General features: G+C 40.7%; 2 protein-coding genes across 2 annotated transcripts in view; one reads left to right on the plus strand and one right to left on the minus strand.

Annotated features, from left to right (window-relative positions):
• SLC7A10 (solute carrier family 7 member 10) overlaps positions 1-3666 on the plus strand; it is a 77022-nt gene extending 73356 nt beyond the window's left edge. The window contains exon 11 of the mRNA XM_034788195.1: positions 1-3666. This exon is cut by the window's left edge and continues 730 nt beyond it. The gene's annotated coding sequence lies outside the window, so the exon portion shown is untranslated.
• Positions 3667-11581: 7915 nt separating this feature from the next.
• On the minus strand, positions 11582-47486 carry LRP3 (LDL receptor related protein 3). The gene is made up of 7 exons (XM_034788400.1): positions 47210-47486; positions 41320-41367; positions 28498-28636; positions 18776-18984; positions 17400-18486; positions 16770-16902; positions 11582-15873 (listed from the first exon to the last, which is right to left on the minus strand). Exons 1-7 carry the CDS (start codon positions 47442-47444, stop codon positions 15058-15060), a joined length of 2667 nt encoding a protein of 888 aa, XP_034644291.1. The 5' UTR covers positions 47445-47486; the 3' UTR covers positions 11582-15057.
• Between the last annotated feature and the right edge of the window lie 24603 nt (positions 47487-72089).

Below are 72089 nucleotides of genomic sequence, written 5' to 3' on the forward strand. Positions count from 1 at the left end.
AATAGTAAGGGTATGTCTACACATCAAAGAAAAACCCACTGCTGTGGTTCGTGGGGCTCGGCTCGGGGGGCTGTTTCATTGCTGTGTAGACCAGGCTCAGGCTGGATCCTGGTCTCTGACACCATACATGTGGGAAGGTCCCAAAACTCAGACTCCAGTCCAAGCCCAGAAGTCTACACAACAATGAAACAGCACCGCAGCCTGAGCCCTGCGGGACTGAGTCAGCTGGCATGGGCCAGCCGCGGGTTTTTCTTTGCTGTGTAGACGTACCCTAAGAGCTTATCCAGGGTATTTATATACAATACATTAGAGCTGAATGTATAACTTCTACACTGTATTTGATCATTTTTATCATCGTTCAATTATGTAAAGAAACCATGGAAATTGTGATATGATCTAAAGTAACTTCAGTCTTCAAGCAGTTTTGCAAACAAGGAGTTGGGGTTTGTAGTATGAAATCTGAACAGCTCTGTTATTACAATAACCAGAAAAAAAGGTGGGTGAGGTAATATCTTTTATCTGACCAACTTCTTTCGGTGAAAGAGACAAGCTTTCAAATTTTAAAAAATGTATTTAAACTGATTTTAAACTTGGTTAGTCACTTCTTATAGCATATACTTTTTCTTCAAACAGGAATTGCAATCAATATTTGTGTAAAACAAACACCAGCCTCGAGTACCACAATCTTTACGTCTATACATTTGATGTGCTACTTTAACAAACAAATGCCAATAGAGCAAGTATTGGCTAATCATTGGTGCTTCTAGGACAGGCTATCTATCTAAGGACTCCTCTACATGGGAAAGTTTCAGTATAACCTAAGGTGTGAATTTAAAAGTGATGGTTATACAAGGACCTCCTCCCCACCCTATGGACACTTATAGTTAGGGCCCTACCAAATTCATGGTCCATTTTGGTTAATTTCATAGTCATATGATTTCAAAAACCTTAAATTCATGATTTCAGTTATTTACATCTGAAATTTCATGGTGTTGTAATTGTAAGGGTCCTGACCCAAAAAGGAGTTGTGGGGGGTTCGCAAGGTTATTGGAGTGGGCATTGTGGTACTGCTACCCTTACTTCTGCGCTGCTGTGGTGGTGGTGCTGCCTTCAGAGCTGGGCAGCTGGAGAGCAGCGGCTGCTGGCCGGGAGCCCAGCTCTGAAGGCAGAGCCGCAGCCAGCAGCAGCACGGAAGTAAGGATGGCATGGGATGGTATTGCCACCCTTACTTCTGCACCGCTTTCTGCAAAGCTGAGCCCTTGGTCAGCAGCCACCACTCTCTGGCCACCCAGCTCTGAAGGCAGCAGCACAGAAGTGAAGGTGACCTGGTATGGTATTACCATGCTTACTTTTGTGCAGCTGCTGGCGAGACGCTGCCTTCACTGCTGGGCGCCTGGCCAACAGCTGCCGGTCTGTAGTCGCCCAGCTCTGTAGTCGCCCAGCTCTGAAGGCAGCGCAGAAGTAGGACTGGCAATACCATGACCCCCCTAAAATAACCTTGCAACCCCCCCTGCAACTCCCTTTTGGATCAGGACCCTCAATTTGAGAAACGCTGGCCTCCCCCATGAAATCTATATAGGATAAAAGTACACAAAAGACCAGATTTCACAGTCCATGATGTGTTTTCATGGCCAGTGAAATTGGTAGGGCCCCACTTCTAGTATTAAAAGCTGGGGGCTGGGGTTTAGTTTGTTTCTTGGGAAAGGATTTAAGCTAAACCAAAGTCACTCATATAGTAGCCACACAGGGAAGTTCAGAGTGATATAACTGGTAAAACTCTCATGTAAGCAAGCATAGAGAGCACAGAAAGGCATTGGAAAAGGTACTCGGACCTTACAATGATGCGCATGTGCCACTGCAGCTGCACTGTTTTAGGATAAGCAGTGTGGTGCCTCTTTGTCGCCAGGAGATAGTTCTCCCGACAAAAAAATAAAACCACTCCCAATGAGGGACGGTAGCTTCGTCGCTGTGAAAGCATCTCCTGCCAACAAAGCCTTGTCTACGCTAGCGCTTTTCATCATTAAAAGTTGTGTTGTTCTGGGGGATTTTTTTTCACCCCCCTGACCAAAGAAATTTGAATGACTTAAGTGCAGTGTAGACATAGCCTGAATATCACAACTAAATACAAGGTGGAACAGAGTGTTTAGCATAAGTAGTTCACGCATATCTAAGAGACCATTCAAGGTGTTAAGAGTTCAGTGTAGTTCAAAAGCTTCTCTCTTTCACCAACAGAAGTTGGTCCAATAAAAGATATTACCTCACCCACCTTGTCTCTCTAATATCCTGGGACCAACATGGCAAACAACATTACAATAACCAGATATTTATGCTAAACTTAGTAAAGTTCTACTGTCAAATGGGAAGAAAAAGAACTGTACTGTGTTTCTAGTATAAATGCAATGGGAAAAAAAGGAACAAATTCTGGTATATTTCTATTTTTTCTAATGTGCTCACACAAAAATTCACCTCGCCTTTGAAGACAAACTCCACATTTCACCCATGTTCAATGAAGAAACTGTCCTTAATTTTTTTACCACCAGATGCTCATTAGACGGTGCCTTGGTATGTTTGTAGTTGTAACAAATTGATATGTTTAGAGTTCTAGTAGTGGCTTATTTGCTAAATTTATGGTGGTTGCAAATGTAAAAATGTAACCATTTTCATACCAAAGAATCTTTTGAAAAATGCAAAATCACAGAATAGCTCTAAGCAATATTCCAATAGCTACTACTTTGTTGTAACTTTTAGAAATATAGATGATCATATTTACTACTTTTAAAATAGCCATATCAATTTTAATTTGCAAGTATCATGATTTACTGTATTTTAAAGACCTTGGTACAACAATTAAGGATTCAATTGGTCTCTTAGTTTGTCAAGTACCATAGGACTACTCTCTACAAATACACTGAACCTGAGACTCAGACTATGAGGCAAGTTCAAGGAAAGCATCTTCCAACTGAATTTAGAATTTAGAATGTATTTTTATTTTAAATATATACATCCAGATGGTATATATCCAGATCTTTCAGACAGTAGATATTTTAAAAGGAAGCACAATATACCCTCCTCTCTTTGTATGAAGCGGTTAATCAAGAGATTATTAAACTATATATGTAGTTAGAGAGAAAGTGTGTGTTGTGTATATACATATATAAATGCTAGAGAGACTCCACATTTAAATAATCTTTTGAATATGTAGCTTTGCAAATGAAAGTTACAAACATGAAGCCACATTTTTGACAGAGGATGGACGCCCTTCACTGTGCTGAAGAAAACAAATTTATATTGATTTAGCATGATTTACCTTTATACATGATTTACCTTTGCCTGTCAAGGCTTTCATGACCAAGATTCTGATGTTCTTTAGATTAAAATTCATGCTCAGTGACAGTTTCAGAAAAGATTCCTTCCCCTTCCAATATCACAAGATAGCAAATTATATAGAGTTTAGCATCAACAATAGTTTATTTCCCCCAACAATGAAGATATGAAAGTTGGCTGGAGTTTAGGCTTTGTAGAACTCTTCAGCAACAAGCCTGTGCTGTTATGAGAAAGGCACAAATAATAATAATATACTGCAACTGCTGTCATGATTTCACTTAGATTGTTTGTTTGTTTGTTTAAGGAAATGAAAATCAGAATTAAAGGACCAATTGCCTCACAGTTGTTAATTGTTTTTGGCTGAAATCTTTCCTGATTCCGATACATTTTCATACTTTAAAAATAAGAACCTTCTGGGCTTAAAATCAGGAGGCTGAATTTAGAGATTCAGGGTTTTAGTTTGGGCCCATCTTTAATCCATAAATCACCTCATTTGAAAGCTGTTTCAGCATGTTCTCTTTAGTGATCACAAACAGCTTCATTTATAATCTCAACAAAATTATATTTAAAATTTTTTACATTAAAGTTAGTTTCTAATTTATAAAATATCTGACTGTCAAAATCAACATGCCCATCCAGCAAGATAATTTCATGCTCCACCAAAGAAAAAGATCTAATGATTTAAGATGGATTTCATATCTTTTTAAATAAGTGAAGGAAATGACATCAAAACTTCTGTTACTCAGACTTCTGTCTCTCTTTCTGTCTTCGGTATTTTTAGAATGTTCATAATTGTCCTAGCGTTCCTAAAGATGGTAGAAAATGGCCTATTAGTCCAAATTTAACATTCTTGTTATCATTTTAAAGCAAACTATCAGCCTAGTCAGCCAGTTTTTACCATGATATATTTTAAATAAAAGGGGAAAGGTGGGGAAATGGAGCCAATTTGATACAAAAAGTCATGTCAGGAATCTCTTGATATTTGATAGAACAGAGTGAATAGCGTCAGGGCCAGCTCTGGCTTTTCAGGGGAGGGCGGCCGGAGCCCCGGGGGGAGGGTGGCGAGCCCCGGCCGTGGCCCCGCTCTCCCCGGCGGCCGGAGCCGGAGCACCACACCGCCCCCCCTCCAGGTGCCGCCCCAAGCACAAGCTTGGTGGGCTGGTGCCTGGAGCCGGCCCTGAATAGCGTTCAAAAGAGATTGAAATATGAAACCGGTGGTGTTCAGGACCACTGCAATCCCAAGATATTTGCTATCCTAATTGAAACATTGCTAGATTCCTCCTCCTCTACCATATTATTATTAATATTCTCTTTATTGACAATATGCTAATTTTCCCCTTACTTGACATATAAATCCATATAAGCTGGATATTAATTTTTCACTTCTCAAAAAGAAATGCCATGACCACAGAGAGAATTATGTATCATTTATACCTCAATAGCAACATTTTTTTAGGGATGGATAAACTACCTCAAAGTTATGGGGTTGTTTAGAGCTGAGTAATAGACCCATTTCTATTGATTTAATAAAAAAGCCCAGGTGGTATTACAGTCACCTGCATACAAAACAAAACCCAGATGCCTTAAACTTCAGTAAATACAACTGAGCATATTACTGGTAGAAAAAGTTGGATCAAGAATTGGGCTTCAAATTAAGTTTTTTAATGGATTTACACTCTCTTGTGCTTTAATACTGATAGTTATAGGGCCATGATGACTGTTGAAAAATGCTCTGTCACTGCATTTAGCACTTCCAGCATCCAGAAAGTACAACTGGAGGAGAGGGAAATTAAGTACAAAGTTACAAGAGTATTTAAAATTTTATAAACCAAAAGGGAAACCTTGAAGTTAGCTTTACAGCAGCTTGGAAGCCAGTGAAAAGATGCATGTGACAAAGGAATTTACTTTTTTGTTCTAATTAAAACACGAATTAAGAGAGTTTGCACCCTCGATTACTTCAACAGAGTAAAGTGAAGAGTCACAGAAGGATACTATGTTTTCACCACTCTGTTCACAGGCTGAGAAAAGCATCAACAATTTACTGCAAAGCTGCAATTACAAGTCCATTCACATTGGAGATATTTCAAGGACTTATAAAATACCTTAAACTGACATGAACAACAGTTCAGCAACAAAGCTAAATTGTACATGTAAGTGCAAAACTCAACACAACCTTACACTATGGAGCCTTCATAATGACAACTGGGTTCTGGGACTTGACTAATCCTTATGCTCTAGAATTTCCCTCACTCACTGCCATTTCCTTTGCTGTAAGTGGATTTCATGGTATAAAAATAAATCTGACTTCCTGTACCAAGAAACTAAAGCTAAGCAGAGCTGATGAGTTTTGATGAATCAAAATCCTGCAGGTTTGTGAACTGCTGTCAATACACAGCAAAGAAGACATACCTCTAATTTGTTCTCTTGTATTGGGTTTAGGATCCATCTATAAAAATCTTTGAAGTTTTGTCTCTCAGTTGGTGGCCTGGCTCTAAACAGACATTCATCACTTCGTAGGTCCCTCATCTGGTGCATTGGGCTTGCCATGTGTACATCCTGCATTTTACTAAAACTGAGACTCAGAGCAATCCTTTGTGGTATTCCAGACAGCAGTTTTAACTGGTAAACCCAGAGACAGTCTCCACTGAATCACACCAGGTCGAGTTGCACTAAACAGGTCAAAGCTGGAAGTCAGTGCACCACCCAAGCGTGCACTGATTTAAATCAAAGCAATTTAAATCACCAATTTTAATCATGATTTAAATCAACACACAGGAAACCTAGATTTAAATAATTGATTTTAATCATGTTTTGCATTTGTACTTTTTAGTTATTTTCCTGAGGAAAGGTAGATTCTCATTAGTTGGTAACCTTTAAAACATGTTGCTTTGTAATTAGATATATAGCCTTTACGCTAAATTTGATACTTCTTATTGCTCACTAGAAGGATACACTATATCTATACACATATATTTAAGCAATTATATAGTTTAACTTACATTTATCCAGACCCTTAATTTTTAAACATTTTATTGATCTTTTTTATTTGTGATTTGTGTCAAGCACTATTGGGATGGAAATTCCAATTCAATATACAAAAACAGCATTTATTTTCATTAAATAAAACTCCCTTAAAAGTGCTGAATGCATGAGAAAAAAACATGTATCAAAATGTGTTTTAAATTTAAAACTGACTTATTAAACAAAGCAATTGTCTGTAGTTAATGAACTGATTGTTTCCAGTCATCATACCCTTCCAAATTTTAGAACCAGTAGATCTCATTCGGTCATACTTGATCTTTATTAGTCAGAGCCTGGAAGAAGAAAGCAAACTTTCCTGCTTTCTCTTGCTCCAAATTGCTTTCTAAAGTAATTAGATTACTAAACTGAAACAAAGAAAATATTTTATCTGAACCTGCAGTAGTGGCTACTGCTATCAAAAGCTGGTTTCGCACTTCAGCAAACTCTTTTTCCAGATGTATAGCCAGTAACTTCCACCAGTGCAGTGGTCTGATTTTCTTTGAAATTTGGCAGCCACCATGTACTGCTTAATACTATTTTTTGTATTTAGTATGCATTATTTTTATAGATTTTAATAAATTTAGGTCTCAACATAATTATCAATTTCAAATTTAATTTTAAAGTAGGTTTATTTAAATAAAAGAATCCAATTTACATTTTGAAAAAAAAAAAATTTTTTTAAATCCATTTGTATCCACCCCAGCTCCATCCCAGTAGGTGTGATCCCAACTGGAGTAGCCATCCCAGCACATATCCAGGGCCTGGGTAGGTTAGCCCTGTGCCACTGCAGCCACACTGTTATTTTTAGTGAGCTAGTTCAAATAAAGTTAGTTTGGGTGTTCCTACGCAAGCTGCAATCTCACCTCCTGAATAGACATCGCAATGCGGAATTTGCAGGTGAAAATCAGCATTTGCCCCCATAAATCCATCCAGGGCAGATAGATACATTCTAGCATTTTTGTTTGCAATGGATTGTGCCTGCGCCCTCATTTTGCTGTGAAGCTAAAAATCTGACAAAATTACAACCCCAGTTGAGGACACTTTGTAAACGTGGCTTTTATTTGTTTCCAATAGAAAGAAGGGTCCCAAAGTCTGGTGATATCACTAAACCATGCCTGTTACCTCAACTTCTGATCACAATCCTGTGGGTGACCAAACTTCACGTGCCCCACTTCATCTTCCACACTGAAGATTTGACACATTTTACAATGCTAAGACTCAAGGTCAAATCCAGCCCTGTTGTGAGCATAGCTCTGTTGAAGGCAATGGAATTGTGCCCAGTGACTTCAGGGCTGCATTTGGCTCTGGGACTACCTTCTGTTTCTCCAGCTCTTTAGTCTTGTTATCTAATCTCTTCCTGGTAATACATGCAAACGTCATTCACTCTGCATGCTCAGCATTGCAAAGTGCTATTATCCATGTTAGGTTGCTAAGCATCACTTGGCAACGTGTGCCACATACGCTATGCCTCTCCAGCACTTTTCCCCTGCGTTTTTCTTTCACACCTGATGTGCCAGTAAAAATTCTCATCTACACCAAGGACAGATAGACATTTCAGCTGGCAAATAGTTTAGGGATAGATTCAGGACTATGCAGCTTAAAGGGCAATGAGACTCCCCCTCACCCCCCCCATGTAACTGCCCCGGCTAGGTGGACCTTGGGTTCAGCTGCACAGTGTTAGCGGGTGCTTTGTGTTTCTCCCCCCCTACCAGGTTATGGGCAGGAAATGGGCTGCAGGGGGGATGGGCAATGAATAGACTGAGCCTTGCCTCCCTCCTCTACCACCCAGCTACTGTGAGCAGGTATGTGTGGGGGGGGGGGGGGGGGGGAAGGGGTTAAATAGAGGCCAGCAGAAAATTACTACTTCCCTGGAGTAGGGAATGGGGGGAAAGAAGGAAGAGAATTGAGATTACCTGAGCCACACAATTCATTCCCTGGGGTGCACTACCACCCCTTTTTAAAAGCTGTGTCCTGGAACACAACTTGCCCCCTAATGATCAACACTGGCCCATAGTACATTCTGTGCAGAGGTTCTAACCAGAGAAAATTATTTAGCACAAATGATTCACACTCTATAGCCATCCAGCTGCTCTCCAGACTACTTCTCGCTCTAAGATGCTACTAGCTTGCAGGAAAGGTGTCAGCTCTTAGATGTTGCTGAACACAGAAACTGGTATTTTCTTTATAAATATTTACCACTCTGGTATTTCCAAAAAATTCTATTTTAAAAAGGAAGCAGAATTTCCATTGCCTGGAGGATACTGTTGGGAGAGTTTACCAGCTACACAGCACTACCATCCGCTCAAACCTTTTTGGATGGCGGGGGGGAGAGGAGGAGCGGGAGCTTCTTTTGAGTCTGCCTTGAAACTCACAATGCAGCATGATCCATAAATTATCCTCAGCAAAAACAAGGACTGCATTCAAATATTTTTTCAGAGGACACAGTCAAGGTATTTTTCATATATTTTTTCACTCAGTGTTGTTTATAACTCTTTGTGACCTTGAAAATGAAATGTGTTTGCTTTCCAGCTCCTTTGTGCCATCCACTAGCTACACATACCTGTGTGTTATTGTAGGGCTATTTGTGACTGTTGAGCTGTTAGGACTTTTAAAAAAAAAACATGAAATATTGAAGTATTTAAAGGAAAAAACACAGTACTTAAGTAATTTTTTCTCAACAGATATACAAGAAACGAGCATGTCAAATTTTGGGCTTGCCAGTTTTGACTTTGTCCCTTTATAGAAATTTAGGGTTTTGACTGGTGTGTTCAAAGATGTCCAACTGCTGCTATACTAGAAATATACATTATACTGATCTGATGGACTCATAATTACCAGTGGCCTAATTAGGCCAAGTTTGCCCTTATTTGCCTTCTCTCCTCATTCTTTAATACCACACACCACCCTGTATCCAGCTGCTGGAAAAATTCCTGACAGAAGTGTCTCCACTATAGTGTCACTTGCCATGACAATTATCAATATGTTGTGTACATAACACAGGACAAACCTCCAAATACTTTGCAGCTACTGCAATAGATGCGGGTATTTCACTGTGCATGCATAGCTCCCATTGAAGTCAAAGGCTGGAACACATGCCTCAGTGAGCCAAGGAGGCAGAGATGGAGCAGAGGAAAGGGCAGGCCTATCAGTCCTCCACTCCATGCTCCCAATACACGCATGGGCACCAATTGGAGCAGCAATAAACCACCAGCTCTGGCTGACTCCTCACTAGCAACAGAGTGAGCAGCTCCCACAGACTCTTCATTATAAAAGGTCAACACTCACCAGAAGGGAACAACTACAGCAGTTGACCAATCTCACAGCTCCACCAGTTCCTGGTGCGAACAGAGCAAATCTTCATGGATTGTTCCTTCTGCACTTTGGTCACTGACATGGACAGGGGAAGGTGAAGGTGTCTCCTTTTGAGGGCCAATGGAAGGAACAGGGAATAAAGGCTAAATTACCACACTTCCATTTATTCTAATCTCATAAGAAAGGAAACAGCTCTAATAGGAAAGGAAACTTAAAGAAGGGCTAATAAGGTCTGAAAGGCATAACAATACATAGCAGTTAAAAATAAGCCTGTCCCACTCACTCATGTCATCCTGCAAATTTCTTTGTGGCCATTTAAACCTTGCATCCAAGAACACCAAAGCCAGGACTGGGAGAGGGAGAAGGACAGTTTAATAGAACTTGGTAGGTTAACAATAGACTAACAAAACAAATATTATGATTACTTTTGCTACCTGAGGAACTGAGGTCATGAGGACAAAGTCAATATTTTATTTGAGGCATCTATCCATTTCCACAGATTAAAAATACCAACTGCTGCTTGAGAGATTAAAATCCTATTTCACGTGGAGACCAAAACTCTTGGATCAGCAGTCGTTCCTTAATTTGCCATTTTACACATCCATTCTACTGCAGAGGCTGTCAATGAGTTTTGCTATGAGCACGTGGTGTTTAGGGGTTTTTTATTACTCCATTTCCATTGTATGGGCTATATTCATTTCATCCTCACATTAGTATTAGAGTTACAATCTCACTGCCTGTGCCACTATAGTTATAGCTGTGTCAGCACTTTATCGTAAACCAAGTCGTGTACTTTAACGATTTGTACAGTCGTAAGATTTACTAGGGGACAAGTCATGCTCACGGCTCACCCCACTCTTTTTGACTGTAAGGAAGTCTTGACGACAACAGAATTCATCCAATTCCCCTCACAACAGTGACAGCATTTGAATCTGGGTAGTTGGTCCCTACCAGCATCGAGAATGCTTAAGAGAGTCCCACTGTTATCTACTGAAAATCAGGCAGGGAAGAGCCAAGGACTCCACTATGAAAAACTGAACAAAGGCTGGAGAGAGGGAACTTTCACCAAAACAATTATGAGTATCCCCTGTAGCTGTGAAGAATGAAGAGGCTCGGAGACCCAGGAACCCAACGAAGCTGTTTTCAGATGGAACAAGACGTAGAACAAGTTATGCCATCGTTAATGTTGGTTATTTTTGGTAAATATATGCCTTTTAAAACCATTTGTACACAGTACTACCGATGCATTTTCACCCAGTTGAAAGGAGTGACTGATACCACTGCTGTAAAGACAAATTTTCAGATATGCCTCTAAAGAAGTGAACATACTTTTTTTTTTAGGGCTTCTACATACGTACACACATGCAAATGCATGTAGTATTTTTACACTAAAACAAGCATATAGATGAGCAAAGAAGGTAACTGCAAATGTAAGCATATTTGATTTGCAAATGTTGGGTAGCACATGGAATTGTGGGTGTGCGTTTTTAAGCATCTTTGACAATTTGGCACTACATGTTCAAACTAAGGCATATGCATGATAAAGTATGGTAAAGTTTTAGAAGGTTTCATGGAATAAATACAAACATAAGCAAAATGTTGCAGCAGGCTGAGGTGTCAACAAAAATCACCCAAGAAGGTAGTTACACAACGAAATTACATGTAGAGGACTGTAGTACAAACTGACAGATGTCAGAAAGTTCAGACATTCTGACTCTCACTGTTTTAACAGCAACAAGAGAACAGCAACAGCAACAGCATTTGGAGTTCAGTTTTCTCTTTAATGCTTGCACCATTCTTGCTAAAGAACTGTGGTTAAAGAGAGTTAAATACATCAGACATGATTTTTTTTAAAATGTTAAAATATTTCCCCCTTTCATTCAAAAACATCAAAGATCCCAAGAAATGCACTATGAGATTAACATAAAAATAAGAATTTGAACAATTTTATTGGCTTATGTAGCCATTGAAGCATGATGATATTTTCCCTCATCTCAAAAGGAACAAAGAAAAGGTTATTATTCATTTTTCCTTTACATTTTTGTCTCAGTTACAGTTTTTCCAACTATTTTTAAGCCTTTATGAACATGCAATTTATATTAAAACAAATAAAATAAAGGTTTCTTCATGGAAAATTAAATATAATTAAATCTTTAAAAGCTGGGAAAATACTAGGTCTATAGTAAGGCAAACTTCATATCTTCTATCAAGTCCCTCCAGCCCATGATACTGTAATGCACAACTTGTTTGTACTTACAGAACACAACAGATTTCTCCTGCAAAATGTTTAACAAGAGTTAGGGATTCTTCACTTTAAGCAATATACTAGACAAAACAAAAATCACAGTTTATTGCAGACTGCAAAAAAGTTATGTGCTTTTCAAAAAGCAAAAAGCTGTATATTTTAGTTATGCAGGGCTATACGTTTCCACAAAGAGGAAGCTGAACATTTCCTGGATGATGGCATTTGTAAACTTCATTACAGCTTCAATTTTTCAGTTTTGAGTTGTGATGCTTAAATATACAAGGGAGAAATAAAAACTGATTTGTTTAAATTACCATTTAGTTATCAAAATGCATCTTCAACAGTACGCAAAATATGTCTGAAAGCGATACTAAGAAATTATTTTAAGTTACATCTTTTTTAAGCTGAAGGATGGCATTACTAGTTGTGCACTGCTGTACCAAAAGATTGTTATGTTCTGAAGTACATATTTCAACTTAAATTGTCAGAAGAACATTACAATAGTGATAATATAATTTAAGGCTTAGTAGGATCAAAATGATTTTATTATAGAAAGAAATATGTTTCTGTAACAGAATTAAATATACATTTATTTATAAGGTTCTTTTTGTTTGTACAGTATTTCCCCTGAAATGTAATCTTCCACTCAATTATAACTAAGTTTACTATTTTATAAATACAATTCTATGTACTTAAAATTACTTTTAGACAAAAAGAGACACTAAAAACTGTAGCCTTGGACACAAACATCCCTGGCAGGTTAATGACTACAGTACATGACCTTTTAAGGGTGGAATGTACCTAAAATGCTTACAAATGCTAGGAAAGTAAAATATTCTCAAAACTACTTTTTTGTTTGGCTAAATGACCTCTGACCACAGAAATATGTGGAAGGAAATATCTGATCAAACAGTATTTTTATTTTTTATTTCATGTTACTATGATTCTTTACTGGAATGCACTTTGACCAAAACCCTTGCCTACTCTTAATCTTTTTACAATTTTGAATCTTCTGCTTCTTCCTGGTTCTGGAAAATACACTATAAAAGTAATTTGTGTCAGAGGAAAAATAAAGCACATCATTGCTGTTCTTTCACATTATGATTTGGCAAAGCCAATCAAAGCACAGTGGGCCTAGCCCTGACCTCATTTCTTGGCTGGGACTCCCACTGGGAGTTCTGTAGAAAGATCAAGGGCAGAATATAGCCCATTCAAAGGATAAACATCTTGACATTCAGGTGTCAATTCACCCTTCACTGCACAGGCTCAACTCACATCACATTCAAGCGACCTGCAGGAGTTAAAGACTATTTGGATTGTGCAGTTTTAATAGAAGATCAATTAATAACTCTGTCAGCACAATCTGAAGTTAAGGCTCCTATTCACTTCCTAACTGGAAGCTGTCCTACAGTAGTAGACAGGTCTCAGAGTACTGAGATACACACCATCCTGCACCTGCTTCCCTATAAAAGTGTGGCAACTAACTTACTTTCTCCATTCTAAAAAAAACTGCTGACAGTATTTTTTAAAATTATGTGCTTCTTCAGAAGAGGAGAAAACTAAAGTAGAAATTGTACATTAAAATATGGGGTGAAATCCTGGCCCTATTGGAGTCAATAGCAGAGCTCCCATTCACTTCAACAGAGCCAGGATTTCACCAGATAACTTTTGTTGTTCTGTAGTGAGTCACTCCTATCTAGGCAACATCACCACATCTCAGAGTTAAATAGCTTAGCTGTTTTTAATTAAAATTTAAAAAGCAAAAGGCACAGGGGTCTAACCCAAACTACTCAGAAGTCTGCACATTTTCAGTTTTGAAAATGGTGCCGATCTTTTCAGCTAGCATGTATCTAAAAGAACAACAAAAGAATGCGTATACCATTAAAAAATTTACCAACTGCAACTCCCACTGTAGCTAATGAGAACTGGAAGCACTCATTAACTCTCTAGACCAGTGGTAGGAAACCTGCGGCCTAGGGGTAATCCACTGGCAGGCCACGAGACAGTTTGTTTACATTGACCGGCCGCAGTTCCTAGTGGCCTCAGTTCGCCGTTCCTGGACAATGGAAGCTGCGGGAAGCAGTGGCCAGCATATCCCTGCAGCCTGAGCCGTTTCCCACAGCTCCCATTGGCCGGGAACGGCAAACTGCGGCCACTGGGAGCTGCAGGCGACCGTTCCTGCAGACAGTCAATGTAAACAAACTGTCTCATGGCCCGCCAGCGGATTACCCTGATGGGCTGCGTGCAGCCCGCAGGCCGCAGGTTGCCCACCACTGCTCTAGACCATGCCCTAAAATGGCATGATACTAAGACCTTAAAAAAAGACAAGAAAAAAAAAAAAAAGATTCAAACTTAACAAAACCATTGTGAATATGATAAAATATCTGATAATACAAATGTGTTGCTGCAAATGGGGCTTAATGCACTCCAGTTATTGTTAACATGGCTAATTTGTTATTACAAAGTTCTAGCAGATAAAAAACCTGATTCTTCTCTGTATGCAGAATACAGAAACTTTGGTTGCAATAGATGCTTTTGGATGTCTATGGCCAACAATACACTTCTGAAGGGAATGGAGAAAAAGTGGTAATTTTCAGAAAAGAGAAAGAGGAGCCATAGGGATTTGACTTTCTGCTAAATGTATTCTGGGGCTCTGTAAACATTTTTTAATTAAAACCAATAATCTAAAAAGACAACAATTTGATATTTCTAGCTGAACACTGATAGTTGTAATTCCCTGTGACTGACGCCTACACAAACTGCCAACTGATTTCTCTCTAGCACATTAATATCAATAGTAAGTGACTTTAAACTAAACAAACTCAAATTCCCTGATTGCAAAGTGAAAGTGAATAAATACACAGAAGAAACAAAGGAGGATGGGAAAACTCCCAAATTGTGACAATAGATTCTCACTCACTCTTGGCCCCTGAACACATACATTGGCCCAGTTTTACCCCACTGGAGTTTCAAGCATATCAACAAAGACAAAATTTGTCCCATAGTCTTGTCATAGGTATTCTACTCCCTCTGGGATAAATGCACATTGGTTCTAACAGACTACGCTGAGAGCACAGATGTGTCAGTTATAATCAGTGTGCTCTGCAATGTACATTTTAAAGTTACAAAACCTACAGGGCCAAAACAAAATGTCATTAGCAAACTAGTAATGATTCATCATCACTGGTATTGATTTCTGAGAGGGGAGTAGAGGACTCTAGCATTGGCACTTCCACAGAATGGCAACAAGCCGCGTGAATACCCAAAGGTTCTTCCCGATAGGAATGAGGGCAACATCGCTGCTGTCCATCCACCTGAATACAAACATTCATAGGGCTGTCTGAGTAATTGGACTCCCACTTTTTTAAGGATAATCTACATGGCTCTTCACTCAGCGGATGACACCTGTTTAAATTACTGTTCTCTGCGACAGTCCTTCTGGATACCGATCCTCCACGGAGTGTTTCTGTAACACTTTCAGACAAAGGATCTCTGAAAGCTTTTCCTGAATCCACCCTCTTGGTTTGTTTAAGCTCAGAGCTGGAGGTCTCCTCAGCACCTGAAGATTTGTCACTGTGTCCAGTCTCAGGCTCTGCCTGTGCAGCCGTGCAATTATTAGATAAAACACTAGAAGGTGATGGCTCTGTGGCTTCAGTCTCTGGCTGCAAAATGCTACTTCCAGCTTCTTGTAGCCCTCTAACCTGGCCATAGGTCTCTGCCTCTGAATTAGGTCCTTCAGGGGAAGGGGAGGGATTCTGGATATTCCCTTCGGTGTGATCGATAATTCCATCACCCAGCGTTGTTTGGGAAGTGTGCGAAGGTGTTAAGAGAGGGATCTGCCCTCTCACTCGTGGCCTGTGGAACAGTCTGTTCCAGAGTCTGCCCAAGCGCCTCCGAGATGAATTCCGTCTCGATGAGTGGCGTCTCATCTGTCTCCTCATTGCTGTTCGGATGTTCTGCAGGACAGATGCCTATAAAACAGAATCAAGGAACTGTAATTTCTTGATGTTTCCACTGGAGTACACTATCAAATATCTAAGACTGTCCTGCCCACTAAATTCTCCATCTGACTCCTAAGAATGCTACTCAGATGGAAAGGTTACAGTTTAAGTTTAAACTCCTGCTTAAAAATCAAGCCAAAGACTGCTCCGTCTGCATCGAACTTCTTTCCTCCAGAAGTTTTTCTCACCACTTGCATTTAACAAGCCGCCCCCCAGCAATAATCAACTCAGCGTGGTTAGATGCGGGATTTGCCATATTGGACCACACTATTGGTCCACTGAATCCTGTCTCACAGGCAATGCCAGGAGGACTTGATAATAGTTGATGCCTCAAACCTCCCCTCTTCTTACATAATTACAAGTGCTGTGTCAGGTCATGAAGTTATCACACAGGGAGTGAAATGCATTTGACAGAGAGAGAGGAAGGCAGATATGGGCGAGTACAAAAATACAACAGGACTTTTTGTTAATAAGATTTGCATTTGTTAATAAAAATAACTCCAGAATTTTTCAGAAGACAAATGCCTACACTCCTTATTGTATTTTCTATACAAAGGAAATTCCTTTGTATTTTCAGCTTGAAATGCTGGTTTCCTTTCTGTTTTAGTTTGATATTTGTCTATTTATTGCTATTTTGATGTAAAACTTTTTTTATCCATTTAGCTTTCAACATACACGAGTCCCCATCTAACTAGAAAACTTAGCCAGATCACTAAAATATACAACAGCAATTCCTCAGTACAGAAGAAATCATGTTGTTACAAGAGCATTTCCATAAATTAAAGTGACTTCATTGTTACTCTTGCTTCAGATTCATTCAGTCTATCTAGTTTTTGATAGTTTGAATGTAGAATGAAACCATTTACTTGCGATGCATTGTAAACAGGGAAATCTTCAACTGGCGGGATAAGTCCTTGTGCAATGAGCTGCCCATAGGAAGGTGGAGCCTCACGTCGTACAAACTCTGCCTCAAGACGAGTCATCTGGGTTTCAAATGCTCTGAAACCAACAGAACCAGAGTAAAATGGGGAAGGAACCCACAAAAATTACATAAACAGACCTTTCTAAAAACACAGTCTTCTCTCCCAGTTCCCTCAGGGCTAGTGTCATCAGCCAGCAGGGCAGTACTACATTAAAATAGATGTTTTCATAACAACAGAAGTAAAGGTACCTCCACTGTAACTCACTGAAACTCTTCTCTTCACTAGGAGGCTGAGATATGCAAAAGAACTAACAGTATGGCATATTACTCTGTAAATATAGAGGAAGAGACAGTCAAATAGCCACTTGTCAAAATGTAGGCCATTAGCTTTTACTGCTAAATAAACAGCACAGTGGCCATTTTTTAAATCCCATCAGTTTCATTGGACCCTGGCTTAGTTTTACTGTGCGTTTCAAAATTCACTTGAATGGATATTTTATTCTTGCCCCTAAAGTGATTGAAAGAAAGGCTCACCTAGTAAAGTTAGGACATTATGAACATACAAGATTTTCACCTGTATTCCCTGGTCCTTAGTGAGTAGAGTTTAAATGCACAACCTAGTGCTATCACCAACAGCAAGCCACACACAAGACTCCCAATCAGAGCAGCTGTGATGACTTTTCTGGGCACTATAACCAGGCAATTATGTTCATCACTTCCATCCTGGCAGTCTTCTTGGCCGTCACAGCGCCAAGTCTCAAAGATACACAGATTTGTGCCACAGTGAAAGTTTCCTGGCTGGCATGTAAAGCAGTTCTTTTCATCTGAGCCATCTGGGCAGTTCTTTTGGTTATTACATCGGTCAAGTATTGAATAACACAGTCCACTGTTTCCTTCGCATGGGTATTCATTTTTCTGGCAAGCTGGACAGTTCTCTTCATCTTTGCCATTTGGACAGTGCCACCAACCATCACAATGCTGCTTATCTGTGAAACACTCCTCATCACTTCCACAAGGGTGTTCCCACGGAAGGCAGTAACCTTTCACCTGATAAGTTGCATTGAATCCATGGCCAGTACTCTTTGATCTGGCATGATATGAAATGGTGAGCTGACCCTTTGAGGACTCCACGCTCACCGAGTGCCTGTTGTTGTGATATGAAAGAGTTTGCATTAATTTATCACCTCTCTCTCCAATTCCATCATACACCTTTACATAGTCATTGTACCCTAACTGTAAATCAAGCTGCAAGAGGACATGCCGATTATCTTGTGTGTCCACATACCAAGTGCAGCGAAGGTCTGCCCGGCTGTGATCTGCACGGAATAAGTCTGGGGAAGCGAAAGACCCATAAAAATTACCCAGTCTTTTGCCACATGAAAGATCAGGGCAGTTATCTTCATCTGAACCATCACTACAGTCTTTAACTGAATTACATCTTAACTCGTTTATCAAGCACTTGGTGGAATGGGCTATGCTACATTGGAATGTTCCTGAGGGACAGATGCTGGACTGAGGCTCTGTTGGAGGGATGGTGCAGTTTCTCTCATCCGAGTTATCCCCACACTCATCCATGGAATTACACTTCCAAGTGTTGGGAATGCACTTGCCATTTACACAATGGAATTCATCAGACTGGCAAATAGTCTGGCCTATTTTTCCTGTGGGGGGAAAAAATAAATATTAAAACTTTTAGAAACAACTGATGCCATGTGTTAGTTCTAATATTTTACCCCAGTGTGCAGCCATTGACTCTTGGTCCAGCTCTTCGCCAGAAGAATTCCCTAATAAAGCCAAATGGTGAAAATATACAAGCTTCTAATGACTCATCGGCATTTACAGAAGACTTTGGTCAACAGAAGCCACTTTTGTCACAGGATTTGGGGTCAGGGTGGTTAAGTATTTCTGCGTAGTCCAACAAAATTAATTAAAACTGTACAGAGATTTTACCTCGGATGTAGGAAAGGCGAAATCCCTGAGCCTGTCCCGAACTCAATGCGTCTGAGTGGAAAAATATCCAGACGTGATCCCGTGCAGAGATAAAGGAGGGTGGTATGGAGGATCCACACACTCTGTACTCCTCCCTCTTGGAAGAGGGGCCAATCATCAGCCAGTCTACTGCACATTTCTGAGAGTCCTCCAAGTCAAAGTTCTTAAAACTGCCAGGAACAAAGAAAACACAAATGAAAGACAGGGGATAAAATCTGGATTTAGGGACACAGCCTTTCACATCCAAAATATCTGATAGCAATAAGTTAGACACTCATAGTGCAGTGACTGTGCAGGCAACCATGCTGTCATCATTTTTCCATTTAGAAAATGCACCCACACCAGAAACTCAAGGCCCATATACAAAAAAACCCACAATAATATACAAAGCTTATTGACAAATCAACTTACATGAACACCAGCCCAAAAGAATCCCCGACAGGGTAAAATGATGGATTTTTCATCACTTGAAGTTCTTAAATCAAGACTGGATGCCTTTCTAAAAGAAATACTCTATTCAACCACAAGTTACAGCCTACAGTTATGCAGGTCAGATTAGGTGATCACAATGATCCCTTCTGGCCTTAAAAACTCTGAATAAATAAAACCCTTCTTGGACAAAGAACAATAGGGAGCTGTGCAAAGAACCCCAACAGTATCTGGAAGGGGGAAACAACCAACTCTTTGCCCTGTGCACAGGCAAAGGGAATGCAGAACAGTTCCTCTAATCCATTCTTTCCAGCTTCACATAAGTGCTCCACAAAAATCACAACAGCCCTAGACAATACAACTTGGTCTCCTTGAGAGAGTGTGTGTGTTGCTGTCACAAAAAACACACCCAAGATACCAAAACCATGTTTTGTTTCTCTGTTGCATGCTGAAATGGGATTACCCAAGGCTAGCATGTTAAAATTAACATAATACCCCAACCACATAACACTGTGGACTGAGAACTCTCAGAAATGGAGAAAGCCTTACCAAAAAGATGGGCCACATTCTACACAGAAACTTTCATAGATATCAGAGGAAGCTCCATGAAAAGATAAATGGTAGAATACGACTGTCTGGAATTAATATCAGAAATCTAACTCCACAATATCAGAAAACTATAAGTAAGCCAAGACATTTTCTTTGGGGCAAGGAGAAAAGTGCAGCTGCCATGAAGACTAAAGAATTCACTCTAGCCAGGAATTTCAAACTGCAATCATCATCCTTTTTTTATGCATACACAATATCCAAAAAAGGTCTATGACAAAGATATATGATTAGCAAGAGAGAGGACATGGCATCAAGAGAATGGAAGGAGAGGGTGGGGGGTTTAAAAGCACAAAACTGAACTGAAAACTCAGAGAAGTCTAATAAAAAATGTGCAGTGTCCCAGAATGATCTAGGCGACAGAGGATAAATCAGCACAGAAATAGCTTAATTCACCTTTTTCAAATCCTTTCCTTCTGTGATGTTCTCTGTCACTCTCTAGTTTGCAAAGATACATCCCAAAAATACATCATTCTCCAATACCAGTGATACTATTACATCCTGGTAACCAATGGATTTAGTAAACCAGGTAGTGCCAGAGATTTTCATTGCCAGGATGGGAAGGCAGAATATTCACAAAAGGTAAATTAAAATGTTCCCCGGCCTTTATATCCTTCCAGAGCCTTCTTAGTGACAATGAAAGATGGACATGCAAACAAGAAAAAGCAAGAAAGAAATTGTTTAGAATGATGCAAACTACATACAAGTAGAAGTATTGGGATGAAACTAGCAAAGAGAAAATTATGGAGGAACAACAAGAATATCTGCTGGCCAATATCTGCGAAGCAATCCATCAAGTGTAATAGCAGATGCTCAGTCATAAATGGATTAAAAAAAAAAATCACTAGAAAAATATATTGAAGGGAACAATCCTGCATAACCTAAGAGAGATGGACCAGATCACTTATTAGGTCTTTCCATCTCTAATTTCTATGATTAATTATAATTCTCCAGTAATGTGCTTAATAAATCTTGATGATCCCCAAAATTTGTCCTTCTTGAGTCCTGCCTTACATTTTAATTCTAGTAATTTAAAATGAAGAAATGTCAGCCACACTATGTTTAAGGTATGCACAAAGAAAAAAAATCAGAAGAGTAAGAACTAGAGTTACCCTACACTGTCAGCTTACTCTGTTCTTGCCATAAGTCTATGTTCTGCAGATGATAGAGTGCTGCATTATGTCCAGGGCCTGTAATTAAGAGCACCTTATACTTGTAAGATGGTTTCCATGTGAGGATCTCAAGGTGCATTACTAATAACAAGTTTTTCAGTTAATTATCACAGTTCTGCGAGCTACGGAAGTATCTTTATCCCCATTTTCCAACAGAGAACATGAGATGCAGAGAGGTTAAGTGATCTTCCTCAATGCCACACAGTCTGTCAGAGGCAGTAACAAGACAGAACTTAGGCTTTCAACGCCATGCCCCATCCTTAGCCACAAGACCATCCCTCCCCTTAAATCATAGGATAAGTATACTGGTGCAGAGGCAGAATTGTATTTGTGAGCAACTATCCTTTCGAAGGGACCATGAAGATGCATGTCTCTTGGAAACAGCCGTTCCAGCATATGAAAAGGTCAGATGCAGAATGTATTAAGTCTTCCCTTCAGCAATTTGTATCTAAAACTGCAAATCCCAAATATCAGCATCTAGCAAATTAAAGACTTTGGAAAAAATATTGTGGAATAAACAGTTTAAAAAACTGCCATAGGACATGAAAATTTTGGGTTTAGTATATTATTAAATCATATAAACAAGAGATATAGTAACAAGGGTGTAACTCGTACCTGTGCTGGCAATAAAAAGAGGTAAAAGGAAAGTAATTTTGGGCCTTGAACAGTCTCCTGCAAACTGTAAAATATGTCATTCCTTAAAGGGGTATTGTTGAGAATGGGGCGTTTGCACTCCAAAAATAGTTTTTCTTTAAGCTTCCTGACAAGTTAAACTGTCTGCATGCTGCAATAGAAATAAGTTTGTGGCACCTAATTTAACTGTGGAATTATTTCAGACCAACAAAGCTGATGTGTGTGAACTAGGTATCGAGTTGTACTTTGCAACTAGATATTAGATATTATGTACAGATCATAATTGGTTTACCACTTAGATAACCGATCACAAAGGCAAGAATCTTTGCATGGGAAGTTTCTGCCACGTTAATTTGTCAGACCTCCACTATTTCCAATCCTTCACCACTGGTAATTTGATCTTGTGCTGCTGCCACAGTCTTTTTTTTTTTTTTTTTTATCCTGCCACCTATGGAACACAAGATTTACTATTCTAGAGATTTTATTCAACTGAACTCTCTCAAACTACAGTGCAAATTCTTCTATCAGCAGGGTCAGTCTGGCAGTTGAATGGGTAATGGTAACAAAAAGAAGAGGGGAGGAGAGGCTCACACCGCAAATGCATACACATAATACAGATTCATTTAATACATTCTTAGGAAACAGACAGGAAGGAAGCTGATGAATTTACAGCTCCTGAGAGGGTTTGCAGCCTTCAACTGAACCAATAAGTCACTTATTATTTTTTCTGGTTAATTAATAAAAAAGGTGAAAAGTTAACTTGCTTTGAAATAGAGAGTATTCTTTTAAAATGACTTGGGCCTCCAACTGTCCTCATTAACAGTGATACATCCCCAATGAAATCAAGAGAGACATGGGGGGATTGGCATGACAGCGTCAAATTTGGCCAAATTAATTTGAATCTTCTGGGAGAAATAAAAATGCTTTAATGAGAAATATTAACTTCAGTTAGATTTCCTTCTGAAATGTCTGTTTTTATTGCTGAACTATTAAAATCAATTCTATATAAACTACAAGGTTCTACCTATTAAAAATATCCCACTAGACACTGGGGACATTCAATTTTTGAGGACCAAAATAATTCTAATGTGACTTGATGGAAAGACAGCTGTAACTCTGCTTTCCTAGAATTCTGCAAGAAATAGGTAAAGCACATGTTTCTTTTCACCAGTATGATATCACTAAAGACTACTTCTGATACACAGCAGGGATCCAGGAAGCTTACTGTAAATTACAGAATTGAATGTATAATGTATACTGTCTGTAAAATTGCTCCAGAAAAGAAGAAATGGCCAATAATGACATTTTCCCAATGACTTTCTAACATCCACATGTCACTGAGAGTAACTGCATTAAACCAGCTTAACATCAATATTCATTGTCACTGCTGTAAGTTAAAAAAGATGTGCCATCTACAAAGCCAAGGCTCTGCTGAGCTCTTTTACTGCTTAGACTTAAAGCAGCAGTTTACCGCCAAACTTTAATATATAAATAATTTAATATATGGAGATATACCTACCTCATAGAACTGGAAGGGACCCTGAAAGGTCATTGAGTCCAGCCCCCTGCCTTCACCAGCAGGACCAAGCACTGACCTCACCCCAGAGCCCCAAGTGGCCCACCCCCAAGGATTGAACTCACAACCCTGGGCTCAGCTGGCCAATGCTCAAACCACTGAGCTATCCCTCCCTCCCCCCCCTTTTAGTTATACAATATTATGTATAAAGAATCTACATCCCTTTGGAAGTGATTTAGGTGTGAACAACTACACAATAAAAATATTAAATACCCAAACTCTTACAACTTGGAAAGAAAAACAAAGACTGAGTCCAGCACAAAAATGAACATGGGACAGTAACACACAAAAGGTCCAACCATTGTGATAAAGGATGTACAGAAGAGAGAAAAGGTTAAGTACCTAACTTGGCCCTGAAAATCCATTAAAAATCCAGAATAAATATTGTGGATAGATCAGCAAAGCACTGGCTCAATATAAAACAGACCAATTAAGCAAGAGAAGTCACTCCTGTTGCCAAACTCTCTCAGCAAGGGCAGATTGTGAACACAGCTGATGGCTTAATTGGCTCATTAAAAAAAATTCTGTTTAACTGTTTAGAGCAAGGACCTGGGACTCAGGAAGTTCGCCTCTTCCCAGCTCAACAATCGACTTGCTGTGTAACCCCAAGTAAGACACAAAGAGCCTGCCTGTCAAGGCTGAGGCTAGCACCTGCAATTCCAACTGAAGGCAATGGGAATGGTGGATGCTTAGCACCTCTGGAAAATCATGCCTTAACCCTCTCCTAGAATTTACCCCCCCTCTTACAAAGTGAGGATAACATTTACCTGCCTCACATGGATGACAGGAAGCACTCCCATTGCTTTTCATGGATTACTCATATTAGTAAGGGTTTGCAGGAGCAGGCCCTAGTTTTACAAACTGTGATGGCATGAATAGGAATTTCAAGAGAATCTTTGCTGAATTTTCACAGGGCAGATGACTTGTATTACACTAAAGCAAAACCAGATAAAAGATATGCACTCCAAAATGGTTAAGGAGAGTGTGACAGGTTCCCCGCCCCTTTCTGGGGTGCCACCTGCAACTGGAGTACCACTGAGCCTGCCTGATCCACAAGCCTGGGCTCCCTTTCACCCTGCAATGCTGTGACATGCTGCAGACAGTCTCACACTTTCACCAGCACACAAGTAGGGACACAGCCGGCTGCAGAAACATACAGACACTGAAATCAACTCTGCATAGGAAGGCTCAGCTAAGGAATTGCCCAATACTCAAGTGCACACCCCCTCTACAGGATAAACACAAAATTATACCGTCCTGTGCTGCACAGAGAACTGTACAGCGTAAGCTTATGACATTCATCCCCTTCCTCAATGTGGAGAGAGATATGCAACAGCTTTTTGCTCCCCAGTTATGAACTCCACACACTGGGTTTTAGAAAAACAAAACCAAGTTTATTAACTACAAAAGATGGATTTTAAGGGATAGCAAACAGATCGAAGCAGATTACCCAGCAAAAAAACAAAAATACAATCTAAGCTTAAGATACTAAAGAAACTGGTTACAAGTAGTAATTCCTCATCCTAACTGTTGTTTAGGCAGATTGCAGAGATTCTTGAAGACCAGCTGCTCTTGCCTGCAGCTTAAAAAGCAAATGTATTTTCTGACTGTTGAACCTGTCTCTGCTGAGTCTGAAAAATAAACTATGGAAGGGAAAAGAGAAAGCATGAAAAGGTAAGCAGCTGAGGAAAATCAATACAAACATATGAGAGGAAAATATTAAAACAAAGTGTTCAGAGGGAATGCCCTTGGGAGACAATGTCTTTCATCCACATGTAGAACAGGGCACTGTTTTATTGGAAGTTGCTGGTTTAGAATAAACTGGTCCAGATTGCAATGATTTTGTTTACCATAACTACTGGCAATTGTAATTTCATCCCTTAGAGATTCTTGGTGTATCCCAGGGATCGGCAACTTTCGGCAAGCGGCTCGCCAGGGTAAGCACCCTAGCGGGCCAGGCCAGTTTATTTATCTGCTGACGCGGCAGGTTCGGCCGATCGGGGCCCCCACTGGCCGCGGTTCACCGTCCCAGGCCAATGGGGGCGGCGGGAAGCGGCGCAGGTGAGGGATGGGCTGGCCACAGCTTCCCACCGCCCCCATTGGCCCGGGACAGCGAACCGCGGCCAGCGGGGGCCGCAATCAGCCGAACCTGCCGCGTCAGCAGGTAAATAAACTGGCCCAGCCCGCTATGGTGCTTATCCTGGCAAGCCGCGTGCCAAACGTTGTCGACCCCTGGTGTATCCCAACTATCCTATGTTGTAATGCTGCTCTCTTGCTGGCAGTGAGAACAGAAGATAAAAGGAAATACAGCTGGTTTAATACAACACACAGGATTATTTTTCTTTCTAAAATCCAAAAAATTATCGAATCAAGAAAAGTGACAACATCAGTTTGCCCCTTCCATACCTTTTTATGAGACTGTTAGGGAAGGAGCATGTCTGGTGGTTAAAGCAACAAAATCTGAACACCTGGATTCTATTCTCTACTTTGCTATGGCCATGCTATGTGACTCTGAGCAAGTCACTTACCTCGCCTATTTCTCAGTCTCCTCATATGTACAATGGGTATAATACTGTAAGCCTTCTAGCGGCGTTGTATGCATTAATAGTTGTAAAGTGCTTAGAGATCTTCAAATGAAATGTGCATAGGATGCAAAGTAATATTGGTATGAGTCACTCTAAGTCAGAAGAGCAGCTATTTAAACAAAACATCTTAACCCATCTGTCACCAGTGAACCAAACTGTTCCCTTGGACATACACACAAGGCTCCCATTGTCCTCAACGAAACTTGTGCATGTGAATCTTACGGCAGACGTTGGCCCTGTGTGTTTAAATCCCATCTGATTACTCTAGTGACAAAAACCAAACACTGCTAGCTCTTTACATAAAAGCAACACCTCAAAACCTGTAGCTGTGCACATATCTGACTTATGGAAACATATTACTACCATTTCCATAGTCATCCTTCCCCCGTTACTTCAAATTCTTTGTTACTGATTATGGGGGCCCCAAATCAGCCTGGAAGCTGCTAGGGGAGGGCTACCACAATACAAACAACAACAGTATTTTCATTAAATAATGCTTAGGTGGACTGCAACAGAGTTGTGAATGGTTACATCAGGGCTGAATTTGGCCAAGTATTTTTTTAATGAACACTTCCATATAAACCTACCTTAGACTCTTCTGCCATCTGTACACCTAAAGCAAAGTTCTATATTTCATTAGTGCATTTCCTCCTACTTTCCAACAGTCTCTGTTTACAAGCTCAGTTTCCTCGTCCAGTATATTTTAATGGAGTTTGAAAGTATGTACCTACTTGTGGATCTCAAATGCTGGCAGGTATTCATTCATTTGCTTGTTTATTATAATTAGTTCCTATTTCAAACAATGGAAGAAGGAACCCTCCTATTATTCCATCTGCGGCAGATTTCTTTTTAATTGTAGAGCATCTGCAGTTGAAGAGGTTTGCAGTCCTTTTAGGCAGCTGAGCTTACAACTCAGCAGATGGTGTCAAACACAGGAGTGTTAAAAACAAAAAAATGGCTTTTTAAAAAAAATAAACAGTTCTTGGTCTGAAGAGACTACTGTGATTAGCACAGAAAACTAAGTATTTTCACAGTATGTGAACATTAGAGTTCAAAGTATCCTTTTTGTGTGTGTGTGTGTGTGTGTGCGCGTGCTTGTGCTTCTTTTATTAAGAGTGCTTTCCCAGAAAGGTCTGAAATTATGTCATCAATGCTAACTCTAATGGTAATTGCTTATTTTCGGAAGTGCTACTTGCTTTGCTGAATGTTAATTTAATGGAGTAGTGATGACATGTTGAACCATCAGTTACATACTGTATGACTTTGTGACATAATTACAGAAAAGGCCCCTTTTCTTTGTTTTGTTGTGAAAATCTTAAACATCTCCGTGAGCCTAATTTTCAAATGGGCTTTAGAAAATGAAGCTATACAATTGGTGATCGTGCCTGCATTCATATCACTTATTGCATAATAATCACTTTTTGCACTAATGTGCATTTCTGTACGCAAATGGGAGGTGGGAAAGCATGGAAATAGGTTGCTGGCAAATTCTGTGGGACTATTTTAAAAGACTTGTTTGAAAAACTGGCCTTCTGTTTTTATACCCAGTGCTTAAAGTGTGTGTCTGTATTTATAACATGGGGGGTGGGGGGGACTTGGAGCACTTGCAAGGGGTTGCAGACCAGGCAAAAAATAAATATATAAATAAAAATAAAATGGAGCCGAGCAACTCACTTTAAACACTGACTTACCAAAGCTGTTGCTCCCAGATTATGATTGACCCCTCTGATTTCTTTCAGAGCACGTTAAGCACTATTTATGCTTTAGTTACTGCTTGGTAAAGGAGTTCATTTCCCACTATCATATACTAATACCATTTAAAAAACATTATTGCTAACCATGTGAATGCTAGCCTGGCCATCTGCAAGGGGTTATTAACCAGCCCTCTGAGTAAACACGAAAATTGTGGATACCATGTTCAGTTCTGCCCCATCTGTGGATTTTTCTCCTTATGTGACTACTGAGAATGGCCTTAGATCAGACATGAGCCAGAATAACAACCTGAAATCCAAACTCTCCCAACTATGAATGTCAGATGGGAAGTAGTTTTGTAGCCTAATTCCCAGATCTAAACCACCTCTCTACAGTAATCCAAAACTGGGAGCTGTCCAGTTTCGTTAAAATGGATCGTATCATAAGATTTCTGCCAACTCAAGCAGATCTCTCACAGGAAAAACTCAAGATTTTGCTGTCTTCAGACCCGAGTCCTAACATTCGTTCAACCTTAAACTCAAACCCTAGCCTAATCCAAGTCTCATGTCCCCATTCCCATTAAAATGTAAAGAGAGGGGCAAAATGATTGTTCAGCTGGTGTAACCAAACTAGTCTCCCTGTGCCTTAGCTCCCCACTTACCAAAAGAGAATCACAGTACTTCCCTACCTCACAGCAGTATTGTAAGGATAAGTGCATTAAAAAAAATGTGAGGGACTCAGATACTACAGTAGTGGGGCTATCTCACTACCTAAAATACCTAAATAGACTACGTGATATCTTTTAAATGAGAGGATCCTCCTGACTTGCAATTCTATTTCACCAAGCATCAACCACAAATTTCTTAGTACAAAAGCTCTACAGTTTTTACAGTTCTTTTAGACACAACTTCATATTAACATATTGCACAGGCTCTTATGCTTCATTCAGCAAAGCAATCTGTTATCTCAACAGAACACTACAAATCATACCTAATTGTTATCGTATCTCCATGATCTCCTTGGATGTACCAGCTGCAGTTTATGGCTGGAGGATAGTTTAGTGGCCAGGAAGGACTATAGATGACTCCACGTCTCTCTGTGTGCTGTTCCAGTTTTCCACTGCAAGCAGCTGTCAACCAAGAAAAAAAGCCCTTTTTTTAAAGGTTTAAGCTAATCAAAAATACACATTAGCTACAATAACTTTCCTCAATTTCTAATGATTACAGATAACTTAACAGTCAATAATTGTATCCTTTTATTGCTCTCTCTCCCCTACCCTGATCTTTATCACCTGGTTTTCTGCAGACACTTCACAAAAAAGGATCAACAGCCCTGCATGAATCTGCCAAAAAGATACGATCAATAATCCTGCATGGATCTGCCAAGAGGATACAATGATGCAGAAAACTGTCTTACTTACTTACCAGCTTCCCAGAGACTGGGTATGCCACTCAGCAATTGGAGGAGATCCATATTCAACATGTTCAATATCTAGAACCTTTCCTTTCAAAGGTAAGTTCCTGGAAAATTGTTTATTCTCCTAACCAAATCACAAGCCTCAAGAGTTTTAATTTTTAGACAGAGAGTTCTCAGATACAGGAAAGAAGTGAAAGAGACAAAATTAGATCCTGATTTCAAATACTCCCAAAATTTGGGGGTGTTCATAGCTGATGCTTTGGTTCAAGCACATCTCTGCTTTAAACCATCTGCTCAGACAGACCACTCATTTTCTGGGAATAATATCCGTGGAATTTTTTCTGTTCCTTGAATGGTTATGCAGGATAACGTACTACAACTGGCTGCCTGGCTTTCTTTCTTTAAACTTACTCAGTACAGATACTGATAGTGCAGGTCTGCAGTACAAACCTATGCTTTTGTACAGTCCAGGCCTGATTTTAATGTCACTTACTGTATTCTAATTTTATACAAGTGTGATTCCACTGAAGATTCTCCTAATTTATCCTGAGTAACGGAAACTGCCAGGGGCTGAACACCTTTGAAAATGTGACAGTTTTAGTTAGGTGCCCAAATGGAAGCCAAGCTCTTATGAAAATGTTTTAGTCATGCTTCAAGTATATGGTTTTATTTCACTCTGTTTGCACAACTGAGCTACACTGGTCCATTGCATATTCTAATTTTCATTCAATAGCACAATGTTTGGGTTCAAAACTCTGACATGGTGTGTTAATTTATCAAGGCATAGAGGTTTTTGTAAATTTCTTGAATATTTTATCCCTATATTGAAAAAAGCAACAGAAGGAGACATACATAAATGAGAAAATGGGTGAGAATACCTAACTTGGGGTTAGGTTTGGTTGTTTTCTAAAGTAGGGGAGTGGAAGGCTAATTTGATGGTTAACCCACTGCAGCAGGAATTAAGAGTCCTGGGCTCTATTCCTGAGTCTGCCTCAGACTTCCTGTATGCAGTAGTGTAGCTAGAGGGGTGCAGGGGAAGCAGCCACTTCCCCTCAGCACATGTTTCAAAAGCAGCGCCTGCCGGGCCGGTGCAGGGCTCCTGCAGGCAACAGGGGGCAGCATGGCCGGGGAAGCCATGGAGAGGGGGGCGGGCGTGGCCGGAGGAGCGAAGGGGCTGGCTCCTCAGCCATCGCGCCCCACGCTCAGCGCGGCCCCAACATCGCCGCGGCCGCCTCCTGCGGCAGCTCAGGGCTCAGCGGCCGAGCACTCCCCGCCCCTGGAAGCGGCAGCAGCAGCATCTCCCGGCAGCAGCTCACGGCCACCAGCCCCGCCACGCCGTAGGTCAGGCCCGGGCCGACAGAAGCAGGAAGCTGCCAGAGAGAGGGGGGGATCTGCCGCCCACCAGCTGCTGCCTGCCCCACTGCTCTGCTCCCCCCAGCCCCTGGGAGAAGCAAGCAGCGCCCGCCCGCCACCCCTTCCCCACGCCTGCAGCCTCCAGCCTGGCCTCAGGGCAGGGGGGCAGCCCGCACCGCCTGGAGCTTCCCATGAGCCTCTCTCCTTCCCCTCCCCCTCCGGCCACCCGGCGCGGTGTCATGGCTTCCTCCGAGTCCGAGGTTGCTCGGCAGCTGATGAGTCCCGCCCGGGGTCGCGTGAAACTTTCTTGCCTCTTCTCCCACCACATCCTAAAAACTTCCTTGGCCGGGCCGCGCCATGCCTGGCCCCCTCCCCCCTGATTGAGCCCCTCCGAGGGGGGGCACAGCATGGCCGCAGCGTGGCTGGAGGAGACAGGGGGGGCGCGGTGCGGCTGGAGGAGCCAGACAAGGGGGGGGGGCGGCATGTAACGGCCGGAGGAGGAGCCAAGGGGGGGCGCCTTTTTTATGTTTGCTCCCCCGGTACTTAGAACCTGGCTACACCACTGCCTGTATGACCTTGAGCAAGTCACTCCAGACTCAATCCTATCAGGGGTGTAGCACCCTTAATTCTCATGACTTCAAGAGGAGGTAAGAGTGACTGACAGCTCAAAGAACACCCTTTCATACCTGATTTTCAAATAATTAGGCACAGATGAAAGCTGAAAACACAAATGCATTTGCAACATGGCCAACCATACATTTAAATGGCCATTTTCACATACAAATACCTATTTGCATACAGTCACAGTTAGTGTGCATGCAAATTTGGCATGCAGTTAGAAGAAGATTTACGTCCTTAACTTTTAGAAAATCAAGTTCTCAATCACTCCACTTCGGTTTTCTCTTCTGTAAAAATATGTGATAATACTTACCTTCTCCAAAGGCTGCTATGAGATTTAAATGGCTACGGGCCCCTATTCAGCAATCTTTACCCCACAAAACTCCTGTGGAATCCTGAGTAAGGACTACTGATGTCAATGAGAAGTTTCTGGAGAGAGGTGCAGGAGTAGGAATGATAAATATAGCCCAGTGTTTTCAAAGCACTTTCAGATACTCATATAGAGGACATTATGGGAGTGCCAATTATTAAATTAGGGACCGCAAATATGTCTAATTTGCAAATATCCAATTCAATGGCAGAGGAAAGTGAAATGTTCCAAGAACAAATGGCCAAAGTTTTTCTGATGAGAAAATATAATCAGTATAGTATGAAAGGGAAACTATGTGAAATGTAATACCTAGGGCTGGTCTACACTGGGGGGGGGAGGGGAGAATCGATCCAAGATACGCAACTTCAGCTACGTGAATAGCGTAGCTGAAATCGAAGTATCTTGGATTGAATTACCTGGGGTCCACACAGTGTGGGATCAACGGCTGCGGCTCCCCCGTCGACTGCGCTACCGCCGCTCGCTCTGGTGGAGTTCCGGAGTCGACGGTGAGTGCGTTTGGGGATCGATATATCGCGACTTAACGAGACGCGATATAGCGATCCCGGATAAATCGATTGCTACCCGCCGATACAGCGGGTAGTGAAGACGTACCCTTAGTCTGAACATTCTCTCTTAGCTCTGAAAATATTTCTAAATCTATTCTCAAATCAAGAATAAGCATTTTATGATTTGCTCTTAGCAGAATATTTTACCTTTTGATGGGAGCCTAATTTCTCATAGCCTAGAAGTTTACAAGGAGAAAAAGGATGCCCCAAATCTTGGATTTCCTTGTGCATATGTACATTCAAAACATACATCAACATGCTGTAAATCACGGGCTAACAGGTTATTGCTGGAAATCCACCACCACAAAAAAGTTACTTTTAAATTAATACACTACAGTTTAATACGCAGTAAGCACTATGTATTGTACTTTAAGTGTAGGCCACATGAATATAAAAACCATTAGGCAGATAGCTTACCTGAGGCATAGGATATAAAAACTTTACAGTCAACTTGTAAACAGCAAACACACCAAGACATCTAGCTTACATTAATAGTTTTCAATTATACATTTTTGCAACATAAAAATTCCATAATGAATTTTATAACAAGAAAATGTTGGCTGCTCACATTTCTAAAAATAAAGCGGTCCCAAAGTGCCCTCCCAGTGAGACTGCTCTTAGGCAGAAATTGAGAAGTGGATGCAACTGTAATGAAAATAAGATCCACAGGATTTTCCCACCATAGCTCTCAAGTTCTCTCATTACACATACTGCTACAGACTGTACTCAGAATTTTAAATGTGTTCCTCCTCCACAATCATCATTGTATAAATGCATCATGGGCAGAACTAAAACCATATGGGGTGAGCCTGCAAAGATCAGATCTCCTAACTGCTGCAACTAAAACTTTATAAATATTAGGTCCTTTTGAAAAAGGCTTTTCAGCACACTGAGCAGGGAACCAAAACCACTGGTTATATATTATTGTCCTAAGGCTTCCACCAACAGCAATACAAATATTCCTATCATCCTTACACTAATTATTATAATTATCCTTACACTAATTATTACACAGTGGGTTTTGTATTAACACCTGTTGTTGACACTGTATGCATTACGACTACGGAACAATAGGATACAGAGATCCTGGCCATGCAAAATTATTTCAATCCTGATTTTGAAAGAGTCACACAGACACACTGGTGACTCTGAGTGACTGATGTCACAATGCTCACCCATTAATCAGTATTTTTAAGATCAAGTAAAAAGTGCATTTTCAAGAATATTCAGTTTTCATAATTTTAAGATGGAGCAGTATCTAGAGTGATCATACTAGAGTCACCCTGCGCAACAGATGCTTCAAACAGTTAAAACTTTTTCGAAAGTACATGCAGTGGATTTGATGCAGCCTGAGATTTTAGTTTTTCAGGTGTGCTTTTCTAGTTAACTCTGCATCACTGCTCTAAGCAACACCCTAAAAGAACTATATACAATGCTAACTAAATAACTCATTTGAAAATATACGTGGGCAGAAATGGATATAAAAGAAACAAAGCTTTGCCAATTCAGGCAATTTATCTGATAACATCCACTGGTGCTAGTTATCTTATAATGGCTTCCTTCCTCTAACAGAGCAAGAACATGCCGTCTGGGCTTTGCTGCTCTTATTGAAATTCCTAATCTAAATGGGCAACAGTTTAATATCAAAGTTATCCTTTTGTTGTTTCCTATTAAAATAAAAAATATTTGTGTGTCACAGACAGTTAGAGAACCACTAACACATTAAGGCAAACTGAAAAAGTACTATTATGTTTACCCAACTCTCATTTGACTGGCATGTGCTTTTGATGCACCTCATTTCCCATCAGTGCTCATTACCGTGTCTCCTTCCTAGTCAGTTGCCTCCTCCTCTTTCTTCCCTAGCCACTATGCATTGGCTCTGCTGCGAAATAGTAGGGAGCTATTTATACATGGTGAGCTGTTCATGGTCTGCTTTCCAAGCTGCTGTTCTTTCACCTTTTATAAAGAGTGTTTTAGCTAAAATAAATGATAAATATATATTTTAAAATCTCAGTACCTTTTTACTAAAAGCCTCTGTTTGTTGGTAACAAAACAGAAAACAAGTCATCTCAGTCACATCAAATGTTTGTAAGTTTGCGTTCAGTTCAAAACTAAGTTCACGGCGCTTTCTCAGTTAGAGTGATAACCTAAAAGGGCGCCACTGGGGAGTTAAGGGCAGAGAGTGGAAGCAGGCAGAGCGAAAGGGAGAGTGATATCAATGAAAAGAGAAAAGGAGCTCCACAGCACAGTAATAGAATAAGCCACCTCACCTCATATGCCACTTGTTCAGTTACATAATTATAACACCATGATTTGGAAAGGATTGTGATGTCAATACATTTAGACCCAATCACGCAGTCCATACAAAGACAAAACATCCACTGATGATAACAGATGTTTAAGTATTACATGAATGGACTAATTCAGGAACAGATTGATGGAGACACGGTGATTGTTAATGAGTCTATTTGCAGGGCTTGTTACAAAGATAATTGAAGTCAAAACATAGCATCTAAAGTCTGGATACAGTATTATGGTTTTTAAAGTTTACTTTAGTGTGACAGTGTTACTATTTCTTAAGGGAAAATAAGTAAAAGCATTTTCAAATTATGAAAACATCTAAGTGAAAAGGGAAAGCTCTAAGGAGAAAGAAAGAAATTTTGGACAACTCTGCAGGTCTTATAAGTAATATTACTGGTAGCTGTTTCAAACTACTGTTCAATAGCTGTTTTTCTTCAAGCTTTTAGGTAAATTCTGAAGAGTCAGAACAGAGTTTATTAAAAGCCAAGTACAGCCTACATTTCCTGCCTTTAAATTAGCCAACCAGAACAGTACATCACAAGAGAATGGTAAGCCATAGATAACAGTACATTATTTTCAGAAACGCTGTATTTAAAAACAAAATCAATATTTAGGACAATACTTAATCTTTTATGTTTTTATATCTTTTTAAAATACTGTATACAAATTCTTTACGCAAGTCTTGCCATGAGAGATCTGGGCTCAGAGAGCTTCTCTCAAACAGAAATGCATCTTAATAACGCCCTCTGTATGGAATATTGAATCAAATCCCTAGTGGATTCTTATTACTGATCAAATGGAATGTAAACAGACACAAGGTCTGCTGGCCAGATGAACTGCGTCACAGAGTGCTTTCCTTGGTACCAAATGTCCAAGAGGAAGATTCCAGGCATAGTACCATGTGCCTATCAATTTCTCCCTTGTGTTTGTGATAGCCATTATACATAGAGGAATCAATCCACCCACGTTCTCAGAAATAAGACACAAACCCTGGGTCAGCAAAAGCAACTGAACCAGAAGAGAGATTCAACAAAATGGGAAGGCAGGAGTGTTTGCAAAACTGACTTACATTGAGGGTTCAGCCATGGAAGGGCAGTTTTAACATAAAACTGGCAGAGAATGAATCCTCAAATGCTCTGTGAACCTGGCCGTGCCCCTCCCTTGTTATGACCCTTCCTCACCATAAGCATAAATTTTAGAGCTGCACTGGCCTTCTCTCCCCTCCCTACAAAACCCAGGCACAGAAGAAGTTGCATGTGACTTACTCCACTACAATGCCCCTCTAGATTCACTTTCCACCATTCCTGTTGCACTGCCAGAAGACAGAGTAACCCAAGGCAGAACCAAGCCCAGAAACTTTAAGAGCTACAGTATCTCAACATTCTTCCTAAAACAAAACCCATCTACCTCTGCCAACTTCTAACCAGAAACACCATTTTTAAAATGGCAATGCCAAGACCTCTTGAATTAAACTAAATCAACAAGAAGCAGTACAATTCTGAACAGAGTAATCTGTGACCTCACATACAATACAGAGGAATGAATACAGGGCAAAAGCTAAAGAATCATTCAGACAGAATATTAACTAGAGTTCAATTTTGTTCCAAAAATATTTAAAAATAGTTTTGCAAACCACCCACATTTCCGCTGGTGTGTAAACTAATCCACAAGATCAACTACCGTCTCCCATTGCAACTGCACTCCCAAGCCCCAGTTCTGTTTTGAAAGCAACAGATTGTGCAATAACTAGCTGACCACGTTATCTTATGGTTACTTCATCCTCCCTCCTTCTCTTTTCCTCCTCCTGTTTGTCACACTCACTTATTAGGTCTTATTTAAATTTTGATTATAAGGTCTTTGAGCTGGGACTATGCGTATCTATGTGTTTGAATAGTGTCTCCCACAATGGGGCCCTGACCCTTATTAGGACTCAGAGTTACTCATAATAATACAGGAATACTTGTGGCACCTTAGAGACTAACAAATTTATTAGAGCATAAGCTTTCCTGGACTACAGCCCATTTCTTCGGATGCATATCAGACTAACACGGCTGCTACTCTGAAACCTGTCATAATAATACATATAAGTAATAATATTGCTATTGACTAGAAAATTATACTAATAATGAGAACTTCTTATTTGCATCTCAAGCATAAAACAACAAAGCTGAAAATACCTAACTGGACTCTGTGGCTCGTGACTAAACTTCTGAACACAAGTGGCCTCATAATTTTTCTCAGGCCCAGTAATATCTAAATACTTAGCACTTACATCACCTGTTAAATCTCCAATGAGCTGAATAAGTCTGAAAGTCATGGGGGAGAGAGAGTTTATAACTGTGACAAGCTAACAAATTTATTAGAGCATAAGCTTTCGTGGGCTACAGCCCACTTCTTCGGATGCTCTAATAAATTTGTTAGTCTCTAAAGTGCCACAAGTACTCCTGTTCTTTTTGTGGATACAGACTAACACGGCTGCTACTCTGAAACCTGTGACAAGCTAGTCCCTATCCCTCAGGAGAACGGGACCGAGGTTCATATAGAAGCCTGGGCAGCTTGAGCTCTGAGGCTGCTAGCTCCTTCAGGATAAGACTGTCTTTCTATGGAGTGCTGTTATGACCCTGCCCAGCTGTGCTGCATCTTCACAGTTGCAGTTTCCATTTTGGTTCCACACAGTGACCAAGAGGCTCTCTACCCTCAAAGCACCTCATGATCAGAATGCGGGGAAAATGTTTCACCCACATAAACTCCTATTCTCTTTGGTCTTAGTTAGGTTGCTCCAGTCATATTCACTTCCCATTAAGCCTCCCTGTTCTCAAAGAGATTCAGGCAATTGCTCAGGAGGCCAGGAGAAAGTATCATAAATCTGGAGTCTTCCATGGAAATTAAGAGACATGGATCTAGTTCGAGAAGTCTGAAGGCACAAGTGAAACATTCAAGTATACAGATGCCCAGATTCCTGACCAAACAGGCAAGGAATACAGGATTTAACTTATCAACTAGCTGTGATGCTGGTCAGACACATATCCATCTTGCACAAAATGGCAGGAATGAAGGGGCAGAATTAAGATTGCTTAGGGGTCCCCCACTTAGCATTTCTATATCTTCCTGTATTGGAGTAAGGACAGAGAGTGTATGTAAACACTAGGCTGTCAAGTGATTAAAAAAATTAATTGCGCTTAATCACATGATTAATCGCAATGTTAAACAATAATAGAATAACATTTATATAATTATTTTTGGATGTTTTCTACATTTTCAAATATATTGATTTCAATTACGACACAGAATACAAAGTGTACAGTGCTCACTTTATATTTATTTTTATTATAAATATTTGCACTGTAAAAATCAAAGAAATAGTATTTTTCAGGTTTCAGGTTTTGTAATAACCTAACCACTCCCAGTGTTTATTCAGGCCTAATTTGATGGTGTCCAGTCTGCAAATTAATTCCAGTTCTGCAGTTTCACATTGGAGTCTGTTTTTGAAGTTTTTTTTCTTGAAGAATTGCCGCTTTTAGGTCTGTTATTGAATGACCAGGGAGACTGAAGTGTTCTCCTACTTGTTTTTGAATGTTATAATTCCTGATGTCAGATTTCAACAATTTCCACTCCACCATCAACCTCAGCCTGGATCAGTCCACACAAGAGGTCCACTTCCTAGACATTACAGTGCTTATAAGCGATGGTCACATAAACACCACCTTATACCAGAAAGCTACTGACCGCTATACTTACCTACATGCCTCCAGCTTTCATCCAGACTACATCACACAATCCATTGTCTACAGCCAAGCTCTAAGATACAACTGCATTTGCTCCTATCCCTCAGACAGAGACAAACACCTACAGGATCTCTATCAAGCTTTCTTAAAACTACAATACCCATCTGGTGAAGTGAAGAAACAGATTGACAGAGCCAGAAGGGTACCCAGAAGTCATCTACTACAAGACAGGCCCAACAAAGAAAGTAACAGAACGCCACTAGCTGTCACCCATAGCCCCACAATTAAAACCTCTCCAGTGCATCATCAAGGATCTACAACCTATCCTGAAGGATGATCCCTCACTCTCACAGACCTTGGGAGACAGGCCAGTCCTCGCTTACAGACAGCCTCCCAATCTGAAGCAAATACTCACCAGCAACTATACACCACACAACAAAAACACCAACCCAGGAACCAAACGCTGCAACAAACCCCGGTTCCAACTCTGTCCACATATCTATTCAAAGGACACCATCACAGGACCTAACCACATCAGCCACACCATCAGGGGCTCGTTCACCTGCACATCTACCAATATGATATATGCCATCATATGCCAGCAATGCCCCTCTGCCATGTACCTTGGTCAAACCGGACAGTCTCTATGCAAAAGAATAAATGGACACAAATCTGACATCAGGAATTATAACATTAAAAAAAAACAGTTGGAGAACACTTCAATCTCCCTGGTCACTCAATAATAGACCTAAAAGTGGCAATTCTTCAACAAAAAAATTCAAAAACAGACTCCAATGTGAAACTGCAGAACTGGAATTAATTTGCAAACTGGACACCATCAAATTAGGCTTGACTAAAGACTGGGATTGGCTGGGTCATTACAAAACCTAAACCTAATTTCCCCCTACTGTTACTCACACCTTTTTGTCAACTGTTTGAAATGGGCCACTCTCATTACCACTACAAAAATTATTTTTCCTCCCTTGGTAGCCTGCTGTTAATTGAATTGTCTCATTAGACTGACTTCACACTTGGTAAGGCAACTCCCATATTTTCATGTATTTATACCTGCTCTGGTATTTTCCACTCCATGCATCTGATGAAGTGGGTTCTAGCCCACAAAAGCTTATGTCCAAATAAATTTGTTAGTCTCTAAGGTGCCACAAGGACTCCTCATAGTATTTTTCAATTCACTTAATACAAGTACTGTAGTGCACTCTCTTTATGATGAAAGTTGAACTTACAAATGTAGAGTTATGTACAAAAATAACTGCACTCAAAAATAAAACAATGTAAAACTTTAGAGCCTACAAGTCCAATCAGTCCTAATTCTTGTTCAGTCAATCACTCAGACAAAAGTTTGTTTACATGTGCAGGAGACAACGCTGCCTGCTATTTTTTCCACAATGTCAACTGAAAGTGAGAACAGGCATTCGCATGGCACTATTGTAGCCAGCATTACAAGATATTTACATGCCAGATGCGCTAAAAATTCATATGTCCCTTTATGTTTCAACCACCATTCCGGAGGACATGCGCCCATGCTGATGATGGGTTCTGCTCAATAACAATCCAAAGCAGTGCAGACCAATGCATATTTACTTTCATCATCTGAGTCAGATATCACCAGCAGAAGGCTGATTTTCTTTTTTCATGGTTCAGGTTCTGTAGTTTCTGCATTGGAGTGTTCCTCTTTTAAGACTTCTGAAAGCATGCTCCACACCTCATCCCTCTCAGATTTTGGAAGGCACTTTAGATTCTTAAACCTTGGGTTGAGTGCTGTAGCTATCTTTAGAAATGTCACATTAGTACCTTCTTTGCATTTTGTCAAATCTGCAGAGAAAAGGTTCTTAAAACGAACATGCTTGGTCATTATTTGAGACTGCTATAAAATGAAATATATGGCAGAATGTGGATAAAACACAGAGCAAGAGACATACAATTCTTCCCCAAGGAATTGAGTCACAAATGTAATTAATACATTATTTTTTTAACGAGCGTCATCAGAATGGAAGCATGTCCTCTGGAATGGGGGCCAAAACATGAAGAGGCATATCTGGCACATAAATACCTTGCAATGCCGGTTACAAAAGTGCCATGCGAATGTCTGTTTTCACTTTCAGGTGACATTGTAAATAAGAAGTGGGCAGCATTATCTCCTATAAATGTTTTACATTGTTTTGTTTTTGATTGCAGTTATGTAACAAAAAAAATCTACATTTGTAAGTTGCGCTTTCACAATAAAGAGATTGCACTACAGTACTTGTATGAGGTGAATTGAAAAATACTATTTATTTTATCTTTTTTACAGTGCAAATATTTGTAATAATATAATATAAACTGAGCACTGTACACTTGTATTGTGTTGTAATTGAAATCAATATGTTTGAAAATGTATAAAAACATCCAAAATATTTAATAAATTTTTAATTGGTATTCTATTGTTTAACAGTACGATTAAAACTGCAATTAATTGTGATTCATTTTTTTAATCGCGATTAATATTTTTTAGTTAATCTCATGAGTTAACTGCGATTAATCGACAGCCCTAATACACACACACCTGAATTTCATGGCTTCCCATTTTCTAAAAAAACGTGACACTGTTCAATGCAGTTAGGTTGACTAGATAGCAAGTGTGAAAAATCGGGACGGCGGTGGGGTGTAATAGGAGTCCATATTAAAAAAAGCCCCAAATATCGGGACATTACCTATAAAATCGGGACATCTGGTCACCCTAAATGCAGTGTTGTTGTAACTGTGTTGGTCCCAGGATAGGAGAGAGACAAGGAGGGTGAGGTAATGTCTTTCACGACCAACTTCTCTTGGTGTATCAGTGTTCAGGCTACATACAAGATGGGATACTGGAGTGTCCAACCTTATATTCAGCTTGAACACTCTGGTTACCTTCCCCAGCAGGGCCAGCTCCAGGCACCAGCTTAACAAGCAGGTGCTTGGGGCGGCCAAGGGAGAGGGGCGGCACCTGCGGGGGCGGCAGGTCCCTCTAGGAGTGAGGAGATCATGGCTTTTTTTTTTTTTGCTTGGGGCGGCAGAAATGCTGGAGCCGGCCCTGTTCCCCAGACCTGAAGAAGAGCTCTGTGGAACTCAAAAGTTTGTCCCTTCCACCAATAGAAGCTGGTCCAATAAAATATAGTATCTCAATCTTTTGTCTTGTTTAAGAATTTTTTCCCCTGAAAATATTGATGTGTATTTGCGAACATAACCTCAGGCTAAATGTTTTGTCTAGGACAGCAATATTGATTTTGGTGAAATATTACACTCATATAGAGATTTAAAATTTAAAAACAGAGGAACTTTCTAAAAATCCATTATTAAACTTCTTCTCTGATAAAGTCATCCAGTTTCAGCAACAGCTTTATGTGCAGGGGGGGAAATGGCAGCATCATCATCAAAATAAGAAGAAATTCAAATGCTTGGAGGAAATAAGATAAATATGTCTTACCTAATGAGGTAACAGCACTTTCTATTTTCCCAGTTAAGAAGAGATTCACTGCGTAAGATACAAAAAAACAGTATTCATTACAGAGTCCATTGGCTTGAGGTGGCAGTTAATAATTTACTCTTTCTAAGCATTTGCAGTGATACTGCATTCATATGTGCTGCATTCTTCAAACAAGAACTTTGCTTATCCATGGTGAGAGTTCACATAATCTGCTATTCTTCTGCTATCCAGAAAATAGAATGTTAGTTGAATGTCTGTCAACTATGCTATGAAGAGAATCAATTGCCAATCTACTTTAAGTTACTGTTATTGGTAACTGGTTATTTATTGGGGGAGGAGGAAGCGCAATTACACTAAAACATATATGCTAACAGTTGGTCACTTCACCGGTTTCAATGTTGGAAATTAATTATTACGATTATTATTTTTAAGTTTGGCCCCACTATGTAAAGCAAAGTTTATTCCTTATCAATAAATGTCACTCTGCAGAAGAAGCTGCAAAAGCCAACGCACCCAGTTTGACTTATTCAATGCCATTAAACGGAGGGTTTTGTGGGTTTTTTTTAAAGAGATGAGTGCTAATCATGAGGGATATGGAGCTACCTGCCACCTCTCATTGCAAATTACTCCCCAAGCAATCTTCATTTTCCAAAGTCTCACTTCATGAGGAAATGTTTCAGAATACAGCATCAGAAAGAGTGATTCACTAGAACAGTCGTTACCAGAAGGTCTCCCACAATGTAGCAAGGGATACAGCAACAGAATGACATGGAAGTAAATGAGGAACCTGCCTCATGAATAAGCGGGTTTCACTAGTCCTGATTACCCTTTTGGACAGTTTTCTATAATCCATGTACAGTGCCCAGATATTATGGCGACAAGTGCATTAGAAATACTGAAAAATAATTTAGATATGATCAGAAACAAAAGTGTAAAAACAACACCAAGAAGAGCAGGCCTGATTCCCTTCTCCTCTGACAGTCACTTGGGATGCTGCACCTAATTATTATTATTTGTACTGCAGCAGCACCTAGGGATCCTAGCCCTGGAGCAGGGCCACACTGTGCTAGGTGCTATGCAAATACAGAATAAAAAGATGGTCCTTGCTCAGAAGAGCTTACAATAGAATTAAAACTAGCATAACAGAAATATTAAGTACCTATCATAGGGGACTGGAAAATCCAGAGACTGGGATATGCCGCTAAGGATATGCCTACACTGCATATAAAAACTTGCTGTTTGCCAGTGTCAGCTGACTCGGGCTACAGGACTGTTTCACTGGAGCTTAGACTTCCGGGCTGGGGCTGCAGCCCAATCCGAGAAGTCTACATTCCAATGAAACAGCCCCACAGCTCAACCCCCAATAAGCCCAAGTCTGTTGGTTTGGGCTAGCTGCAGATGTCTAATTGCACTCCAGACATACCCTTAGTTGCTAGTTCAAATCCAGTTCTGGTCACCACTGAAACTTATTCCAGTATAATAGTAGTTCAGTGCCCTGTGTCAAACAGTAGGGATTTTTGTGGACAGGAATCCACACTAAAAGACCACCGCGGTTGGCACTAATTGGAACACGTTTCTTCCTTGCAATCAAAAGTGCAAAAACTAAATAGACCTTCACTGACCTCAGCTGATCATTCACCACCTCAAGGGAGAGATCCCTAACAACTGAAGATAGCAAGTGGCCCTAACAGACTACTAATCACACAAAACTGTAATTGTTGAATTGGTGATATTATGAGGAGAAGGTTGGTGGCAGAGGGAGTGAAGAACTGAAGCAGTAACATGATCTTCTGTAATTTCTAAATGGCTAAAAAGGATTGCATCTTGTAATAAAATACGTGGGCAGGAGGGCAATTGAGTAACGATGTTTGTGTATTCTGTGTTAGAAATAGAGCTGCAGATTTGTATTAATAAGCATTATTAACCCTATCTTCAAACTACTTTAATAGCATCAATTTTATTATGTAATTGACACACAGTAACGTATGTAATGCAGTGTCATTAATTCGTTAGTTTCACAGTGTTAGCTTACTTTTGATATGTTGGTAAGTATATCTTAGGGCAATACTCTAATACTGTATTAAAGCTCCCTGATGCTCAGCTCCAATACGCCACTCGGTCTGGCTCTTCCCAGCTAGCTCTCGCTCAGACATATTCCTATCTAATAAGATCTGCCAGCGCCATCCACTGATCAGTTCTTCTCCCCACATCACACAACCTTGTTCAGATTTTCCTGGTCTTCCCAGGTCAGAGTAGCTCCCTGCTTTTCATGAAATGTGCTCCCTCTCCTAGACATGTTTTCATAAGGGAGCTAGTCTACAAAGCACAGAGAAACTAATAGGCTGGGTTGGGAAAGGAGCAGAGACTTAGTGGCAAGTTGAAGATACGCTGCAACTGAGTGGGCGGTGACTGACTCAATGCCAATTTCAGGAAACAGCTGACAGACTGAGAGACTTAATTCAGACTACTTAGTGACAGAACAGTAAGTTACCGTACAGAAATCCTGACCCTACCTAACATTCCAGATGCTGATAACAGAGCACTGGCACATAAGCATGTCTGTTACTGGGATATAGACCTAGATTCTCAAAGGTATTAAGGCTTCTAATTTCCACTGAAATCAATGGAAGGTAGGAACCTAAGTACCTTTGAGGTCTGGGCCTATGCCCTTTGAGATCATACCCTTTTAAGACTAGGTGTTTCTGGGAGTTGTAATCTGCAGATAGTGCACACGATGGAAATGGTTCAGCTGACTCAGTATCATGTGACTGCCTGCTGGAGACACTATAAAATGCTCCTAGGTTGGTCTTCAAAGATGGGGATTAAGATAAATTTTTGAAGGAAGGCCCTTGGATAGGACCTAGCAGAAGGCCTAGGTCTCTAGCAAAGGCTACCCAAAAAGAAGGGTGTGTCCTCTACTTTCCCAGCTTGCTGAAAACTAGAAAGGACTCTGGTGGCTGAGACCAAGAGTTCTGAGTGCTTGTCTTTCATTTCAAATTAAGTCAGCATTGTAAATAGGGCCTTGGACTGAACTTTAGTTTGAGTTTTATTTTACCTTCCCCAGATGGAGAATCAGTCCATGGCTTCCCATGTCCTTTTCCTTCTCACTGACAGGACTATAGCAAGTCAAACTGCCTTCTGTTAGGTCCTAGCTGTGCAAGCTCCCACAAATGTTAGAGTCCAGAAGAAAACACACATCTGTACTGGCCCTTAGGTCTCCCCACAACACTGGAATCCTTAAAGGTATGGGTATAGAAGACAAACCGCAATGAAAATAGCACATAGAAAGCTCAGTGGAATCATGGGATGAAACAGGAGAGCTGGGAAAAACAAGGAGTCACCGTTTTCCTAGTCCACAGTAAGTGGATTGCACTGCATTCAGTAAGTTTATTGTATAGTCCATTTTCGTGCTTTAGAGCTTAGTCTTGTGAGGTGCTGAACATCTGCAACTTTCACTGAGCTCTGCCTTTCATGATGAGGCCTTTGGGTTGGAAAATAGCTCTCGTCAACTTCTGCTTTGACACCAATAAACTTTGTACCACTGGTCCAAAACCAAAAATACCTTCTACAGAAGTCAATTATCATTTAACTTAAAGTTAATCCATAAGTGGTAACCATAGCAGCTGGGAGGTGCGATTCCCAGCTGGAGTGGACATTCATTTGGCAGCTCTGCTCCAGCTACTGCACTAAAAATAGCAGTGTGGCCAGGGCAGTATGGATGGCAGCTCAAACTAGATGCCTAAGTACATAATTAGTATTATTTACTATTAAGGATTCTTGGAAGTCAATATTAGTTTATTATATTAGCAAAGAAGGTCCTTTTCAAAGTACTTTTAATTTTGATAGCCACCATAGTTCAAATATCTGCCAAGATATCTAGGTATCATAACAGTTCAGAATGTGGGGTCAGTTACCTGGGCATGGGCAGGCAGCCCTATGGCGTTCTGGGCATTGACGAACACAGTGGCACCTTGACTGGTTTCAGAGTAGCAGCCGTGTTATTCCGCAAAAAGAACAGGAGTACTTGTGGCACCTTAGAGACTAACAAATTTATTAGAGCATAAGCTTTCGTGGGCTACAGCTCACTTCTTCAGATGCATCTTGGGCACTGGCAGCCAACTATGCACAAAAGCATCTGAAACAAGTAACAATATGTACTTTGCATCTGAATTCCCATAAATTAAAACTTGCTGTGAAGTAGAGATTAGAGCAGTTGCTCCAGGCAGGAGGGAGGGAGAGGTAACAGAAGATGATTGGGGAATAAGTGAAACTGGATTTTTCATCCTACCACTATTAAATTATCAACCAGATGAGAACTCTGGCCAAGTGGTGGCTGGGCAAGAACGTCTGAGAGGCCTATAACTGTTGCAGAATAAGTGCTACCTTCAATGTGTATCACAGATTTAGACTAGGGTATGGACAATGAAAAAGGGGGAAATTATCCAAATATGGGTAAACTGTCTAAGTATTATGTAAGGTTACAATCATGGTTTCAAAGTCAAGGGGAATTGCAGTTAAAACCCTACTCAAATTTTATATAGATTTTATATTTATCTATCTTGACAAGCTCCAACATGTGTGCCCTTATACACCAAGTTTCAGTGTAGTGTAAGTTATTTTACAGAGATGTTATAAACCACTGGGAAGAAATAGTTAAAACAGAAACTGTAATAGATCCACAGATTTTTGCACTGTGTATCCTAAACTATAATTTATTATGAGCTTTTTCCTTTAAGCCATCAAATAAGATGTATTTTGTTACAAAGTTTGCACATGTACAGGTATGTTGAAATAAATAACACCTAATACTGGTTATAAAAAATGTTGTGTATTTATGTGGTAGCAGCAGAATTGGTAACATTTGTAGGAATATTCTATTTTTCCTGGGGGTGGCATTTTTGTGAAGCATAGAACACACACAATAAGAAACGCTGTTAAGGGAAACCATGCTGACTTATTTGTAAACCATAAACAATCCCCAAACGCCCACCTTGCTTACACAGTTACTATGCTGCTAACTTCCAATAAACAACCTCTAGCTACTGCAAGACTGAAAACAGTTTACAGAACTCTATGCAGAAACAGAGAACACAACTGAGAACAAATGCAGCCACACAAGTCACTCTCCTAGGCATACCTGGCCCAAACTCTAGGAGACATTGTCATTCCCCACACCAGGCAGAGCTGATCCCATTTCAGTCTGCAGTCTCCTTGCACAAGCAAAGTACATATGCTTGCGCTGTCACTGTGCCCAGTGTGTCCAGCAGCTGTATATTTTGTGACCAGCTTGTCTGTCTGTCCCTGCCAAAGGTATTCATCCATGTCTGCCCATGCCCAGGGAGCATGCATGGCCAGCTATGTGTCCACCTGTGTCTGCATGTCTATCTGTGCCCTGTGAGCCCAGAGGTTGCCAGTGTGCTCCCATGCACAAGTTGTGGGCATAGCTTTCTGCCAGTGCCCCAGCTGCCTCCGTGTTCGTCAATGCCCAGAACGCCCATAGGGCTCCCTGCCAGTGCACAGGGTGCCTATCTGTGCCCAGGGTTTCCATAGGGCCACCTGCCAGTAACCAAAGTGCCCAAATGCCCATCTGTGGCCAGGGTGCCCATGTGCCCAGGGTGCCCGTCCGTGTCCAGGATGCCCAAGGTGCTCGAATGTGCCCAGAGTGCCCATCCGTGGCCAGGGTGCCCATGTGCCCATCGTGTCTGTCCATGCCCAGTGTGTGCAGGGCGCGTGTCCGTGCCCAGGGTGCCCATCCGGCTGTGCCCAACGTGTCCGTCACGCTCCCGCTCCGCATCCACCCAGCGTCCGTCCGCCTGTCTGTCCCGCAGCCGCCCCGGGCCCGCACTAGCGCCCCGGCTCCCGGCAGCGGCTTGGGGGCTGCTGCACTTACCCAGGCAGATGGCGGTGAGCGGCACCAGGGCGCCCTGCCGGAGCTCCGCGCCCGCCGCCTTCTCCATGGCGGGTCCCCGCCGCCGCCGCCTGCCCTTCGCCGGGGGGGAATTCGCTGCGGCTCCGGCCGGGCTCTCCGCGCCCCCCTCCCCTCTACGCCGAGCCCGCGGCGCCGGCAGCGCGGCAGCCCCGGGGCGCCCCTGCCGCCCGGGGGGCCGGTGGAGGCGCTGGAGCATCCCGCCCTGCCTGCCCCTGGCGCAGCCCCATGGCCGGCCCGCGCGCCGCCGCTCCGGGCAGGTGGAAGGGACACGGCGCAGCGCCGCCGCCGCCCACGTGACGCACTCGCTGTGCCGCTGCGGCGGCCGGGCCGGAGGCGCGCGGCCGCCCTTCGCTCCCCGTGGCGGCGGCCCCGCAGTCACCTCAGGGCACCCGGGCTATAGCCAGAGCAGGGACCGCTGGGGCGACAAGCGAGCAAACCCGCCTCCCCCCGTGCCCGAGCCTGTAGGGACTCCCCCCCCAGACACAGGGGGCTGAGCCCACAGGGATTGGGCTCCTGCACTGATTTACTGCCCAGGCAGAAGGGCACTGCTACTCCAGTCCACCCTTCAGTGACCACTGAGGTCAACTTGCAGCCAGGATGCCCCCAGGAAACCTGCCTATTCATATGGCCCTAGTGTGTGTATTGCAGTAGCAACCAGGGCCGGCTCTGGCTTTTTGGCCACCCCAAGCAAAAAAAAAACCGGGGCGGCCAGAACTGCAAAGCCGGAGCGCGGGTGCAGGGGGACCAGCTGGGGGTGGGGAGGAGCGGGCGGGAGAGAGAGCGAAGGGGGCTGCCAGGGCTACAGCAGGGGCGCTGCCACACGGCCCCTCCTGCTGCACTGCCACCTGCCCTGAGGGCTCCGCTCCGGTCAGCGGGGAGGGAAGGAAGAGGACTGCCCTGCAGGATGCTCTGATTCTCCGCGCCGCTGCCCCCTACAGGGCAGCCGGAGCGGAACAAACAAAACAAAACAAACAAAAAAAGCGGCTGTGCCGCCCTAGGATTGGGCTGAATGCTGCCTCGAACAATCTGCCACCCCAAGCACCAGCTTGCTCAGCTGGTGCCTGGAGCCAGCCCGGGTAGCAACCAGGGGCTTTACTCAGACAAGCCGCCAGTGCGTTTGGCCCTGTACAAATGCAGAGTAAGATATGGGCTCTACTCCAGAGCCCGACACCCTTGAGAGACCTCTCTAGGTTGCAGTTAAAGAAGATGGAAACTACTCTTACCAGCCCAGCTGAGGAAGAGCTAGGGGCAGAAGGCTTCTCTTCCAGGCCAGAGAGAGGAGAGGAAACTACCTGTTACAATAAAGAGCAGATACACCTGTATTCCCCTTTCGTGATCCCTTGAGGGCCTCCACTCTAGGCTGCCATTTTTCTTGGGCAGAGCCCCACATTTGTCCCCCTCCGGACCAGAGGATCTTTAAAGGCTGCACAGTTCCCTACCTACATTGTCCAGTAAGCCAGACTTGCTAAAAGGCCAGCATCTGCACTTTGATTTGTCTCCAGAGGCAATGCCCACTGTTGTAAGTTACTGTACAACATAGCGCTTTCTAAGCAAGTAGATTTACTCTTAAGGTGAAAACATTGTAGAGAAAACAATAAAGACAACAGAAGAGACTACACTCATGCTAAAAAGCTAAAAGAGGCACCCCTGTTCCAACCTCAGAATCTGGTATGTGTCCTTCAAAACTCAGGTCTGGGTTTTCCCATGGTTACATGTTCATAAGTGTCAGATTCAGAACCAGAACCCAGGCTGGGCAGAGCAGCCATTTCTTTATACAGCTTATGCCTCTGATCTTGGCCTTTGGTAACAGGTCATCAGCAGACAAAGACTTTCCTCAGAGTATAGCTTCAAAAGGATGTGTTTTTGCATAACTGGAGTTGAGTAATTTGCATTAATCTCTCCCTAGGGAATCCCCAGGAAATCCACTTCACACTCAATTGTCTCAAAAAGTCCATACTTGTCTGGCATATTTTCAATATAGTCTTTTGAATCCCTCAGTTTCACATCTGTCACATCTTCCCCCTTGAGAGGTTACATACGATCTTAGCTCTTAATAGTTTATGTTTTATCCATTTAATACAATGGACCCCAAAGATACTTAAATGTAATTCAATGAGGTCTCATAAGGTTATGGCAGGAAATTGCCATGTCTGTCACACTCCCCTGTGATTTTTTTCCCCACTGCTCCCCACCTACTTTAACCACAGCATGTGGGTGGCTTTTGCATATACATGAACCGTAGAGACAGATGTGACCAAGGGCAGAGTCATGCTTGGAGGAGAACTTTATAGGATAGCTAAGACTGCAAGCAATGGCATCTCCTAGCATCTAGCTGATTTCATGGAGGAGAACCTAAAAGAAACTTCCAGTCCACTTGACCCAATTTGCCACTTTGTTTCAAGGGTTCCTTGGTTGCAGACATTTTGGGCCTGCTCTTGAGATCTGCTTAGCAGTTAAGATTTAAGATGGCCATTAGGATTAAGTTAATTATTATTTGGAAACTGAACAAATTTAGGATTTGGAGCCAGTAGGTTTTGGGAGGTGTGCTATTATTCACCAGCAGAATACTCAAAATGCTGTTGCAAATTCTGATGTACACTGCAGTTGCTAGGATGCAAGTCAAGGCAGAATTTGATCCTACGTGATCCCTTGAAGACATCCCCCATAAATCATAGGTATGCATTGAAAGCCCCAACTTGTAAATTTCTCTACATTGCTAAAAAAATGGTTGCATTTTACAGTCTCTGCTTATTTCACGTAAGTGTTACCAGACTGGTAAAGCATGTGGTACCCCTATTTAAAACACTACTGAAACTGGGCCCACACTATGTTAGATTCTGATCCGTATAACATATTGTTTTTCTGCTTGTTTACTTACACTATCAACATTATGGAATAACCAGTAATACTGAAAAGTGACCACAATTGTACTAGGTTTTCAACTAAAAATATAATTTCTGAGTGAACAGTTATTGCTATTTAAGATTTGTTACACAATAAGCATCAAGGACAAACCGTGCTAGTGCTGTACGAACACATATGATCTTCATCTCTGTCCCCAAAGAGTTCACAATCTAAGTTGCATTAGGTGCAATTCAGTTATAAAAGCTTCAGACTCCATTATTCTATCATTACCCTTGGATCCAGGGTAAGTAAGCGCTTCTCACTGACCTATTAGATTTGGCAGAGTAAATATATATAAAGGATAATGTTCATGAGGAGGAATATACAAGATAATACAGTATACTGCTGAAGCAGGGAATGAGATATTGAAGTCAAACTGAGGTGTTTGCTAACTGTAAATGCTATCTATTAGCAGCATACGCAGACAATACGACTACAGTATGATTCTTATGAATGGCAAAAGAAAATTTAAACAACAACCTTCTTGTCTTGTGGTGTTTTGAAAGTTTTCTGCTGCTGTAAACTTTTAATTGCCATCTCCTGCAGGCCAAGGGAAGGTTCCAAAGTAAATAATTGTTCAGAGATGAGGCTAAAACTTCTATAATTGGAAGATTTAGGAATATTGAAAAGGAGGGATCTGATTGGACATGTGGAAAATCAGCCAATTTTTCAGAATTGCATGCATAGTTACCGTGACTGCATGCACAAATTATTCATTTACTCACAAATAACCTGTTTGATGTGTAGCTGGCCACATGTTGATACCTGATTTTCACATACATGGGAATCATACATGTTATGTAAAAATGCACACCCAATTCTGGAAGTCTGGCCCATACTGTCAAAAAGGAGTCAGCGTAATTTTTGAGAGGAGAATACTTAATTTTTCAGTGCTGACATGCTTCTTTATGTATAATACATAAATGCTGTACAAAAACATGAATTACTCAAAAGTATGATCTTCACCTACCTAATTCATGAGTGTAATTTAAACACATTACTCCATCTATAGTAAAAAACAGCCAACGTTCACATATGCCTACACTGAAATCATTTCATGGGCATTTCTGACTTGAAACTATTTTGGTGGCACTGAAATAAAACCTACTACTGTAGCTTTGTTTAAAATGAGGACACTTGGCACAAAGTTTTGAGAAGAGATGAGGCCTGGGAACAGTAGGGAAAGGTAAAATGAATTAATGGAAAGGAAGGGATCTGGTAACAACGGGAAATAAACGAATTGAATGGAGAATAGTAAGAGAGATGAAAAATATGTTAGAGCAAGATTCCTGCTTTTTTTTAAATTAACACTGTAAAATGAGGTTATAATGATATTTTTGGGTGACTCCATATCCTGGGTGAACTTCACACTTGCAAAACATAATACTCTTAGCTCAAACAAAATGCAAAACAAAGCCTATGAACAAGTGAGAAGGCCTCACACACATAGCACAGAGGGCATTGGGATGCTCTGCCAATTTAGAATGATTTATAATATATTTTAAAGTACATATTTCTGTGTATTTAAAAATAGTAATAATGATAAATCATGTTGGAATTATTAATATTCATATGGAAAACCACCAAACACTAATTTAACCATAAACTCCTTTATTAAATCCAAAGGCCAAATAGTATTTTATGAAGTTGCTCTAAACATGTCTAACAGCCTAACAATAAGCAGTGACTACATCCCCCACCCCTCCCTCCCATCTGCTTTTAAACCAGCGACCCCCCCCCAGTAACTAAGTACCTCACTACCCCCCCTCCCGCCCCGGGACACCCACAAGGGGCTCCGGGGCCCGGCTGAGTCCCTCTGCTCCTGTGTGGGGGAGGGGGGACTGCCCTGTTTTTTAGCTGGGGAGGGCAGGTCGGGGGGGGTTATGGGGAGGGTCCCCAGTTTGTGTTTTGCTGACGGTTCTGGTCCCCCCCCCTTTTTACCCCCTCCCGGTTGACACATCGTGACTGTTTCATAAGTTATGTTTTTATATGGCTACATACAATACAGTAACAATATTTATAAGCATGTGATCAGTATACAGTACTTACAAATAGGCTAAATCCAGGGGCACTTTAGACCCATACTGGTGGGCTCCAATGTAGTCAGGCAGATATTAGCAATGAATCCCTTTAACAGTTTACTTTTTATACCCTTTAACAAACAAGTAATGTCATTGCCAATTATTTCACCTAAAAACCAATTTGAGACAATTTTCTCTTATTTGCAGTCTTAATCCAGATAAGATTCACAGCCTCCTTTCTTCCCAACTCCTTTCCTTTCTTATCTTCTCCCCTCCACCACCACCTTGTTTATCAGCAGAACAATAGGAAGGTTTGGCCTTGTTTCTTTTAAGACAGTTTTTCTTTGTCTTTTTACTGCAGCTTTTACTTTATTAGTTACTTTTGGAACTATACATCCTTCCCATACTACAAGTAACACTACTTACTATTCTCAGAGCCTTCATTTTCTTGCTGATTTTCTTTCTGAGCCTTTTCCCTACTGGCCACAAACTATAAGGTGAAAATGTTATTTTCTGAACCAAACTTAAATTCTTTAATTTTATACTTATCCCACAAATCACAACACATTTTATACAACTACATTCTTCCTAACCTAACCAGACAATTCATAAGCTATAACAGGACAATGATTGCAAAATCATTTCTGCCTGGGTTTTGGGGCAGTAATTTTAAATTATGGGTCTGTAGCTGCAATAATGGAATGTGTCATAAAAGAGCTGTTCCTCAGTGAGTCTATTATTTTAATAAAAAGATGTATCTAGTCACCTCTACATTCTGCATTAATTCTTTTTATGATAATCGTGAGTAAAGTGCATCTCTCATTTAAAGAAAAAATCTCGCTTTTTTCTGAACTTATAGTAAAACGTACACAACAGAAATAAAAATATTAATTTGATTATTCATTTTAGCAGATTTCATCCATGCCACTAAATTATTGAGACAAAAACCACACTCACCCTGTAACTGCTTTCATATTCTGGAGTTTAAATAAACTAAGTTTTGAAAGCCTGTCTCCTAAATTGCAGCCATATTTTTTGTGCATACAAAATCATTTTTTATGTACGAATCAGATAATTACATAAGCAAATTGGTACTTGTATGTTCTGTATCCATGACGATATCGCAATTCTTCTTTCTGCATGCATATATGCAGGCTTGCATGTATGAGTCAATGACAGATGCATGTTTTGCAGATAGATGTTAGAGTGCATACGTCTCTGGCTTAGAGAGAGAATCTAGGTACTCTGAATGTTTCAAAAAGTCATGGTTGCCAGGATAGTTATTGTAACGCAAGACCTTGAGAAGGGAGAAGTGTAAAGCAAAACAGAAGGGGGATTTAAGAAGGGCTCAGATTAAGAAACAGTTACTTACTTACTGTAACTGTGGTTCTTCGAAATGTGATGCTGACATGTATTCCAAATAGGTGTGCATGCACCTTGCACTCTGGAGCTGCAGAATTTTGCTAAGCAGAATTTTGCTTAGTAGATGGGTGGCATGTGCACCTCATGCCTGTAGCCCCTCCACTGGCTATATGAGGCCCCCCTCCATTCTTTTGCACCAAATGTGCAGAGGGTGCACACACCTACTTGGAATACACATCTGCATCTACTCAAAGAAGAACAACAACACCTTGGGGGTGAAGGGACAAAATTGGAATTTAATCCATTGTTACAGCACCCACCCAAACGCTCTGGAAACAAATGTAGATTGCCTCTGCACTGCATGGACTGTGCTCAGCAGAACCATGTTCAGACTTCTCTCCAGCATGATTTGAACACCATTCTTTAAGGTGACAGTAAAACAGTAGTCTAAGGTTGGATTGTGGCTGCAAAATGTTAACTACTTTTAAACCATCATACTCTCTTTAATACAGTTAAAATGTGTAGTATGGCCAAGGCTCTTGGAGACCATTACTGAGAAAAGATAAATCTACTGAAAATTCTGGAGTTATGGACACATACATGCATTTGTTTTCATACTTATAACTCCCTCACTGACCGTGATCACAAAAATAACTCATGTATTTATAATAAGGCAAAAATATTTTTAGTTACTAGGTCTTCTTTATTGAGTGTGAACTGTGCAAGTTATTTTCTTACAAAAGTAGTTTAAGTGAGGATCAGAGAAAATAATGCAGAACTGAAGCAACAGATTATGGGTTACCAGTAATATATTATGAAAGTTATAGCAATAAATTCAGGCCTGATCCTGTTCATGTGAGTAATCACAGTTAGTCTGACTACTTTATACTTTTATTAGATTCTCTACTTCAGATCCTTCTATATTTAGTTTTTATTGTTCACTGCAGCTTAAACTTCTGTTATTTAATTATTTTTCTTGGGGTTCCTTCAGGTGAGGTTTTTCTAATCTAAGTACATAGTTTTGGCTGCCACAAATTTCTTCAACACACTGCTCTCTGTCTCTTGCTAAATCAATCCAAGGGAATAACACGAGTTGTGTTCTGCACATAAGACACAATCTGAAAACCCGAATGTGTTTTAGCCATGATTGCTCTCTTTTAAACACTTGGTAAGTATTAAAGACAAGTTGGTTAGTTTATAAAGTAACAAACACCATTTGTCTCAACCTCACACAGTATGTTGTCTGTTTTATTACTACAGACATTTATACGCCTCTCACTTACCACAGTATCGTCTTGTAATTTATAACATTTACGTTTAGTAACAGCCAACCCATCCCTAAAAAGAAAGCAAATTCTCTATGACCCTCTGCAACCAATAGTTTCACACTATTCCTATCACCACCTATCACGGATAGGTCATTACTAAACTATAAATTATTCTCTTGTCCTAGCTTAAGAACTGAATTATCCATGTATGATAGAATGAATTGAAACTCTAATAATTCACGCTCACTGTGTGAAATAGGTGGAGAGTAAACGTGATCAAGTAGGTATGCCAAACAACTTGGTCAAGATGACACACAATTAATGGAGAAATATTATCACAAAGGTCAGCAATTTATCTGAGTTTTTGTGAAGAAACTAGACTACAAAGCTAGTGTGATATCCTGAATATTCAATCTAGGCTAGAATTTATATTAAGCAGGCCAGATTTAAATTAGCAATTACTTTAGGGCAATTGCTTGAAAAAGTTTAATTTCTCCCTTGAAAGGTTTCAATTGTCTTTATTAATTGTTATCCGGGCAGCATAAATCAATGTAATTTTTAGTACTTCTGACTTACCTAATCTTTATACACTTGAAGGCCTGTCTCGCTTGCTCCACTATCTATGTACATCATGCTAGATTCTGATTTTAGTACAGAGTAACTCAACTGAAGTCAGTGGAGTTACTTCAGATTAATACCAGTGAATGCAGATCAGAATCTTTTCCATTTCCTCACAGTCTCGTTTTGAAGTATGTACAGCAGTGTGGTTTGGTGAGGAACCAAGACGGTCTCAGATTCTAATCCTGACAAAAATGGATCAAGGGATTTACACAAGATTACAAAGAAACAAAATCAACTGAAGAACAGATACTATATTGGAGCTATTTTGGGTAAAAAAAAATTTAAATCCACCTGATAGCAGGCAAAGTGGAGCCATGTCTTTCATCTCTCCTCTCTTTACTCCTCTTTACATTTTACAAGCACTAAATTTATTTAAAAGGTAAGGACTAATCACACTGGTTTATGCCAGGAATAATGCATACTGTTTTGCAAGCTTCATTAAATACCCCGCTGCCAACATATATAAATCCTGTCCTGCAATACACTCTGCAATTCCTGTTCTTGGTATCATTTCAGCAGTGTGCCAGTCATGCCAAATTATGCAGTAGTCCTGTGACTTGCAAATAGGATGAGCTCTTCATCATTAATTTTACTTGTGACCTAGAGGTGAAAAGCTAGTTCTACCCACTGAACCTCCTAGATCTCTTGTCAACCTTTAACATTTAATAACTGTATATTTGGATTGATTTATACCATGGTTAAGTGTTAATTTTTATTATCAACATATTGGAAAAGCATAATATGACAGTATTAAGTGACCCTGATCTACTAAGATGCTATATTGATTTTTAATTCTCTCTCTTCCCACATATCTAATGGTGAACAGACTTTGGACAATTTAATTTAGTTTATGATAAATCCTTTTATTCTTCAGCTATGTAAATGTTTACATTGAAGGATTTTCTATGGTCCTTGACATATACAAACTGTAATAAATGAAAGTTAGAAATGACTCAGTAGCAATTCTCATCTGCTTGTAAATCAGAAAATAAAAAAATAAAAACAAGAACATGGTTTAATTGGGTCTGAGGCATCTATATATGAGAATTATCCTACACATAATAGAAATTCAAGCAGATAAGGATAATTTATTTCATAGATCTTAGGAGTCACTGAATATATTATTGTTTTCCTGCTTTTAATTCAGAAAAGAAGTTAAGAAGAGGATGTCATAGACCAGGGGTAGGTAACCTATGGCACATGTGCCGAAGGTGGCACGCGAGCTGATTTTCAGTGGCACTCACACTGCCCGGGTCCTGGCCACTGGTCCGGGGAGCTCTGCATTTTAATATAATTTTAAATGAAGCTTCTTAAACATTTTAAAAATCTTATTTACTTTACATACAACAATAGTTGAGTTATATATTATAGACTTATAGAAAGAGACCTTCTAAAAACGTTAAAATGTATTACTGGCACGCAAAACCTTAAATTAGAGTGAATAAATGAAGACTTGGCACAGCACTTCTGAAAGGTTGCCGACCCCTGTCATAGACACTACCACCCACATCAACAAGCATAGCCAAACACTCACTAATTGTGTGAATTACTATAGATTTATTTTAAAATGTAAGTCAGAGACTAAACAGCTCAGGGTTTGGAAACAAGACCAAACTTCTCATCTTCAGGTCACAGGATGAACCTAGTGAATGCACATTAAAATGGTTCCTTAAGAAAGGGGGATATATTTTATTCGCTCAATATGTAAATCACTATCAGAGCACATGAAAGTATCAACATCAGGTTGCTCAGCCATTTCTTTCTAGTTTCCAATTTAGAAGAAAAAAAAGGGAGAAATAAAAAGGTTACTTGCAAACAGAAATAAATAAAACTGAATATACACAAAAAGCAAAGAAATATATAATTAAGACTTACAGCCATCTTTAAACAACCCTATTGAGTCAAGGGCGTGAAGTATATATGTAACATTACCCACTAGTTGAGGACTTTAATAATATTTAAAGTCATATTCTACCATCATCACTGTATGCAGTGTTGTTGTAGCTGTGTTGGTCAATGTTATTAGAGAGATGGGGTGAGTGAGGTAATATCTTTTGTTGGACCAGCTTCTGTTGGTGAGAGAGACAAGCTTTTGAGCTACATAGAGCTCTCAGTAAGCTCCAAAACTTGTCTCTCTCACCAACAGAAGTTGGTTCAGTACAAAATATTACTTCACCCACCCTGTGTCATTATATATCACTGGTAGTCCTCTGCAAAGGTTGAAATCTGTGATGCATATTGGTCAATAAATGAGGCACAACAGTGTAACTCTTACCAACCTGGAATTCAATAATTAAAAATGATTTGGTGCTATGTGGGGGCCAAATTTAATCTGGTATAAATAGGCACAACTTCTACTGAAGTCAGTGCTCAATTTGACTCTCTGAGTGCAGAGGATGGTTCAAGTATAAACCTGCCAAGAATAAGTTTAGGCTGGAAATTGGAAGGTTTCTAACCATCAAAGGAGTGAGGTTCTGGAACAGCCTTGCCCTAAGAGTAGTGGGGGAAAACAAGCTAACTAGTTTTAAGATGGATCTTGGTAAATGTACTAATTAGATTATATGAAGTTGCCTGCAATAGCAGGGGACTGGACTCCGTGACCCAAGAGGAACCATTTTAATATGCATTTGCTGGGTTCGTCCTGTGACCTGAAGATGAAAAGCTTGGTCCTGTTTCCAAACCCTGAGCTGTTTAGTCTCTCACTTACATTTTGAAATAAGTCTATAGTCCTATGTTCCCAAACGTAAGTTGAAGAAGAGGCTGCTTTATCTTGCATCCTATCATTAGTTCAGCACGAAAATGAGGACACTGGATGAATAACGTTGTCGTCACCGATGAGGCCCAGAAAAAGACCATCCTCGTCAACGTCATGGTCTCCTTTGAGAACAGGAGCCCGGCCTTTCGCAAAGCCCGAGCTCGTAAGCTGGAAAAGTACACTCCCCTAGCCAACACCCTGAGGGCAAAGGGCTACGAGGTGCAGATGGATGCCCTGATCGTCGGAGCCCTGGGCGACTGGGACCCCTGCAACGAGTGTGTGCTGCGGACCTGCGGGATAGGTCGATGCTACGCACAGCTCATGCGGCGCTTCATGGTCTCAGACACCATCCGATGGTCCAGGGACATCTACACTGAACACATCACCGGCCACCAACAGTACCAGGAGGCGTGAGCCGAAGCAACATCGTGCATCGACTACGAGAAAGGGACCGAGAGACTTTTTCCATTGGACCATAAACTCACTAAACATTAAATCTCACCAAAGGAGGGTTAATCCATCCTCATCATCGTATCCACTCATTATACTCCATACCTGAACATAGCCATCATATAAACAACATAGCCTCATATCTCAATGTCTGTACTTTGACCCGTTAATCTTTTACCCCCAATCAGGGATATTGCAGATTATGTATTCCTCACGCCATCTGATCTTAAACCAAACTTCGCATCCCTTGATAATCTGTAAATTATTCCCTGATAACCAGAAACTTCTACGCTTAAACTCTGTACCGTTCTCTTTTTTCAAACATCATCTTAATACAATTTTTAAATCTGTTCTTTCTTCCCACCCACACCTACCTCAGGCCATCACTGGTATGTACATAAAGTTATTTTGCATACTCCTTCAATGCCAAATCAGTAAAACTAACATTACCACTTACGCCCAAAGTGTGGCTTATGGAGCCATTTACTTCTTCATTGAATTTGGCCCAGAGACTGACTTACACTGTGGCTGCATTTGGTCCTAATGACAGGATACAGCTTAGCCTAGACCCACTGGAATGGATATAGTATAACACAGATTTTGTGATTTAGTTTCCTTTGTTTTTCCACATTCCACTAAAATACTATATTTTTAGAAGTTCCATGGATGAGTTCTGGGCTACGAGGCTCCTTTGTACCATTTTTCTTCTTGTATAAAGAATCTTGTGCTTTACTCTTAGGAGTATCCTCTATGGCTAGAAAGGAGTCCATTAAGTATATGCTATTAAGATGCCCTTTGCAGTTTTTCCATGTTTTTGTATTGTTCTCAATCCATATTCATAGTTAATTAATTCTTGGATTCTTAACAGAGAAAATTGTAACTCATTTCCTAAACACATGCAAAACTATTAATATGCATAGAGAAGTGCTCAGAAATCTGGAACAATGCTTCAGTGACACTGCTCCACAGGGGGGGAAAAAGGACTTCAAGGAATACACAGACTCACCTGCCTTTTACCAAGCACCTACAAATTCTTCACAACATATTGGGATTTTTTTCACACATGTATAATACACAAAGGATCATGGCATAGACAGTTTAACACCCAGCACATAAGCAGGACTTAGTGTAGTGTCCCATCAACCTGAAAATCAATCTGTTAATTTATATATTGAAAAAAAGTAATCCATAAAAAGGCATATGATGGTAGAGAGTTAGGGGCTCTCAGGAGAGTATCAGAACATATCTTCTGTATCTTAATAGATCAGAGCCAAATGTCACATCACGCTGCTGGCATCATACCAATACTAAGAATGACTGGGACATAGGGCACACAATGAGCAACCACCATTAAAATTTCCATGAGGTGGAGTTCAGTGATATAAAAACCTTACCACCTCTGATGTTTCCTATTTGAATAGATAAAAGCATCACAAAATATGCACACTAACAGACATTTTCAGCGATTGTACCATTTATTATGTAAATATTTATATTACATAAGCAGTAAAAGGCCCCAGTTGAGAATTGGGACCACATCATGCTAGGTGCTGTGTAAATACAGAGCAGGGATAGCTGCCCTGACAGGCTTTATCATTTTGCTTGTAGAAAGAAGAACAGGAGTACTTGTGGCACCTTAGAGACTAACAAATTTATTAGAGCATAAGCTTTCGTGGACTACAGCCCACTTCTTCGGATGCATATATTTTGCTTGTGTTCTTCATTGCGGAGGCTATTTTTGCATGTTGCATAAGGGAGAAAGACCTTAACAGAGTAAGAGTGGACCATTTGAGATTTGTAGATGACACTGTCTTAATATCAAAATGAGGGGGAAGAGAGAGACAGACTGACTATAATAAAGAGAAAGATGAATGAGTAATTTAATTATTAATATACGGTAGGCTACTTATGACAAAATTGTATGATAAATGAAAATAAATCACTGAAAGAACTGGAAAAAATGGGAACATTGGATAAGCACAAACCATGGAACAAAACTAATAAAGAGATTTACAAAACAATCAAACTCGTTGAAATCTTTCAATGAAGCTTTAAAACATGAAAAGATGTCTTTTTTCTGCTTAAAGAGGACCATATCAATCCAATATACTCTTCTAACTATGAACAGAGCTATGGATGCCATCCATACACACAGAGCAAAACATGCAAGTAATAAAGAATGGTGTGAATTGAATGATATGAAAAACATGGGGAAAAAAATCACAGAAACAAACAACTGAGAGTGCTTCTGAATGAGCAAAATATTTATCCAGCAGGTACAATACACGCATAGCTCATGCCAAATAAATGACTGTATTCCCTCTCTGCAAACAGAGGGTATAAGGTTGTCAGGTGTCCAGAGATTTACAGGATCAACCTCATATTAACAGAGCAATCGAATTCTGTAAATTCGGAGTAATCCCGTAGTGTAGACATACCCTATGTGTTTGCAGAGAGCTAGGGGGTGCCTATGATCACTTTCTGAGGCCTGTAAAATATACTACAATGCTGCAAAGCAACCTTATCATCAGGTAAACATGATATCAGGTGGGAGAAACGGCAGCCTAGGCACAGGAGATAAAATAAACATTTTGCCAAAAACAGAAGGGGGGAAGCCAAGGAGGAAGATGCCATTGCCACTGAATAGTGAGTCTTCACCCATGCATGCCATTGTCGTTGATGATGAGCAATATGGAAAGATTACTGACCTTGCACATCCGCTTTTCTGAAGATATCATTCTGCAGGATCCTCATTCCTGTACATTAGCTCCTTAGCACAGGACAAGCAGTACTCCTTAAGTTTACATGTATTTATTTACCTTTCAGTACAATTGTAGTGTCGTAGAATGCACTATTGGCCATTATATGCCACCCTTTCCCAAGAACATTCCAGTGATTTCCCCAGATTGAGTGGGAGGCAAAGCTCCCAGAAAGAAAAGACAATATAAAATGATCTAAAAATACCCCTTGAGGGAAAGGAGAAAATAATGGGGGGGGGGAGAAAGTACCTCAGAAAATGTGTGGGGAGATAGGCACATGAGAGAGTCCTGTAAGACAAAAACCTTCAGAGAAACAGAATTAGAGTAGGTAATTTTCCCTTCTGAAAAGACATCATCCATGCAGGAGTCTCACTGGAAACTAAAAAACTCAACAGATGTTCCAAAAGAAAAACAAGAGGAAAGCTGCAACACTCCGCAACAATAACAAAAGCAAACAACAACAACAGTGAGTACAGTGAAAAGTATATATTTTTAAGAATTCTCTTACAAAGGCAACATAAGACTGTAGAAAGAAACAGCAGTCAGAGACAAAATTCCAGTAAAAAGTAACTAACTGAAAAGAACTCTGCTCTTTATGGAGGTTTGAGAGTGGCATAGTTTTAGAGTAATGTAGTTCTTTCTTATACTATATACATACCACAGATATCCCCACAGCACCCATCTTGGCAAATGCATTCACAGTGATCAGTACTAAAATATCCTTTGTTGTAGCATATTTACTTTGACAACACGTTCTTGTACTTGTCACATTTTTAACAGGTGCTGTGAAGATTAAGTATATTTAAATTGATAGGTCAAAATTAAAGCATATATTTATATTTGTATTTACTTTGTCAAAAGAATGTAGATACTCACTATACTTTGCTGTTTCAGTTGCTAAATCAACCAAGAATCTGCTTTGGGAAATTTTTATAAAGAGCTTTCATAACTTCTGCCATTACTCAAAGACCACCTTAAAACAGTAGCCAAAAAAAAAGAACCAAAATGTATGCATATATGCCTGTTTATATTGTGAAATGCAAAGGGAAGCAGCCTGTGTGTAATATACGTGGTTTTAGGACAATATGCACATTCTAATACATTATTCTATTAAGATGTACTTGTTAATTTTAGAAAGTAGAGAGACTATTATGATCATTACAGATCTCTTTATTAGTTAAATCAAATAACTGTCTTCCACCCGCTTTACAAAAGGCAGAAATCCAGAATGAATTTTCAGCTCCATTACAGGGGCATTATATTAACTTGAAAAAACAGGACTGAAGAGATTTCATTTAGTACTGTTGTTTCAATAAGCAACATGACATTGATCCATTTCTGTAGCTCTATTACAACTAATTCTTCTCATTTCCTTTATCAGCATCAACTTTTGAATTCCGTGAGTAGTTCATTTGCGGCTTGATCCTACACTCATTAAAGTCAGTGACCAACCGCCTGCTGACTTTAATGGTGCAGGATCAGAGACATAAATCACAGAGATTTCCTACTCCTTAAAGATGAGGCTCTGGAAAATATTTAACTGCCAAGCAATTTTAAATATTTTATTCCACGTATATAGATTTACGTAAAGTACAGTAATCCCAATTGGAAAAAATCACAGTTACTTACTACCTTGCTCACATTTAGCTCTGCACCCTTCTGGCTGTATTTATGGACAGTTTACTTGATGCTTCCCTATACAGAAGGTCTCCTTAGAGTTTCCACAAGCCTCTATAACATGTACATAGTACATTGGAAATAAAATAGGTATGCAATAAAACATTTGTGATACATAAATCTTGGTGCACAAAAGCTCACAGCACTTTCAATATACAACATAACTTTACATTAACTATTTATTAGTGTTTTCTTAACAAAGCCAAATAATACTTTTCTTAAGCTCTGCCCTTTTCAGACAATTGTTACCATACTAGTCACTCACCAATATTTTCACTGAAGTATCTAGCAGTGGAGAAGATACATACAGAGTGGATAGATTTAGATCAACTTCAGCTTCACAGTACCGACCAATAACTCTCCAGCCAGATGAGGCATTATCAGTATCAGGCATGAGGTCAATAGTGCCAAGATAGAGCAGAAAAATAGATGTGGTGCTCTCAGGACCACCTTGTTCACGGTTGCTGAGATATGGAAACTGGCAGCAACTATGTCATCAGTTTGAATCTCTGATGTAAAAATCACCATGAAATTATTAGATCAGAAGGTCTACAAGATGGTACTAAAAGAGATGGCTAAATTCTGCTCTCATTTCCACTGGTGTAAATAAGAATTTGGCCCACAACATCTAACTAAAGCATAAGAAGTTTTACTAGCATCTTACTAAGAGACAAGCTAAGACATAACAGTTTACGGCACTATTCAGTCCAAATTTACATCTTCAACTGCCGGTCTACGGAGGCTCCAACATTCTCTCAAACTATGCTTTCACAAACTCTGACCCACCTGAGTGCTAGCATATATCGCAGTTGACCTGATGAGAATAATACTGAGGACCACGGATTTTTCCCATGGCAGCCAGGAAAGAATATTCATTTTGACCTACTGCACTGAACTAACTATTCCCCTGGACAGATTATTCTTTTGTGTAGTCAATATACATAGCACTTCATGACCCCAAAAGTCCACATATCATTTTGGCTGACTAGAGGCCTTAGCATCTTGAGATTTTGCATCAGCTAGGATAGATTGATTCTCACTTTTTGAAAAGGAACATCACTTCTAAGAGGTACAAACCTTATTGTAGCTTTAATGCAAGAGTTTGTAAGAAACAGCTTAAATAACCTTTATTTCTCAGCCAGTAGAATGAGAATCTTATGTAATCAAGATTTGTTGTGAATATGTCTTTATTTTATTTAAACCATAAAGCTGTATCTGAACAGTCTGTATAATCCCATCCTTCATCACAGGCACATGTGCAATTATCAGGGTTAAGGATCACACAATTCTTACATTTTAAAGGACATGCTATTCAAAAGAAGGGAGAAAAACAAAATGTTAGAACTCAGCTAGTGCAATGAAAGTTGCTGTTTAAACTGAGAGTTTGTTGCTTTAAAGTTATGGAAATAATGGATCTCCAGTACTTTGGGTAGGGAATATTTGCCTAGTTACAGTTATGCATTAATGTACATCTTTTATTACATGAAATTTAGCAATCCAAAATATCTACAGCCATGAAGGATTCAGTACCACAGCACAACCCATGCCAGCAAAAGCAAAAACTTGCATTTGGACTGAGTAATTACTTTTTGATTGCGATAGACATACAAATTAAAACGGTCATGAAAAACAAACAGTGTAGTACTGGAAATAGCAAGAGACCCTTCTAAATAACTAGAGTAAGCAGAATATTATTTGTTTAATACATTATTTGACAACCTTTGCTGTTATTATTAGTCAAATTATTTATTTGAAAATAATTTTTTGCTGGATTTGAACAGCTCTATATCTGGTCGAATACCCTTTGTCAAATGATTTAGTCAACAAATAAAAAAGCAAAGTTAATTGAATAATTTCTATAATGAGTATTTTTCTGATATTCAACCAAATCAGTAATATTTAGTTAACAGCACTTATTTATAATATATTCTCTGTACTAGGAATTTCCTGTACATAAATTCAGAGGGAAATATTACAATGAATTTAAAAAATGTAAATGCTCATAAATTATTTGCTCTTACCAGGGTTTTGATTATTACATGTTACTTTCATGAGGGGAAAAAAGAGAGGAAAAATTAAATATGAAAAAGTACATTCTGTTTAAGAAAAAAACAAAAAGTATCCGAAAGAGCTATAATTTAATTAAGAGAAAAGTTTGAACTATTAGTTCTATTAAAAATGTTAGGGCCAGATTTTCAGAAAAGCTCAGTACTCAACAGCTTTAATTGAAAATAGTGAAAATTTGTCCCTTAACATTTTCTTATGCACTGTGCAGTGTCTAATTGTTCTTGGTCCCATGTTACTAAAAGGTAATTATGAACACTACAGTAGATAGTATAGTTGTTGCTATCCTGAGACCACTGCACAACTCACATGGACAAAAGCCTACCCTGTGATATAGGCACAGAGCTTCTGTTGACTCAGCTTTCCCTCCCTCCATTATTATAAAAATTCTTTATTATCTTATTTTTATTGTGTAAAATCCTGGTCAAAACCCAGTACAGGTCAATGGGAGTTTTGCCATTGTCATCAATGGGGTCAATTCTGTTTTATCTTCCCAACTAAAGTTGCAGACATCCCCATACATGTATACCTTGACCACAACCTAACTACCATTGTACAGTTTGAAGGAGTGAAAGTATCCATTGCAAACAGAAATGGAAGAGGATTCCTTTTTCCTAATTCTTCAGCCATTATCTTCTGAATTCTGTAAAAGCAGAGATGGACTGTTTGTTTTTCTGTTTTTGCTGAATAAATTGTAGTCTGCACATTGCCCCTTGTAGGGTTCCCAGCCTCATCTTTTGAATGTGTTGTGCTTGTTTCCTTTGAGGACAAGGACTGAGAGGTCAGATATGGAGTGATTGTTTTGTGAAAAGTGTTTTCCCATGGGTGCTATGGCAGTTTTGTCTTTTATCATTTTTCTGTGCACGTTCATTCAAGAGTGTTGTAATTGTCTGGTTTCACCTACAGTTATTGGTGCATTTGTTGTGCACTGGATGAGGTACACCACAGGCTGGGAGAGGCATGCGTAGGACCCAGACATCTTGAGAGGTGCATTGTGGGGATGGAACATTGATCATAGCAGAGTAGATAGGTTTGCAGGTTTTGTGTCTGTTGTTATGGCAGGGTCTGGTGCCACTTTGAGTTGGTGGGTCCTGGTCTCTGGGTAGTTTGCTTCTGATGATAAGCATGGCAAGGTTGGGGGATTGTTTGAAGGCCAGAAGAAGGGATTCAGGAAAGATTTCTTTCAGGATGTGGTCCCCAACAAGTACTGGTTGTAACTGTTTAATGATACTGTTTAATGGGTTCTAGTGTGGGATGGTAGATGACCAGGAGGGCTGTGTGGTCAGAGGGTTCATATTTCCTGTATTGAAGCAGGTTCTCTTGGGGTATATAGTGGTCCCTCGCTTTCAAGTGGGGAGGGAGGCCACTTCACCTTGCTGCGTCAGTCAGCAGCACTCACACTCAGGTCCCGCTGGCGGAGCCAAGCAGTAAGCAGTTTATAGTTCGTAGCCTCCTAGCAGGGACAAACAACAGTTAACAGTCCGGAGCTCTAGCCCCCTTGGGCAGGGTAGAGCAGTAAGCAGTCTTTAGCCCAGACTCTCCCAGCTAGGGCTGCCACCATTCAAGAGTCTAGGGCTCTGGCCCTCTAGGTGAGGCAGAGCACAAGCAGTAATTAACGGGGCAGACAGTAATTAAAAATCCATAAGGGAAGCTCTGGCCCTTGGTGAGGGGCAGAGCAGGGAGCAGTCTTTAGTCTAAGCCTCTGGGTGAAGGCAGACAGCAAACACAGTCTAGAAGGGAAGCTCTGGCTCTCTGGTCAGGGCAGAGCAGGGAGAAGGAGTTAGCCTAAGCTTCCTGGCTAAGGCAGCCCACAAACAGTCTGGGGCCTGCATTCTCCTGGCTGGGGCAAGCCACAAGCAACACACAGGCCTTCTGGCCTAGGGGTGAATAGCCCACCACACAGGGGTGGGGTTGGTGGCAGGGGGTAGAGGGACCAGGCCCCACCCTATTCCACTGGGTCCCAGCCCAGGGCCTTAACAGTGGCGAATGGCAACAAAACCAGACTAAAGTCTGGTTTCCCTGGGCTACTTCCTACCACAGTCTGGGGAGGGGGTCCCTAGTCCAAGGGTCCTCTGTCTCCTCTGGGTACACTGTGGACAGCAGTCCTGGCAACTCCTCTCTGGAGTCTATCTCCCCCAGGGGCAGGGCACTGCACAGCACAGGTTCAGCTCTGGAGTTCTGCAGTGGGTTGGAGACATCTGTCTCTTTCCCTGGCTCCCGCTCAATTGATCTGCAGGGCTCTCCCTTTATACTTCCTGCCCTACCCTGGTACTTCCGACAAGGGGTGTGGGGTGGGTTTGGCTCCACCCATCAGGGAGAGTGTAGTGATCCCTCACTCTCAAGTCCAGAGAGAGGCCACTCGGCCTCACTACAGGGTATTTGGGTGACCTGTTCCATGATGTGATCTACTTCTCTGGTGGAGTGTCCTTGTTTGGAGAAGGTGGTTTTAAGTATGTTAAGGTGCGTATCCCTGACTTTCTCCTCGGAACATATTCTATGATAGCTGAGTGCCTGGCTGTAGATAACAGATTTCTTGGTGTGTTTGAGGTAGTTACTGGATCTGTGAAGGAAAATGTGGTGATCCAGGAGCAACTTGTATATGGTTGTCTGTAGGGTTCCATTGTTGAAGTTGATCATGATATCCAGGAAGTTGATGCTGGTGCAGTGGTGTTCTAGAGGGAGTTTGATGACTGGGTGGTGGTGGTTGAAGTTGTGATGGAAATTCATGAGGGAGTTTAGGTCGTCTGTCCAGAGGATAAAAATATCATCAATGTATCTCAGGCATTGGTTTCATGGTGCATTTGTCCAGAAATTCTTCATCAAGGTAGCCCATGAAGAAGGTGGCATATTGGGGAATCATCCTAGTTCCCACGATGGTTCCCATGGTTTGGACCAAGTGTTTGTTGTTGAATGTAGAATTGTTATGAGTGAGGATGAAATGGATGAGTCTGGTGATGTGTTTGGGATGGAAATCAGAATATTGTCCATTGTCATGTAAATATCTGAGACAGGCAGCGATGCCATCCTTGTGAGAAATATTGGTGTATAGGGAGGTGACATCCATGGCAGCAAGAATGGTGTTCTGAGGGAGGTTGTTAATATTCTGGAGTTCCTGGAGAAAGTCAGTTATGTCCTGGAGGAAGCTGGCCCTTTTTTGTGGTGAGTGGTTTGAGGATGGTTTCTATGAGTCCTGATATTCCTTGGAGCTTAAATTCATAACTTTGCTAAACACTACAAATCTTGGTCTTAATAAAGACACTGGATTTATGGCTTATTACAACAATCTCTAACCTCCTAGTCCCTTTTTTTGTCCTATGGCTCCAGAGGTGTTCACCTTGAACTTATGCTAAACAATCTGTTCCACCTTGTATTTAGCTCTGACACTCTAAGGCCAGGTATACACTACAGACCTATATCGGTATAACTACGTCATTCAGGGGTGTGAAAAATCCACATCCTTGAGTGACACAGTTATACCAACCTAACCACCCTACCCCCCTACCCCCCCCCCCCCCCCGTGTAGACAGTGCTATGTCGACAGGAGAGCTTCTCGTGTCAGCACAGCTACCGCCTCTTGGGGAAGTGGATTAACTACATTGACAGAAGAAATCCTTCCATTGGCATAGGAGCATCTTCACTTAAGTGCTACAGTGGTTCAGCTGTGCCGATGCAGCATTTTAAGTGCAGACCTGCCCTAAGTACCTTCCCCAGACCTGAAGAAGAGCTGAGTGTAACTCGAAAGCTTGTCTCTTTCATCAACAGAAGTTGGTCCAATAAAAGATAATACTTCACCCTCCTTGTCTCTGAAACATTAATAACAATAATGACTGAATGCACACAGGAAGCAGATCTTCTGAATAATAAGGAACAGGGCTGAATTAAGCTTTTGTGGGCCCTGGCACCCTGACAGTGGCCCCACCCCCCACTCTGCCCACAGGCCGCGCTCCCACTTGACCTCTTCCCCCCTGAGGCACCGTCCGCACTCCACCCCAAGGCCCCGTCTCCACATGGCCTCATCCCCCGAGACCCCGCCCACCACTCACACAGGGGATAAAGGAGGGAGAAGAGCAATCAGGGGCCAAGGGGAAGAGAGGAGCGAGTGGCCGGCGGGGCCTGGAGGAAGAGACCAAGCAAGGGTGGGGCCTTGGGGTGGAGCACAGACTGATCAGGGTTGTGGGGCCACTGTCTGGGTACCAGGGCCCCTTCTGAGTGTGGGCCCAGTGCCATGGCACCATTGGCACCATTGTTAAGTCGGTACTGATAAGGAACCATTTTTTACAGTCACTTTCCTGTCCATTACCACACTTTAATATTATTGTTTTACTTTGTAAGGCAATACTCTGAAATCTTGTAACACATCCACAAGTAATTTTTAACATTCCCATTAACAACATTCAAGTAGCAAACGACCATTTAAAATCTTTTCACAAACAGTAGAATCTTATTTTGTACGTTGACACCAAAGCAGTCAATGCAAAAAGACCTTGTTTTCTCAACTGCAAACTATGGGCTACAAAAAATTATTTTTTTCCCTTCTGAAGTTCAGAGCTGACATATTACATTCCAGCAAATCTTTTCATGACATGTATATCACATCAAATTATATAAATAGGACAATGTGTAAGTGTACATGCCTGTCACAGTATGACACTTCACAAAATAGCATGCCAGGGAATATGAAAGAGAAGTCTTACAAACTGGGGTTAATAGGGGAAGAGACTTCAGTCAATATTTGCATCAAATGTTCTTACCCAAATCTCTGTGAGCAATAAGAGTGCAGCAACGTTTGCTCTCTTAGGCAAACAAGAAAATATCCACCCCGACAACCTACAATCACTCCTACAATAAACAGCCACTAAACATTAGACTGACCCTAAGATTTTTCTTCTTTAGGCAGCCATCTGTACGACAAAGATGGCCCCAATGTGCAGATCTGTCTGCAGGAACTGTGTCACATTTTTTGCTACTCCTAGAAGCAGAGCGCTGAAAAATCAAGTTTGATCTGATCCATGTTTGGGAGTTCAAGTGATGATGCACTTACAGGCATCTTCACCAAGCAAGGAGCATGAAGTCACCATGCAACTGGGGTAAGCTATGGATAAAGTTTGGAAGGACAAGATGGGCTTCAGTACTGAAAAATCTTCTGAGCAAATGTATCAGATATTATAATCTAGGATCTGAAGATCTTTTGGAGCAAATCCCTGTGGATGAGCATTTTCAAAAGCTCTGGCCACATTTTTTTTTTTTTTTTGGCAAAAGCTACACAACATGAGACCTCACCTCACTGCTGTTCTTTCGGAAGCATCTTTTATGAAACCCCTGGATCCAAATTCTCAAAATGTATTAATTTTGTACCCACAATTTTGACAGAAATCAATGGTGGATGAAAATGATTTAATTTCACTCAGTAAAGAGATACACTATAAATATATTTTTAAATAGATACGTTATATGTACTACATTATTTCTTTTTGTAATTGTAGTAAATGCTGTAGTAAAGTCAAATACCATGCCACTGTAAATAATGCTTTTTTAATGGTGATCACTATATCTTTTGCAGACACAAATCAGCATGCTAAATAAAAATGATAGATAGAATGTAGACAACTGATTGTGCCAGCAATTAATCATTGGAGCAAAATCAGAATCCAGGTTGAGGCTTCTGAAAATTTGGCCCTTACACTTTATAAAGCTACAAGGCCTGTCATGAGAAGGGCTGGCCCCTGTAAATGATGCAGGTCCCGCTCCCCTGTGCCATAGCAAGTGCAGCCGTAGCAGCAGTAACAGTCATCATTGTCAACATCTTTGGAGAAAGCTGCTGAGAGCAGAAAGCTCTCTGCAGGCCATCCTTGGGAAGAGGGAGGAATTGGCTATGAGACTGTATATTTGGGACCTGGGAGAATGCTGAGGGCATGAGAGCAGCAAGAGGGGTTTTCTGGCTGCTGTCCCCAAGCCAGAGAGCCAGGGCTGGAGAGGGCTGAAGGAACTGTGGATGGACTTGGACCCTGAGAAACAGCGAGATGAATAGGGAGAGTGAAGAATGCTCCAAGCAGAGAGGCTGTGGGGGATCCTACTGTGAAGAGCGGAGTTGGCAGGGCTGGGGTGTCTGTGCTGATGAAGGACAGAAGAGGGCTGCGCTGGAGACCTGGGGTGTGGTGAAGACACCAGGGCTGCATGTTGCATGTACTTTTGGGACTATGCAAGGGAATTTTAAGTTATGGTTGTGGGATTCTTATGATTTATCTGCATGGGACTTATAAATGAACCCCACAAGGGTTATATTTATACTTGGGAACACTCCATGGGGAAACTGAGGCAGGCCTGCTGCAGGAGAGCACTCTGGGTGCAGCTGACCTATGACAGGGCCAGATCCTCAGGTGGTATAAATTAGTGTAGTTCCACTGGCTTCCCCACAGTTTTCATAAGTGATTATATATAATCATTAGGACAGAATCATCCCTGGCGTAATGCCACTGAAATCAATGCCATTACACTAAAGGTGAATTTGACGTAGTGTCTATATTATAAGTTATATATGAAAACAGTTCACGTCTCCTTTTCTCACCTACAGAAGCTAGACATTGCTGAGGCAAAAAATAATTTATCTGCAGTCTTGCAAACTGTCATGAATATTTAATGGCCCAGGCCCACATTTTATTCATGATTATTTTACTTATTCAACCCACATGAATTTTGAAAACTGCTATAAAACCAATAACGTATGCCCCATCTGTTCCCGATGGCAAGCATTTTATCTATACATTATACGTTATAACATTTTCTTTTAAACTCTGGTTCCATGAGTTCATGAATAAAAATTAAATAGGTTCATGCCTGTGGTACGCTTGACCAAGTTGCTGTAATTTTAAGCAAAGCTTTCACTACTAAACAAGTAAAAACTAATTATATGCAGGTGGCAGGATAATAATCATTATATAGTAATTAATACATCTAGCAGTG

This window comes from Trachemys scripta, chromosome 13 (genome assembly GCF_013100865.1).
Source record: "Trachemys scripta elegans isolate TJP31775 chromosome 13, CAS_Tse_1.0, whole genome shotgun sequence".
Taxonomy (NCBI): domain Eukaryota; kingdom Metazoa; phylum Chordata; order Testudines; family Emydidae; genus Trachemys; species Trachemys scripta.

What these genes read in the sequence shown, in the direction of transcription:
- LRP3 (XM_034788400.1), bottom strand. Translation starts at nt 47,444, where the DNA reads ATGCTCCAGCGCCTCCACCGGCCCCCCGGGCGGCAGGGGCGCCCCGGG. An exon ending in GGAGATACGATAACAATTAG is followed by an intron (nt 18,985 to 28,497) that starts GTATGATTTGTA and finishes TGTTCCTGGCAG; the next exon opens with TTTTAAGAACTTTGACTTGG. An exon ending in CTAAGGACCAGGGAATACAG is followed by an intron (nt 16,903 to 17,399) that starts GTGAAAATCTTG and finishes TGTTGGTTTCAG; the next exon opens with AGCATTTGAAACCCAGATGA.